Here is a 72,089-nt window from a genome sequence, read left to right on the forward strand (position 1 = left end):
AGAGCTATCGAGATGTGCTACCACTAATTATAATAATATATAGAGCTATCAAGATGTGCTACCTATAGTTTATAATAAGATATAAAGCTATCAAGATGTGCTACCTATAGTTTGTAATAAGATAAACATAATTCTAATAAAAATAGATCAATAAAACTTAAATATTTACTACAGGAATACATTTCGATAGGGTAGGACAAATCGACAGATAAATCTATAAATCTGCACTACGGTAGGAAATTTCGATAGGGTAGGACAAATCGACAGATAGATCTATAAATCTGCACTACGGTAGGAAATTTCGATAGGGTAGGACAAATCGACAGATAGATCTATAAATCTGCACTACGGTAGGAAGTTTCGATAGGGTAGGACAAATCGACAGATAGATCTATAAATCTGCACTACGGTAGGAAGTTTCGATAGGGTAGGACAAATCGACAGAACACCGGTGTTTATCACAAACCGAAAGCTAGACTGCCCGACTAACGCTAACAGCACCACGTGACCGCTTCAGGGACTGAATAAAAATAGCACACTTTCATGCGCGGTTTGAGTTCGAGGGTCGTTTCAGGATTGACAGGAGGGAACAAACCGAAACAAACAGCGAGTAGGAAGGAACCAGTGTGAAAAAGAGGGCGCTCTGCAGTTTGGGGATCAAATAATAAACTACTATAAGAGTAAAGAAAATGCATTGCCTTATAAACGGATGCCATTTCATCAGTTCTTTTAATTAATAGGCTGTGCACCATTTGAACCTCCATCATATTTTTGTGTATAGTATCAAGTCATCAAACCAATAAAGCTTTATCTTATGACAAAACAGTCGCTGAAATTGTGTACACTTAAGTTTTAATGCGCACCAACCTCCTCTGTCCCACGTGAGCCATCATTGGTAACTACTAGTTTCGCTTCATGCACTTTTTACACGCTCCCTTGGTTTTGTAACGCTGATACACTTTATGTTTTAACTAAGAACAGTGCTAACTGAAATTAACAAAATAACTTTGTAAGTACTTCAAGTACTTAAGTACCTAGAAGTATTTCAGAGTAAGTACATGCGGTTTAGTCATATTTGATTAATATTGGCAGAGAACAAAATGAATGAAACTCGAATGCCAGGCGAGTGTTCAAAACAAAACTGACTTTACCACGGTTTTGTACTACGATTCTCCATTTTAAGGTGAGTGTAAACTCAATATAATTTGCGATTTTTTTGTAGTTTGACACCAATTATTACAATTTAGCCAGTATAATTATATATTAACCCATAGTTTTGTTTAATCGCCAACTGTAGTGAACGACGAAACCACTGCAAGCAAATTAGCTTACGTATTTTGGTCTGAAGTTTTTAGTTGTGATGAATAGTAATGTCTACAGAGAAGTATTTGTTATTTTTATGTTTTATTGGATTGTGGTTAGGTGTAAAATTATATTTGCCATTCCGATTTGTTTTAAATATTACACAAACATATTTGGTTTTGATCTTTCCTGCAGTTGTTTCCTGTATTTTTAAAATGTTAATATAATTGATAATTGTGTTGTTCAGTGGATGTTATTATTAAAACCCTGATTATTAGATTATACAAACCATCAGACTCCTCATGTCAAGTCCGAACTAATGGACACAAGACACGCACATACACGCATATATACAGGGGTTGGACAAAATAACTGAAACACCTGTCATTTTAGTGTGGGAGGTTTCATGGCTAAATTGGACCAGTCTGGTGGCCAATCTTCATTAATTGCACATTGCACCAGTAAGAGCAGAGTGTGAAGGTTCAATTAGCAGGGTAAGAGCACAGTTTTGCTCAAAATATTGCAATGCACACAACATTATGGGTGACATACCAGAGTTCAAAAGAGGACAAATTGTTGGTGCACGTCTTGCTGGCGCATCTGTGACCAAGACAGCAAGTCTTTGTGATGTATCAAGAGCCACGGTATCCAGGGTAATGTCAGCATACCACCAAGAAGGACAAACAACATCCCAACAGGATTAACTGTGGACGCAAGAGGAAGCTGTCTGAAAGGGATGTTCGGGTGCTAACCCGGATTGTATCCAAAAAACATAAAACCACGGCTGCCCAAATCACGGCAGAATTAAATGTGCACCTCAACTCTCCTGTTTCCACCAGAACTGTCCGTCGGGAGCTCCACAGGGTCAATATACACGGCCGGGCTGCTATAGCCAAACCTTTGGTCACTCGTGCCAATGCCAAACGTCGGTTTCAATGGTGCAAGGAGCGCAAATCTTGGGCTGTGGACAATGTGAAACATGTATTGTTCTCTGATGAGTCCACCTTTACTGTTTTCCCCACATCTGGGAGAGTTACGGTGTGGAGAAGCCCCAAAGAAGCGTACCACCCAGACTGTTGCATGCCCAGAGTGAAGCATGGGGGTGGATCAGTGATGGTTTGGGCTGCCATATCATGGCATTCCCTTGGCCCAATACTTGTGCTAGATGGGCGCGTCACTGCCAAGGACTACCGAACCATTCTGGAGGACCATGTGCATCCAATGGCGGTGCCGTGTATCAGGATGACAATGCACCAATACACACAGCAAGACTGGTGAAAGATTGGTTTGATGAACATGAAAGTGAAGTTGAACATCTCCCATGGCCTGCACAGTCACCAGATCTAAATATTATTGAGCCACTTTGGGGTGTTTTGGAGAAGCGAGTCAGGAAACGTTTTCCTCCACCAGCATCACATAGTGACCTGGCCACTATCCTGCAAGAAGAATGGCTTAAAATCCCTCTGACCACTGTGCAGGACTTGTATATGTCATTTCCAAGACGAATTGACGCTGTATTGGCCGCAAAAGGAGGCCCTACACCATACTAATAAATTATTGTGGTCTAAAACCAGGTGTTTCAGTTATTTTGTCCAACCCCTGTATATATATATATATATATATATATATATATATATATATATATATATATATATATATATATATATATCAGTGGCGATTTCTCTAAGACTGCAAGGGAAGCTCAGCTTCCCCTAAAATGTCCAAAATTAAATGGTTAAATATGTACAGTTGTGTTAACATTTCATTGACTACAGATGCGTTAGAACACGTTCATCTCGAAGACGAGTTCGTTCAGAATCAGCTACTTATCACAAATCTCTGACACAGACTCGATTTTCTTAACTTAACTCGTACATTCCCGTAGCGTCAATTCATTTGCCCGCAGAAGCTGAGCGTCTCTTCACTTCTACGGGGCTGCATTGAGGTTTTTTTTTTTCATGGCTTCGAAACTCGCCGGTCATTAGTGGTGGGCAGATCGATCCAAATATTGATATTATCGATACCAATGTTGGTATTGGTATCGGATCGATACTAGTGTGATGGGATCGATACTTCAGTTTTACTTTTTCTCCACTACATTCAGCACGTTTCTCCCATTTCGCCAGAAAGTAAAGACCATGTCTGTACAGTCAGACCCGCTCCTCTCACATCTTACATACACACCTCACTCCTCTCCTCCTGCTCTGCTATGTTTTGTTGAGGTATTGTCACGTTACGTTGTTAAAATCCTAACAGACATTGGTACATCGGGGCTGCGAGATGGTTATTTTAGACATCCTTTCATACACATGAACATTCACACAACAGACAGACAAACAAAGAGCTGCTTATCCAGCCCTTAGCATAGCCACACCATCCCTAACACTGGGTAAAGCCTGTTCTGGCCCCCCAGTGGCGAACGCTACACAGCCCCCTCCCCAAAGGTCAACCGTCCCGGTGATCTACTCACCAGCGTTCACTGGGTGGCTCCATGACCGCACCGCACCCCATTACACTGCCGAGCCGCCATTCCACCCACTGCTGCACCTGGCCTACTGGAACACCGCACTGATCAGATCAGTGGGCAGGGCACAAGAAGATGAGCACCGTCTTCTCAGCCGCCAGTAACACATGCCCCTGCAGCAACCCCGGGGTTAGAGCACTCAGACAGATCGGGCATATTGGCCCACCAAACCACCAGAGCCACCCAAACACCACAATCCCACTTCTGACACCAATGTGGCGCCGGCAAGTATGGAGGAAGGGGCGTCGGGGCCGTGAGATGGTTATTTTAGACATTCATTCATACACATGGACATTCACACAACAGACAGACAAACAAAGAGCTGCTTATCCAGCCCTTAGCATAGCCACACCATCCCTAACACTGGGCTACACGGCTACAGTAAGTCTGGATACCACGGCCGCAAGTCCTTCTGGGTAAAGCCTGTTCCGGCCCCCCCGTGGCGGACCCTATACTCATTCACAACTCAAACTCAAAAGAAGCTTTATTGGCATGACAAATAAGGACATTCGTATTGCCAAAGCAAGTTAGAGAGAAATAATAGAGAAGAGAAATAATAAAAATAACAACAAGAAAGAACAAATATATACAAAACAGTTACATGTCCAAAAAATATAAAATAGAATAAAATATTAATAAAAACAGTGCAAAATAATAAAAAAATAAAAAATATAATATTTACAATAATGAGGTAATAGTAACGATCAGTGTGTGTGTGTGTGTGTGTGTGTGTGTGTGTGTGTGTATGAGACATGGTCACCCACTGTCCCTCACCTGGTGGCAGGTGTGAGTATAGAGTGCTGCTAGTGTGCAGCTCTCTCTGTGCTCCCCCAGTAGGTGGGGCAGGTTGTCGGGGTCTGGAAGGGAGTTGAAGTCGGGGATGATGGTGTTAAATTTAGGGAAGAATTGGCTTGTTTTTTGTAGGGTTTTTTGGCTCTATCTATCTATCTGTCTGTCTGTCTGTCTGTCTGTCTGTCTGTCTGTCTGTCTGTCTGTCTGTCTGTCTGTCTGTCCGTACGTCCGTACGTCCGTACGTCCGTCATTAACATGAACAATGTTAAATTTGTATTTTGTGTTTTTGTGATTTTTATCTTATATTAAATTAGTTGGAAGATCTGAAACATTTAAATGTGACAAAAACAGAACAAATTGGGACAGTGCAAATACCTTTTCACAGTGCTGTAAATGCTGAGAGCATTACTGGACATTGTATTGGTCAGGGTTTTGTCAAAAACACACAGGACAGAGGACAGAGTGATGATACCCAATCTCTTCTGGTACTTCTATGAAACATGATTTCATAGTCATGTTCTTTGTATTATTAAGTTATTATAAGTCATAGCAGGGCCTCTCACACTTATTCTTTTACTCATACTAAGCAGTAATGTAGAGTGGCCAATCTCTTTATCAGCATGTTTTCAGGATGTGGGTTGAATCTGGAGTACCCAAATGAAGCCCATACAGAAACTTTCCACAGAGAATAATAAAGCTCAGGATCAATTACTGACACTGTAGCTGCGACGTGCCAAAAATATCTAACACTGGGTCTGACTAATTAGCTGCCTGCTGCTTTAGCAGGAGCGGACTCTTAACTGACATTTATCTTTAATGTCTTTATTATTGTCTAGATTATTGAGGCACTCTAGTTAGACAGCGATTACGCCATTGACTGTCCCCACCCACCACCACAGTTTTAGCATATTAAGCTAACAGAGTTAGCCTCAGGCTATTCAAACCACTTCAAACTAACATCTACCTCTCTGTACCGAAAACAATTCAACTTACACTGACAAACTCAAAATAGCAAATAAATTACACTCAGACACACTTGTGGCTTTTAATTAAAATTATTGAAGTATTGAGAATTTATTTGCACTTGCTGCTTCACTTTCATTCACTATATTAGAATTTTTTTGTGCAGCATTAAATGCTGGTATTGCTTTTTATTGCTTATTCAGTCAGAATATCGATCAGAATAAGGCAGGGGTGCCCATATTTTTGTGGCTTGAGATCTACTATTTCTTTCGCCAGGGCACAAGACAAAAATACCCCCTGGACAGGGAGAGTCAAACCATCACAAAGCATCACACACTCATTTATTCACTCACTCACACTTACAGATGAGCAACAATTACTGGCATGTTTTCAAACCCAGAGAAAAGCCACGCAGACATGGGGACTGCATGTACTAGTTTGTTTTAACCTTAATAAATTTCATTTCTCCAAATGTCCACTAGGCACACACACTCAAGTTTAACAGTATTTCTGACCTTATCGTTCTCTACAAAACACCAACGTTGCATTGCAAAATATATTTATTAACCTTCAACTCACTACAGAACAATCCATGCTGCTCGCGTAGCCAAATCCACTCACATTCATTTATTTTTTCTCCTGGATTTTACGCTGCACATCAGCATTTGTTTTCGTAACAAAACATAGTTTGGGAGACCAGAGAAGCTCACCTGTGATTCCAGTTGGTGATTGATGGTGTAGTGTGAAACCCCCTCTCGCCGATCAGTTGTGTAGTGTGAAACACACTGACTTGAAAGACTCCTGATTACAAGAGATCCAGTTGTGTAGTGTGAACTGTACAGAGACCTGACCACTTGGAAAGTTGTGTAGTGTGAACTTGGCATGAAAGAAACAGGGGCCACATTTCACGTTAATCACGTTGGCCTGTTTGAATGAGGCACGATATACCAGTGTGCACTGTGCGTTTGACTGGTAGATTGCGATCGATTTATTGGGCACTCCTGGAATAAGGCATCTCAGTAGGTCCCACTATACTATAACCTGCCACTCTGTAATACAATGATAATGTGATGGATTAGTGGTTTATACACTGTGAATTCTTATTGTGCCCATTGTTTCTCCACTACGACCCTGTCCAGAAAGAAGTGGTTGGTAAAAAGGAATGAACAATTTGCTTATTTTTAACAAACATTTTTAAGAAGCATGTAATTTTATATGAAAACAGTATTAATTAGATCATGAATTGATGGTCAGTGTAAATTATTTCCTAATAAAATGTATTGATTAAGCAGTCATGTAGTTAGAACCCATCAGCCTTTTATTAGGGCAGTGAGAACAATAAGAGCAAGCAGCACGTAGTTTCTGGTGTGGCTTGTTTTCAGTTCCTGTAAGTCACGTGATCAGAGTGTATTACTCAGACTGAAATTCCCCACAGTCTTTATAAAGAAGGGGAATTAAACTGAATTATGAAGTAACTGATGATATGCTTATATTAATAATAATAATATAAAGAAGAAAACGAATTAGGAGGAACCTTAGTTGTATATTAAAATAGTATTAAGTGAAACATGGAGGGTGTGTTCGAAAACCTAGTGAGCTGCCTTGCTGTCTTACTGTCTACATAGACAGCTGCCTCAGTAGAGAGGATTATAATAAGTCAGTGACTTATAAGTCAGGTTATTCAAACACACTACTTAGACAGCGATTCCATCGGGTTTTGGGTTTCGCGTTTAGCATCTTGACATTAAAACCAATAGATTGCGGTAGCACAGCACACTAACGTCAATATAACATTTCCCTTCATGTACCGATAACGGTTAAATTTCCTGACGAGCTCGAACTTGCAAATAAAAACACTCGGTACAAGTTTATACAAGTTAAAAATCAGTAATATTTTATTTATGTTTGAAAATAACTCCATTTGTTTCCCCGCCCCGTCAGCCATGTTTATTTTTCTGTGAGAGAAGAGCACCCGACCCACAGTGAATGCTGGGATTGCCTTGATCACTAAGGCAGCGTTGGATGCTCACTCGTTCTTGAGCCAAAATAACATTGAAATATTAAGATGCCTCAGTAGTGAGGATTTTAAGGCATCTAGGACTTTGAACAGCCTCCTTCTCGGGAGCGCCGCACAGGATGACGTAACATGCTGCGTATGTAGAGAGAGAGCTAGCTTCTCCAACACACCTGAGTGTCATCAGTGTGATTAACCAAAATATTTGGTTAGATAGACAGAACAATACAGTAACCGTTTTCAGCTTGTTTATCTGTGCAGTAAGAATAAAAACATTGTTGATCGTTTTTAACCTTTAATAGAATGACACTTTCCAGCAAACACATGATAGGCTACCAAAGGATAGATGTAGACCTCTATATTCCAAATCCTACTATAAATGCCAAAAAACCCAATGGACTGTATGTGCGGCAAGGATACAAACCATTATCTAAGTCTTTGTTCCCTGTACCAAAGGAGCCTCAGTAATCCCAGAACCCAGCTGTCACTCTGTTAGCACTTTTCCACCAAAAGAACTCTGGTTCTTGAACCGGTTCTGCTCAGGTTCCTTTGATCCTTGGTGTTTTTTAGAGAACTGACTCGCATTTCTGCTAGTTTTGGGAGCCAGGTATGCATCATCAATGGTGGGTGTTACACAACAAAATTAAAGAGCAGTAACATGATGGTGGAGCATATAGATTATCTGTGAGGATTTGTGCTGTTGTTACAGATGTTTGTTTTTATGCATCCGGCGACTCCGGACAATTGGCGGTTCAAATCCAGGCTCTGCTATGCAGCCACTGTTGGGTCCCTGAGCAAGACCCTTAACCCTCTCTGCTCCAGGGGTGCCATAAGATGGCTGACCCTGCGCTCTGACCCCAACTGCCAAACAAGCTGGGATACGTAAAGAAAGAATTTCATTATACTGTACACCTGAATATGTATATATGACAAATAAAGCATATCTTCTTCTTAGTGCGTTTATGTGAGAGGCATTTTGTGCTTCGCTCTCACTGTGACCCTTAACGCAAATAGTCACGTTGCTCGGCGCTTGGCTTGAGCGGTGCGATAAAACATCGCTAATGTTTCATGACACAAATCTGCATTTGTGTGAAATAATTTACAACAATAACGGCAGTATACATTCCTCCACACGCTAATGCCGGGTTAGCATTGGAAAAGCTACATGACAGCAATAATAACCAGCTGACGGTGTTATTATTGTTGCAGGGGATTTCAATCATGATCTAAAGATCTAAATCGGTCATGCCCAAATTTCACAAAAATGTACATTTCCGGAAGAGAGAGAACAAAATCCTGGACCAAGTGTACACGAACATCTCAGGGATGTTTAAAGCCTCTCCATCTGCACATCTAGGACAGTCAGATCATATTTCTCTTACTCTGATCCCAGCTTACAGACCAAACATCTGCAGAACAAAACCAACTATCAGGACAGTACAAGTGTGGTCTGAGGAAGCCACTTCAATGCTACAGGACTGCTTTGACAGACCTGGAGGAAAACTCGGCTTCAGTTTTAGGATACATAAACATACATACAATCACATACATGGAGAAGAGGTGGGGATGGTGAAAAGCCTGAAGTTCGTCTGAGTCATCATCAAGTCCACTCTAAAAGCTCTACATGTATCTGTGTTTAGCTGCATTTACTTCACGTGTGGTGTTTATGCAGCTCGAGGTTCTGAGAATCTGAAGCGACTCGGGAGAGTCTAAAAAGCTTCACCCAAATAAAGCGTAACGTGGCTGAATGAACTAAAAGTTCAACATAGGAACACTACATTTCTTTTTGTTTTTCCTGGTTATAAATGTCTCTGTAGTGCTGAAACTAATCACTCATTGTTTTAGTACAACAAGCCACGTTAAGCTTTATTTTTCACGTTAAGCATTTTTCATACTGCCTGGGTCGCTTTTACTGCATCATTTGAGGTGCTTTGAAAATATCAGCAGCAAATGTTATAGTGGTGCTTCTCAGAGGCAGTGACAGGCAGACTTAATAAAAACTGGTTAATGGATTAATGCAACCAAATTCAGACAAAGGTGTGGCAAAGGTTCACAGGAAGGGCTTCGGGGCAAGTCCATAAGTGTTCTTGAGTGACCCACTTTTTCCCCAGTGAACAAACCTCTGTACATTTAATGCACAGTTACTGTTTACTTGCTGAAATTAATATTTTCACAATATTTTCAAATATTTAGAATTAAGTATTATGTTGTTCCCTGTAGTAAGTATGTTCCCTGTAGAGGAAGTGCTCAGTTATTTACAATTAAAAATACAATTTTGACTAGGGCTCAGTGTGACCAAATATAAAACATTAACATCACTTTTGTTAAAGTCTTTTATTGTTTGTTTGTTCCTCTTGACAGTCATAAGCCTCCAGATGTTTCTCCTGTACATCTGCATTGTGCAGTTTGTTAGCTGTGATGGTGAGTGAGCAGCTTATATAAAACACATCAACCAGAATTCTTCTGATATAAGAGTTATATTTAATATCAGCTTCAATTCATCTAGATTTTATTTATTTTTACTCTAGATCTCTCCTCTGAAGATCCTCAGATTACCATAACTGCCACAGTGGGTTCCACAGCTCTCCTGCCCTGTAAATGTACCACTGAACCTGATAAAACACCACATGTTAGGTGGAGGACTGATACTGAGACAGTGTTTGAGCGAGAGGGTAAAGAGTGGTTTGATGGTGAGGAATATGAGGGTCGTGTGGACGTTCCTAAGGACGAGCTGAATAGAGGAGACTGTTCTCTGGTGTTGAAGAATGTCAGAGTTACTGATGAGGGCGTCTATATATGCTACCAGCTGGTGATAAAACGTACAAAGAGGTCTGTTTCTGTACCTCACTTGATCCAGACTGTTCATCTCTCAGTTGATGGTAAGTATTTAATTTTCAGTAGAACAGAAACTGATCAGAAACAAAATAATCAGTCATTAAAACACTGATTACTGTTTTCTCATTATTAATCATTTACACTTCATTATTAAGCTGTTATAATGAATCAGATCTATTACATACAGTGCAGTGATAAAGTATTTGCCCCCCTTCATGATTTTCTTTATTGTTGCGTATTTGTAACATTTCAGCTGTTAGACAAAGACGAGATGAGGAAACACGTAGTTTTTTTTATTTTATTTAACATTTTCTTTTTTAAAGTAAACACAAATGAAAACATGGCAGACTCCTTAAGTAGTGTGTATTTGGTGGTTATGGGAGAAAAGCTGCAGATCATCTGCTGTGCTTCACTTTGTAACCACTAGAACCAAAATCATATCAAATACATTTTTAAATTTATGGAGAACCTGCTAAAGTCTCCAACACACTGCACACAGCTTTATGCTAATCTGACGGTAAAGTAAAATTATTCAGGTCAGCCACTGGTTTTACACTAAACTTATCAAACAACATCTTTATGGAGCTGCAGCAGGAAAGGGCCTTCCCCAAACTGTTGCTACAAAGTTGGAAGATTAGCATTTGTTTGATAAAACTAATTTTATAGACCTGTTAGCAGTGGGTGTGTCTAAAAAACCTGGACTGACATAAAAATAACATTTATTATAAATAGTATGTGGACACCCCTTCTAAGTGTGAGCACTATTTATCATCATCACAGTTATGATGATTAAACAGCAAAATAAATTTTATTTAAAGCTTTGTGACAATATACAAGAAATTACATTAAAATGGAATACGAGGGATCCTCAAAAAGTTTGTGCACTTTTATATTTTGGTTGGAAACGGTGAGAATGGGAGGAGTAGCAATTAGTCAAGTCTGAGAGACTCGTATAGTCCAAATTTAGCTCCACCTGATTTCCACCATTTTACAGTTTGTTATCTGTGATGGTGAGTGAGCAGCTTCTATAAAACACATCAACCAGAATTCTACTGATAAGAGTTTTATTTAATATCAACTTCAATGTATCTAAATCTTTTACATTTTTACTCCAGGCTTCTCTGAAGATCTTCTGATCAGCATAACTGTCACAGTGGGTTCCACCACTCTCCTGCCCTGTAACTGTAACACTGAAACTGGTAAAACACAGTATGTTCAGTGGAAGAACGATATTGAGACAACAGTGTTTGAGCGAGAGGGTGATGAGTTGTATCAGGGTGAGGAATATGAGGGTCGTGTGGACGTTCCTGAGGACAAGATGAATAAAGGAGACTGTTCTCTGGTGTTGAAGAATGTCAGAGCTACTAATGATGATGGTGAATATAGATGCTACCAGCTGGTGATGCTCACAGGGAGCTTTGGTTCTAAACGTCATTTGATCCAGATTGTTCATCTCTCAGTTGTTGGTAAGTATTTAATTTTCAGTAGAACAGAAACTGATCAGAAACAAAATAATCAGTCAGAAACACTGAACACAGTTTTCCATTTAATAAACATTTACACTTTATTATAGAGCTGTTATAATGCATCAGATCATACATAGAGTGCAGTGAAAAAGTATTTGCCCCCCTCCTGATTCTCTCTATTATTGCATAATTGTAACTGTTTAATTGTTAGACAAAGACGAGCTGATTAAACACAAACGTGTAGTTTTAAATTTAATGTTTTCTTTATGAATAAATTCAACCACAGGGCTGGTTGGTAGTAAATAATGTTTTTCTTTTAATGTTTCCCCTGTGTGAGAAAGTAATTAACTTCTTAGTTACTCAAACAACCAGTTAACCAAATATAACTGATAACTGGACTTGACTGGGTTCACCAAGTTTAATTACAGCAGGAGAATCTTAATGCTCCGGGACTCAAACGTACCACAGTAAGAGTCACTGTACAGCCAAAAACAGAAAACCTGTAACAGTAGTAAATCATCCTACTGACCAACCTACCAAAAATCTACTGAAAGTATTTCGGTATTTTACACTATTGTATTGATTTTAGAGATAACAATAGATGTGGTTGATGATTTTCTACATGCAGCAGTTTGTTTGATGTTAAACTGGAGTCTAGAACCTTCTCTTGTTAATAATTAGCATTAGCCTCGTAGCTCCAGTGCAAAACTAACCTTAAACACCGAGCTTAAAAAAAGTGGATTTATTTAGTATTGTTACAGAGAGGAGAGCTATGATGATGCTAAAACTATAAAATGAATACATCTTTCTTTTATTTAGCCAAAGAAACGACGACACCGAGTTCAGACTCTTTCAGAGGTGAGTGAATACTGAAGTGATTTTCTTTGCTACAAGTTAAATGTTCTATAATCAGTAATTGCATCTTTCATTCACACTTAAATAAAGAACAATAACTTTATTTATTCATATCAGAAGTTTTAAGTTTCACTTCCTGATTTTATATTTCAGATAATTCAAATCACTCGTCTGAAAACGAGACTGAACCCCCTGCAGGTCTCGCTTTACTCGGGATTATAATTATAACAGTATTGTGTGTTGGTTTGGTCGCTGCAGCAGTGATGATCATCATCTATCATAAGAAACGAGGTAAAAACTTCCTGCATCATTCACACAATTTTATTTAATCATAAAGTACAATATAAAGTGTGTGATATTAATAGTGTGTGTGTGTGTGTGTAGTTTTAATAGTGTTTGTTCTGTTTCCTCTGTTGATACTTTCTGATTCTCAGTTGAAGCTGAAATGTATCCTGAGAAATTACATTACAGCTTTTAACAAATAATAATGTGCCACCACTATCAGCACTTAGTCTTCTCCTGTAATATCTTATAAGGTGTAAGAATACAGAGCAGGGGGTTTAGGACAGTGTGTGTGTGTGTGTGTGTGTGTGTGTGTGTGTGTGTGTGTATGTAGTGTGTTCATGTGTGTAGTGTGTTCAGTATTTATTTGAAAATGAAATTCTGTTTTGTTTCAGAGAGGAAAAACATTCATCATGTATCTGATGTATCTTAAAACAGCAAAACCAGAACAGACTCCACTGAAAAGGTACAGAAACACCTCCAGTATAATAATAAACACATCATGATAAATTACTGTCATTATTTTTACATTAAAACATTAAACATTAGAGTTATAAACACTACCAGTTTATTAGGAACACCTGCTCACTCATGTACAGAGCTGTGGAAAAGTATTTATGTTACTGTTACGTTACACTTATTTCACATCTTCAAACTAAAAATATTAACAGTAAAAAGAAGGATCTGTGATTTGTTTATTCTTTTTATTTACCTGATAAACATAGATTTAGAAGTAGTTTTCCAGTAGTTATTTTTTATTTTTTTATTTATGTATTGTCTCCCTTTTTCTCCCGTTTTTAGTTCTAATTTCTAATTTACTAATTTACCAATATCATTATGCTTCCTCTCCACCAATGCCGATCTCTGCTCTGATTGAGGATAACGAAGCTAACCCACGCCCCCTTCAACACGTGGGTAGCAGCCGTATGCATCTTATCACCTACACTTTGACGAGTACAGTGCAGCTCAGCAGTGTGTACGGATAGACACACCCTGACAACACTATTATCCCGGCTCTGTGCAGGCGCCATTAATCAGCCAGCAGAGGTCGTAATTGCACCAGTCATGGGAGAGACCCCATCCGGCTTAGTCCCGCCCATCTGAACAACAGGCCAATCGTTGTTCATGTGTGCACTCAGCCTTATCTGGCAGGCAAAGCTGAAATTCGATACAATGTATTTGAGATCCAGCTCTGGTTCCAGCGTGTGTTTTTACCGCTGCACCACTTTAGCAGCCTATTTCAACTCAGTTCTGACCCACTGAACTATATTTAATTATGAGTCTCCTGTTAATTATAAACACATTTTTGTCTGTTCCAGGTCAGTTCCAGGACCACTGATCGTTAACGTCAGACTCATGTCTTTGGCTCATCACATTTTCTAAACTTTTTTTTCCCCACTCAAGACACCAAATTTCAAGGACATTCGACTTCGCCCTTCATTGAAAAAAGTGTAGCATTAAACTTGACTAGCTTTACAGCCAAAACGGCACAAATGTATTAAATATTGACACAATAAAATACAAATAATTCATTTAACGTATTTTGGCTGCAGTATAATCTGTTTATTTTGTGTTGCAAAGCTTTGGAGACCAACATGGACTCCATGGATTATCACTCCAACTTTAATCAATACAGATCAGAATTAGCAAAAAAATTTGGGATGGTGAATGTAAACAACATTTGCAACAGATATACAGTGTGTTGGTAATGACATTACAGATCTGCATTCCTACTTACACTCACTGAAACTATCACATATTTTTTTCATAGTTTTTTATTATAATTTAAGCATGGTAAAATATCCTCAAGGCATTTAGCTGTTTTTCTGATACTATATTAAACTGTACATTTTCTCTTATCTTATAAACTCTTTGAATCAAAAACATTAAAAACTCGACATGTCCTTCAGGTAGAAAACACACAAAAACAGGCCTGAGAGCCAAGCAGTAAACCTTTAAACTTGTGTTACAGCTCGAGGCTCCAAGTAACTCTGAGTATCAGAATCAGCTTCTCACAGAGTCTAAAACGCTTCTGGTTCAAAATAAAGCTTAACGTGGTTAAATGTAGTAAAAGAAGGAGACAGGAGCACTAAACTTGTCTTCATTATTACTGCTCATAAGTTCCTCCACTAATGAAATTCCTCACTCGCTGTATTAGTCCAATAAGTCATGTTAAGTTTTGTACACCGCCGCCACACTTCATAGAAAATAACAGCACAGTCGCCGGTACTGAACTTGGTAAGGAATACAGTGTTCCAAGCATCTCAACGATTAAGAAGAAAACAATAAAGAAGTAAAGTGCAGGTTTTACTGTATTTTTTATTGATTTTTAACTGTTTTCAGGTGTATTTCAGTGTTTTTTTTTAATTACTTGTGTTATTTTCAGTACGTGTCAAAAACAACCCAATAATTTTATTTAGGTTTTACACCACTTTATACACATGATTGTGTTATTTATGGCATGATCAGTGTTTAAGTAATTTTTTCCTCATTTCTATTTGTCCATTTCTATTTTTGTTTCCATTTGGTTTTCTGCAATGTTGGCTCGGTGAGTAGCACTGTCGCCTCTCAGCCTTGAGTTGATCCTGAGGAGGGGTGATTTAGTGTAAGTGTTGGAGATGTATACAAGTTGCAGCAGTCGTTAGATAAATGGCACCCTCGGACATCCTCCGCTTCATCTTCTGGATCTGGTAAACTTGCCACAAATATGGTGCTATGAGGGCAACAGCAGCTGGACAGTGTAAGATAGTCTGGGTTAGTGGCCGCCACTGCTAAATGGGACAACCAGCTGAAAACAGTCCAGTTGGTGCCAGTGTTGAAAGAAGCAGCATTGTTGGTGGTGGCGAGCAAAATATCTAGAGAGAGTGTGGATGGTGCATCACTGGAAAAAGCTGCACTAGCGTGAACAGTGGCAAAAAACTGGTACAAAAACTGGTATAGTTATCAGAGGGAGCCTCGTACTCAACACATTTCTCTGGGTGATTTGACTGGCACGCCTGTAACAGCAGCTGCAGTTGGCAAAGCCTCTGATAGTAGGAAATAGAGGAGATCTTAGATGAGCACAGCCGCCCTTCCAATGGGATATTTCTAGCCTATCCAGTAAAATATTATGATCTACAGTATCAAATGCTTATTAAAACCTCATAAAACAAGAAAGTGGAGATTTTAAGATATACAGAGATATTGGAGACAAAAGTTAAATTTGATATTGGCCTATAATTAGATCATCAAGAATCAAAATGAGGTTTTTATTCAGTGGTTTAACATATCTTTGATGGCAGGAAGTAATTATTTAAGTAAATGTGTTGAATAAAGGTCCAGTATGGTGACTGTAATGTAACCTGTGTTCAGTGCAAGGTGTCGTGCTGTCCCCTGTCTGTGGTATTCTTCCTCTGCGTTGTGTTATTTTGTAAATGTTAAAACAGGAATAGAGAGACTGGACACCATGAATGTTTGTTTATGCAGCACAGCAGTACCAGTTTATTCTTCAAATTTCCAGTGCAAACAGTTCAGGGACTTCAGTGACAGACCTCAGTACAGCAGCTTCAGATCTACACACGCGCTGTCCTCCCCTTCACAACGCATAATAATGAACTCACATTACTGTGTGCCAATAAACAATCATCTAAAAGTAACATGAACTGCAGAGTATACAATTAAACATAGCACATATCACAGTTACATTGATTAAAAACTGGAACATTGGTAAACTGTGACCATGCTGCTTAATGTAAACGTAATAACATTTGGATAAACAGCATAAAAGTATCACATTTATCACCCATCATAACATACTCTTAAATAATCACAATCTAACTGAAAACTGAACACGGATGGCTTACAAAATAGAGATTATTAATGGAAAATAATCCGTTAATGCATCTGCCTGCAGGAAAAAATGCAGGCTGTCATTTGAATAGCCAAGCCCTGGAGATGAGTCTCAAAGGCATCCTCACACTCATCAGCCCATTCAAACGGCAGCACAGGGGCTGGAGGCCCTTTCTTGCCCCTTTTTTCTTCCTTGGGTCGCTGGAAGTCAGCTGGTACAGAGGTACAGCAATGGCCGCATACCCTTCACCAAACCTTCAGTAATAACCAGCAAAATCCAGAAACTGCAACAGCTCTCATCGTTTTTCTGGCCTTTTCCATTCTGCCACTTTACTGATTTTCTCTGAATCCGTCTTGATACCCTTGCTTGACACCACATGTCCCAAGTGGTGCACCTCTTTTCTTAACAGGTGGCATTTTGGGGCTTTAGCCCATATTGTCTCAGTCTGTTAAAGATCATCTGCAGTCTCTCCAAATGTTCCTCAAAACCACTATGTCATCTAGATCTGGGCGATATTGCAACAACAACAAATGTATTAATGATTCTCGATTGTGATCTTTTTCTTTGTTTGTTCTAGTACAGTATAATGCAATAGAAAAAAGACTCAAATTTTAAAAGACTGTAGAAGTGCAAAAGTAGTAACAGCACCACCTATAATTAAGTCACTCAGACTTTATAACAATAACTACATAACAATAATTAATAAATAAAACTAAATAGAAATCTTAATTAGCTATATTCTTTTTAAGAATAGCTCACAAACTCACTTTAAGTAATGTGCAGCAGAACCTCCTTACATTAAGAAAAGTGCAAAACCACAAAAAGTTCTTTACAGGTTTCTTAAAAGGAACACGAGCCTGTGTACTGATTCCACCACTGAAGTGAGTCTGTATCAGTATCTACACTGGGGGGACATCAAGTAATCACTCAGCTCAGCTTTGATTTTGTCCTCTTGTGACTGGGGGGTGGATGGAGGGGGCAAGTTCTGCTTCTAACAATATAGACTACAATTCCCATGCTCCCACCGACTCCCCCGTCAGCCAATCCTGATCGGTCCTTATGCTCATGGTCTCCAAAGTTTTGATTAGGTTCAGCTGTGTTCAATTCCATAAATCTTATTTAAACTCCTTTGTTTGTCTATTTTGTTGTGGAGTATTGCTGATCGTGTTTGTGTGCATTGTTTCTGAATCTAGCTGTTACCGTGTATGACCCTTGTCTTCCATTTACTGTTTTTGCCTGCTTCCTTTGGTTTTCCCCGCCTGTCTGTTTATGCTCTGGTTTTGAACTCTGTCTGATTTTGTACACTGTTCTTGGATTGCCCTTTTGATTGCCCGTTCATTCGAATTAACCAAATTAATCGTGAAAATCGCCCAGCACTGATGTCATCCAAGTAGATCAGCAAGCTTTTGAAATTCAAGTTTCCGAAGTCTTTGGAATGTCGATGGCACATTCACCAGTCCAAATGGCATCCAATTTGCCTCAGATATCCCCATAGGTGTACTGAATGCGGTTTTATGGATGTCAGCGTCTGCCACCTTCACCTGCCAATAGCCAGATGTGAGATCAAGGGTAGAGAAAAATTTGCCCCAGTGCCCCCAGAGCATCCTCCACTCTTGGGAGGGGAAAAGCATCATGGGCGCTGCAAGCATTAAATTTTGGGTAGTCCATGCAAATTCTCAAAGACCCATCTTTTTTGGTTACGACTACCATAGGTGAGGCGTATGGGCTCTTACTTGAGCGTATGACCCCTGCTTCTTCCATCTCTATGATCGCCTTTCTCACTGCCTAAAACTAAGTGGGTGGCATCTTTCTGTATGGGAGCCAAAAAGGCATAGGGTCAACCAATGGAATTTCGTTTTGCACCACTGCAGTATGCCCATAGTCCAATGAATGCCTGGAAAACACATCAGTATACTGTTGCACCATCAACTGGCTGCGCTGGTGCTCTGTTTCCATGCAGGAATAACTCAGATCTAGTAGGGCTAAAACGTCTTGTACAGGGTCACTGGGATCTTGGCTCTGCTCTGTACCTGCTTGCAGAACATGGGCTTGGTGATTGGTTTCAGTTTGTGACGTATTACCACTCAAGTCACTCTCCCCCAGAGTCTCAGACACATTATTAACCAGGAACAGTTCAGCAAGTAAAGTTTTAGGCTTCATTTTTAAAGGCTACTCTGATAAATTTGCTAACTGGGCTGTGTTTCCTCACATCTGCCAGACCCCGAGCTACAGCAAGGCCTTCTGGGTGCTTATGGCTGGACAGCCCCTCCACTAACACTGTGTATGCTCTCCATTTAGGGCCCCCAAAACTCTGCAATTCACAGTGACCTCTTGACCTGCAGAGATGAGCATGGCTTTCTGACCCATATACTTTGCATTCCCCACTCTACCAGTCCCTTTGTACCCTCCAGCCTTTTCAATTTCAACTGCAGAGTACCATTCAGGGTGTCTGAGTTTCACGACTGACAAGTATTTTTCCCCCAGCTCAGACTGCAGGTGTTCTTTAGACGCACAAATTACTTTGGTGCAGGTCAGAATTATAATCCAGTAAAAATATTTATTTATTTATTAAGTAAAGTTGGTTAATACGGAAGCGTATTGCTGCCACACAGATAAAATAAAAAGCCGTCAGTATGTCGTTATAACGAGAAAAGTATGTCGTTATAACGAGAAAAGATGTCGTTATAACGAGAAAAGTTCATTAGCTTAAATGCTGCATAGCTGACGGAAGCGTATCTGCTGATGGAGAGACAGTTTGCACAAATGCATGATGCTGTAACTTGTGTAACCTTACAGCTTGTCGTGCAGATCAAGATTCTCCTTTAGGAGCAACAATGTCTAAACTTAGTTTAATATTCAACATCTGTCTGACATTCGGCATTCTGATCTAAATAAGTGCTTCAAAAAACACACAAGACCTTCTTATTTTATGATTTCTTACACGAATAAAAATAGTCAACATACTACAAAAACAATTTTATGTTAATTTTAAGATTACGTCTATTTATCTAAAGAAAGGTTATAATGAAACCGTTTATCAAGCTCCCACTTCAGCTAATGAGTTACAGTGAAATGTAGGAGACATTTACTCTGCACTTATCCAGACTAATACATCCATTTAAATCTTGTATGATTTGATGAATTAATGTCAAACCATTTTTACACAAACACATCAATGTTTCTCACCTACTACACACACCTTAGTTTTTGAAATAACATAGTATTTATTTTACATTACATTTAAATAAAGATCAATAAATCTGTAATAAATTTCAATCTGTAACTTGTTAGATGAAGTGGGAGCTTGATAGACTTGATTGTTTTTGTAGTATGTTGACTATTTTCATTCATGTAGGAATCATAAAATAAGAAGGTCTTAGGTGTTTTTTCAAGCACTTATTTAGATCGGAATTCCAAATGTCAGACAGATGTTGAATATTAAACTAAGTTTAGACATTGTTGCTCCTAAAGGAGAATCTTGACATCCTTCTCTCTTTATAACCACATACTTTCTCGTTATTACGACATCCTTCTCTCTTTATAACCACATACTTTCTCGTTATTACGACATCCTTCTCTCTTTATAACCACATACTTTCTTGTTATAACCACATACTTTCTCGTTATTACGACATCCTTCTCTCTTTATAACCACATACTTTCTTGTTATAACCACATACTTTCTCGTTATTACGACATCCTTCTCTCTTTATAACCACATACTTTCTTGTTATAACCACATACTTTCTCGTTATTACGACATCCTTCTCTCTTTATAACCACATACTTTCTTGTTATAACCACATACTTTCTCGTTATAATTACATCATTTTCTTGTTATAACAACATACTTTCTCGTTTTAGCGACATATTTTCTCGTTATAACAACATCCTTTTCTTGTTATAACGACATACTGACGGCTTTTTTTTTATCTGTGTGGCAGCAATACGTTTTGGGTTGTCAGGGTTCCCTATCTTTCTTTTTCTGTGAAAGCTGTCACAGATTGCAATAGTTTGCCACTGCGCTGAGCTCCTTTCTTTTGACTTATAAATGTAAACAGAATAGCATCTGTTTTTTTAAATAAACAAGGACACATATATTCGATCACTATTAAAAATTTACAAATGTATTCACCCAGCAAGCACAACTATGAGTTAGCCACTTTGTGGTGATACGCCATGATGATAACGTTTTGAGAAGTAAAGCACCAGAAACAACAAATCGGAGCGCCTTAAACAACTAAATTTATTTACAACCCTACTGAGAGCAGCTACTTACAACAAATATGTATTACAATAATACACCTAAAGGTCATGATAATTCATTCAGATTTAGCTATTTGATGATGTACCTTAATTATTAAAAAGTATCGGTATCATATCGGTTTTGGCCAGGCACGTGCACAGATAGACCCCTAGTGGTGCTCAAAGAACTTGCCCTTTTGCCCTGGATGAGAAAAGTGCCCTTTCTGCTGGAGCCCATTTTTTTCTACATTCATCAATATTTAAAAATAAAAATTACCCTCTCTGTCATCAATTCCCCCCAAAAGTGTTTTGATATCTGACGGGCATTTATTTGAGTTCTTTTGAGAATTCTGCCCCGATCTGATCCCGCTGCTACACACTTCTCCTCTGACCTGCAGCATCAGACAGACAGGTAATGACAGTGTTTTATACAAAGAGCATCCATGCATAACGCATAGCCTACACATTTTGTACTCATGAGTCATGAAATACATGATTTCAAAGCCTTGTCTGTTTACTGACGTTTGTTATGTTTAATGAAGGTGGAGGGGGACAAACTGCAGCAGACAGACAGACAGAGAATTTAAAGACAGTTTTACTGTTTTACAAATTAGACAAGTTCACTAGTTTTGTTTTATTTAAAAGCTTACTTATTTTGATGTGAAAGCCTGAAGAAAAAAAAAGCATGAGCACAAACATTTTGCAGGAGAATGTCAAGTAGCTCTCTCAAGTGTTGAAAATAGATACAAACATACAATATTTTATAATTACAGCATCCTGGCCAAAACACTGTGTAGGAAAAGTCACCTTTAGTCAAGGAGTTATTTTCATGCAAGCATTTATACTTCAACAGTTGAGGTTTACAAATGAGGAATAATTTTGCCAGGTAATGAACATTACAAACTAATATATGTAGAAGGCTAAATATAATGCATACAAAACAGCATACAAAAAATGATGAATAAATAGGAAAATGTTATTTAGCTGTTTATTTAATTTTATTGGCATAATAATAGGCCCATTGTTAACATTAACTACCCAAAGTGGGTTTCTGATTTGAAATCAAAGGTAGGTCTTAAGTTGAGCTACATGACAGTCTGGTGAGGTAAATTAATACTAGTAATGGTAAATTATTAGTGTAATGCTTCAACTCTGTCAGAAAACAGTAATATGATGTATACTGTGTTCTCCCCTTTATGGAGATTCAGTAAGTCACTCTTGATTATTATGCAAAGCATTGATTTATCTCATTATCAAATTTTGCAGCATAATGCCAAGAAAAGAAAAGTTACAAGAGCAGAAAGAAAAGGAAACTACAGCAGCAGCTCAGGGTAGCAGCTCTCTTTTATCCTGGATTAGGCAAATCTACCAGTAAAGCAAATGAGGGAGATGTATCAGTATCAGATGTTTTGTTATTAAAAAGCGTGCACAATAAGGCCTGTTTTTGCCTGTTTTTCATTTATTTTATGCAGTTCGATAATTTGAGTTATTTGATTAGATGTGTTTTGATTAGGGCTGGGTATCGCCACCAATTTCCTGGATCGATTCGATTCCGATTCACCAGGTCCCGATTCGATTCGATCTTCGATTTTCGATTTTCGATTCGATTTTCGATCCAATTTCGATTCAACACATTTAGGCATATTTGAGTTACATTAACAGGTTTTGTTTACATATGTACAGATGTTCAGATAACGAATGTGATAATTGTACAAAGAACACTCATTATTAAAAATATTTGTGTATTTTGTTTACATAAATAATTAATCCAAAACAGAAAACAGTAACATTCAACAGCCAGGTGTATGTTTACATTACATTTACAATGTTGTAGCATGTCAGACAAATGAAATAATAATAAAAAATGAATGTTACTGTTTTCTTCCATTTGTCTGACATGCTACAACATTGTAAATGTAAAGTAAACATACACCTGGCTGTTGTACAGCTTATGCCAAGTTTACACTACACGACACTCTGATTAACACGTGGTCACTGTAATGTTCACACTACACGACTGATCGGCGATGGGGAGTTTTACACTACACCATCTATCACCAGGGGGAATCACAGGCGAGCTTCTCTGCTCTCCAAAACTACGTTCTGTCACAAAAACAAACGTGAGAAGTGATGAAAGGTTTAATGATACCACGTCCAAACATGCACATCAACAAGTAGCGAGCAATCAAAGTTTGTGCGCTGATGAAATAAATGAATCTGAGTGGATTTGGCAACACGAGCAGCATGGATCGTTCTGTAGTGAGTTGGAGGTTAATAAATATTTTGTTTTGTAGAGAACGATCTCGCGTGTGCTGATGTATTCTGATAGAAACTATATTGCGCTCCACCACCTGTTTCCAACCTCTCCCCTGTGTTTCCCCTCGCTGTTTCTCACATTGATTGAGAGCCGAGTTTTGATCGCAGAGCGAACACCGAGTTCCTCCCGAATCCAGAGCCGAGCGAAAATCAGTGCAAAAAGTTGTGTAGTGGTCATAACTTGAGCTTCTGCCATGCTAAACTGATGTGCAGGTCAGATCTCGTTGCATGAAAAAACACTGGCTGGTCACGCGAAATTAAAGGGGGTAACAATAGTAATAGATTTCCGTGTGCACCGTAAAAAGGGGCGTATTTAAAAAATCGATCTCGCATTTATATGAATCGATATCGGATCGTTCAAATAAAGATCGATTAAAATCGAAAAATCGATTTTATAAACCCACCCCTAGTTTTGATTGTGTTTTATTTTATTTTATTTTATTAATCATTTTGGTGATGGGTGCCCTTTTTTTTGGCTTGAGCACCTGCCCCCAAAAATATCTGTGCACGTGCCTGGTTTTGGCGATATTGGCCCTGTATTGACTTGGTATTGGATCGATACCAAATTTTGCAGTATCGCACACCACTAGCAGCAGCTAATAGAATCCGGGTAAACCGAGTCCTCTGACTCGTGATTCCTGATTCAGTACAAAGATTCGAATCATTAACTCGGTTGATTCAGGAACCGCCCAGCATGACTTTTTAGACGCCCCTCTAACGCAGATACACTTCGCATTGTAATTTAAGACACTGTTAACTAAATATTAACAAAAGAACGTTTAAGTAGTTTATTCCTTGTTTACTTCAGAGTAAGTACATGCTGTTTTAGTCTTATTTGAATGTCAGGCGAGTGTTCAAAACGAAACTAACTTTAGTTCTGGTACTACAATTCTTTATTTTAAGGTGAGTGTAAACTCTATATAATTAAAACACTTTTTTTGTAGTTTGACACCAATGATTACCCTTAAAGCAGTATATTATATATTAACCAATAGTTTATGTACAGTGTATCACAAAAGTGAGTACACCCCTCACATTTCTGCAGATATTTAAGTATATCTTTTCATGGGACAACACTGACAAAATGACACTTTGACACAATGAAAAGTAGTCTGTGTGCAGCTTATATAACAGTGTAAATTTATTCTTCCCTCAAAATAACTCAATATACAGCCATTAATGTCTAAACCACCGGCAACAAAAGTGAGTACACCCCTTAGTGAAAGTTCCTGAAGTGTCAATATTTTGTGTGGCCACCATTATTTCCCAGAACTGCCTTAACTCTCCTGGGCATGGAGTTTACCAGAGCTTCACAGGTTGCCACTGGAATGCTTTTCCACTCCTCCATGACGACATCACGGAGCTGGCGGATATTCGAGACTTTGCACTCCTCCACCTTCCGCTTGAGGATGCCCCAAAGATGTTCTATTGGGTTTAGGTTTGGAGACATGCTTGGCCAGTCCATCACCTTTACCCTCAGCCTCTTCAATAAAGCAGTGGTCGTCTTAGAGGTGTGTTTGGGGTCATTATCATGCTGGAACACTGCCCTGCGACCCAGTTTCCGGAGGGAGGGGATCATGCTCTGCTTCAGTATTTCACAGTACATATTGGAGTTCATGTGTCCCTCAATGAAATGTAACTCCCCAACACCTGCTGCACTCATGCAGCCCCAGACCATGGCATTCCCACCACCATGCTTGACTGTAGGCATGACACACTTATCTTTGTACTCCTCACCTGATTGCCGCCACACATGCTTGAGACCATCTGAACCAAACAAATTAATCTTGGTCTCATCAGACCATAGGACATGGTTCCAGTAATCCATGTCCTTTGTTGACATGTCTTCAGCAAACTGTTTGCGGGCTTTCTTGTGTAGAGACTTCAGAAGAGGCTTCCTTCTGGGGTGACAGCCATGCAGACCAATTTGATGTAGTGTGCGGCGTATGGTCTGAGCACTGACAGGCTGACCCCCCACCTCTTCAATCTCTGCAGCAATGCTGACAGCACTCCTGCGCCTATCTTTCAAAGACAGCAGTTGGATGTGACGCTGAGCACGTGCACTCAGCTTCTTTGGACGACCAACTCAAGGTCTGTTCTGAGTGGACCCTGCTCTTTTAAAACGCTGGATGATCTTGGCCACTGTGCTGCAGCCCAGTTTCAGGGTGTTGGCAAACTTCTTGTAGCCTTGGCCATCTTCATGTAGCGCAACAATTCGTCTTTTAGGATCCTCAGAGAGTTCTTTGCCATGAGGTGCCATGTTGGAACTTTCAGTGACCAGTATGAGAGAGTGTGAGAGCTGTACTACTAAATTGAACACACCTGCTCCCTATGCACACCTGAGACCTAGTAACACTAACAAATCACATGACATTTTGGAGGGAAAATGACAAGCAGTGCTCAATTTGGACATTTAGGGGTGTAGTCTCTTAGGGGTGTACTCACTTTTGTTGCCGGTGGTTTAGACATTAATGGCTGTATATTGAGTTATTTTGAGGGAAGAATAAATTTACACTGTTATATAAGCTGCACACAGACTACTTTTCATTGTGTCAAAGTGTCATTTTGTCAGTGTTGTCCCATGAAAAGATATACTTAAATATCTGCAGAAATGTGAGGGGTGTACTCACTTTTGTGATACACTGTACATGTGACTATGTAGTCTGATTGCTAAATATAGTAACGTGTTTGGCCTAATGTTTTAGTTGTAATAAGTAGTAATTAGTAAGTCTACAGAGAAAAAATGAGTATTTGTTACTTTTATGTTTTAATGAAATGTGGTTAGGTTATGAATTACATTTGTCCATTAGTTGTTGAGTTGTTTTGAATACCAACACATGATTTCGTAATGGTCCTTCAGTTGTTTGTTGTATCTTTTAACTGATGGACATGGACATACACACACTGACACATAATTACACGTTTCAGATCATTAAACTACATTTAATATCAAACAGATCAAAGTAACACAAAAGGAAAATGCTGTTCAGCCACACCTGATCCTTTATCTACAGAATCAACCAGTTCACTAAATACAAATGTTATAATTTACACTGATCAGTCATAACATTAAAACCACCTCCCTGTTTCTACACTTACTGTTTATTTTATCAGCTCCACTTACCATATAGAAGCACTTTGTAGTTCTACAATTACTGACTGTAGTCCATCTATTCAGGACCCCTGCAGTGTTCAGTTATTTACAGTTAAAAACAGAATCTTAGACCAGGCATGTATAAACCTTTAAATAGGGCTCAGTGTGACCAAATATAAAACATTAACATCACTTTTGTTAAAGTCATTATTTGTTCATTCTTCCTGACAGTCATGAACATCCAGATGTTTCTCATGTACATCTGCATTTTGCAGTTTGTTAGCTGTGATGGTAAGTGAGCAGTTTATATAAAATCAACCACAATTCTTCTGATATAAGAGTTTTGTTTATTATCAGCTCCAGTTTATTTAAACTTTATTTATTTTATTCCAGACTCCTTCTCTGAAAAGCCTCGGTTCAACGTAATCGCCAGAGTGGGTTCCACAGCTCTTCTGCCTTGTAAATGTAACACAGAGTATTTAATACCACATGTTGAGTGGGCGATTTATTTTAAGACGGTGTTTAAGCGAGAGGGTGGTGACTCGTATCCTGGTAAGAAATATGAGGGTCGTGTGGATGTTCCTGAAGATGAACTGAATAAAGGAAACTGTTCTCTAGTGTTGAAGGATGTCCGTGTTTATGATGAGAACATCTATAGGTGCTACCAGCCGGAGAGATCTTTTGGATCTTTGATCCAGACTGTTCATCTCTTAGTTGATGGTAAGTATTTAATTTTCAGTAGAACAGAAACTGATCATCAGAAACAAAATAATCAGTCAGAAACACTGATCACTGTTGTCACCCAACAAACATTTAGACTTTATTATAAAGCTGTTAGAATGAATCAGATCTCTGACCTTACATATAGTGCAGTGATAAAAGTATTTGCTCCTGATTTCTTTTGTTTGTATAATTGTAACATTTAAGTTGTTAGACAAAGATGAGCTGAGTAAACAATGTGTAGTTTTAAATTTAATGTTATCTTTATTAAAGTAAAAACATTAATTAATACCGACTGGCTCTATGTGGGGGGAAAAGTAATTGCCCCCTTAGTTACTTTAACAACCCGTTAACCAAATGTAATTTACAACTGGACATGACTTATGCATTCTTAAAAATCTATTTTTATTCATTCAGGACCAGTGCAGTGAATTACTTTTAATGTAATTTATACTGTATTTACTATTACTGCACTGTATTTATATATTATGTGATTTTTTATTTACTTTGTTTTATTTATTGATTTATTTATTTTGTAATGTCTGTACACAGAATATTAAAATTTCTCTGGTCCACATTAAAAGCTATTAAATAAGAGACGCTGGAGCTGTAATGCTGAGTGAACAGTTTCTATTAAATACAGTCATGGCCGAAAGTGTTGGCACCCCAGAAAATTATTGCTATTACACATGTTTTGTTGTTCATATGTTTTTTTCATTGTGTGCAGAAGGAAAAAAAGCCAAAATTGATATAATTTCACACAAAACAAAAAAAATGGGCCGGACAAAATTATTGGCACCCTCAACTTGATATTTGGTTGCACACTGCAATCAATGGCTTCCTATAACCATCAACAAGCTTCTTACACCTCTCAACTGGAATTTTGGAGCACTCTTCTTTTGCAAACTGCTCCAGGTCTCTCATATTTGAAGGGTGCTTCTCCCAACAGCAATTATAAGATCTCTCCACAGGTGTTTAATGGGATTTAGATCCAGACTCATTGCTGGCCACTTCAGAACTCTCCAGCGCTTTGTTTCCATCTATTTCTGGGTGCTTTTTAAAGTATGTTTGCTGGAAGACCCATGACCTAGGATGCTGGGCCCTACGCTGGGCTTTCTGACACTGGGCCTTACATTGCAACCCAAAATCCTTTGGTAATCTTCAGATTTCATGATGCCTTGCACAGAGGCAGCAAAACAACCCCAAAACATCTTTGATCCTCCACCATATTTGACTGTAGGTACTGTGTTCTTTTCTCATTCTGTTTTCGGTAAACAGTAGAATGATGTGCTTTACCAGAAAGCTCTATCTTGGTCTCATCTGTCCACAAGACGTTTTCCCAGAAGGATTTTGGCAAACTGCAGTCTAGCTTTTTTATGTGTCTGTGTCAGCAGTGGGGTCCTCCTGGGTCTCCTGCCATAGCGTTTCATTTCATTCAAATGTCGACGGACAATGATGCACCCTGAGCCTGCAGGACAGCTTGAATTTCTTTGGAACTTGATTGGGGCTGCTTATCCACTATCCAGTCTATCATGCGTTGCAACCTTCCATCAGGATTTATCTTCCGTCCACGTCAATTTTGGTTCCACAAGTCCTCAGACAGTTCTGTTCTCCTCTTTCTGTTCCCCATGCTTAGACACACAATGCAAAGACTGAGTCAACTTCTCTCCTTTTTATCTGGTTTTAGGTGTGATTTTTATATTGCCCACACCTGTTACGTGCCACAGGACTTTAAACGAGCATCACTTGCTTGAAACGAAGTTATTTATCCACAATTTGTGCCAGTAACTTTGTCCGACCCATTTTTGGAGTTTTGTGTGAAATTATGTTAAATTTGCCTTTTTGCCCCTGTTTTTGTGTTGTTTCAATACACACAAAGGAAATAAACATGTGTATAACATAACATGTGTAATTGCAATACTTTTCTGGGAGAAATACTTTCAGGGGTGCCAACACTTTCGGCCATGACTGTACAACAAACAGAATTCTTCTGATATAAGAGTTTTGTTTACTATCAGCTCCAGTTTATTTAGATTTTACTTATTTTATTCCAGGCTCCATCCCTGAACAGCCTCAGATCAACATAACTGCCAGAGTGGGTTCCACAGCTCTTCTGCCTTGTAAATGTAACACAGAGTATCATCTAATACCACATGTTGAGTGGAAGAATGATACTGAGACAGTGTTTGAGCGATTTTTTGGTATCTCGAATCATGGTGAGGGATATGAGGGTCGTGTGGACGTTGCTGGGGACGAGATGAATAAAGGAAACTGTTCTCTGGTGTTGAAGAATGTCAGAGTTACTGATGAGGATGTTTATAAATGCTATGAGGTGGGAAACAACATCTATCCTCTTAAACCGCGTTTGATTCAGACTGTTCATCTCTCAGTTGATGGTAAGTACAGTATTACATTTTCAGTTGAACAGAAAATAATCATCAGTAACAAAATAATCAGTCATTAGAAACACTGATCACTGTTATCACCCGATAAACATTTACACTTTATTATAAGCTGTTAGAATGAATCAGATCTCAGACCTTACATATAGTGCAGTGATAAAAGTATTTGCCCCCTTCCTGATTCCCTCTATTGTTGCATATTTGTAAAACTCAGTTGTTAGATAAGACAAACTGAATAAATACAACGTGTAGTTAGACGGGATAAAACATTATTTAATACCATCCGGCCCTGTGTAATAAAAAAGTAATTATACAACAGGTAGTTCCGACCTTACAATCTGATTGGTTGAGAAGCGTTCTAACTGTGCTGATATTGGTGATAACAGCACGGCCTTTTCACACAATTACTGTATTACTCCGCTGACGCGATGCCAGTAACGACAAGCTTCATGCACACTGTTGTGCCTTTAAGACGTTAAAGGGTTAACACAGAATACGGAGTTATGCTTGATGCCGTATACGCATGCGTGGGTTCAGTTTAAGGATGCAATAAAACAAAGCTCTACGGAACAGTTTATCTCCTGTATTTCTTTCCAATAATACTTCACACACACACGTGCACGCAGGCGACACAGCTCCCGATCACATTTTAAATCCGTCATCTGATATACAATCTATCGCACTGTATAGGGAACATAACCAATGGCCTAATTCACTATCTAGTGCACTATGTAGCGAACATAAACTCATGATCTGATACACAGTCTAGTGCACTACGTAGGGAACTTTAATGTGTTTGTGACGCGAACAGTTAGTATAATAGCTCAGTTAGCAGCTTCTAAGAGTTCTCTTATCACCCATAATCCTTTGTTGTGTGCAAGAGGTTTTTTATTTATTTATTTTTCCCTTCTGAGGTTCTTACCTTTTTCTTGTAGTTGTTCTTACCTCCCTGAAATGAGTTTTTGCAACTTGGGATGTCTGCTTTGTAGTGTTAAACTTTATATTCGTTGTGGAACTACTTTTTGGCGGAAGGTATTGTCAATATTAAAGCATATTTATTATGAAATTCAGGTCTTCTTTAATTTATTTTCTTTCTTTATTTTGTAAAAACTTGTATAAAAGCAATAGAACACTTGAGATTGTGTGTTATCATGAATAACATCACGGCTGTGATGATCTACGATGATCTGCGACCGAATCACAGCCGTGATATTATTAGTGATAACACACTCCCTCTCGTGTTCTATTGCTTAATTGTACATGACTGGGTACACCAAGCTAAATTACTGCAGGAGAATCTAAATGCTCCGGGACTCCAGCAAACCACAGTAAGAGCCACTGTCTCCAAAAACAGAAAACCTGTAACAGTAGTAAATCATCTCACTGACCAACCTACCAAAAATCTACTAAACATTTGTCAGTATTTTACACCATCTGTTAGAAATGGATGTGGCTGAACTCTGATTAGGAGGGGTGCAGTCATACTGTTTTCTTTTACTGACTTTAGAGATCTGTTAGCAATGGATTGTTAGTGTCCACATACTTTTGGTCATTTAGTATGGTTGATTAATATTACTTAACAAGTGTGTGTGATGGTTTATACACTGTAAACTGGAGGCTTGAACCTTCTCTTATTTAGAAGTTGCATTAGCCTCGTAGCTCCAGTGCTAAACTAACCTCAAACACAAAACAGGTCGTTTCTACAATTCGCTCGACTTGATCCTGCACCCAGGACTAAAGGAAGACGAAAATCAAGGCTCTTCTCTTTACTGGCACCCAGGTGGTGGAACGAACTTCTTCTGTCTGTCCGAACATCTGAGTCTCTTGCTGTCTTTAAAAAACGATTAAAAACCCACCGTTTTACGAAACACTTAGGCTGACTTGTACTTACTTACTAACGTCTTTCCATTTCTCAATAAAAACAAAAACAAAAAAAACTTGACAACAGATTTGTGTTCTTGGACTGTTTACTGCAACTAGGAAAATGAAATGTTCACTATGGAAGCACTTCTGTAAGTCGCTCTGGATGAGAGTGTCTGCTAAATGCAGAAAATGTAAATGTACAATGTACAATATAAGCAGTTGAGGGTTAAGGGCCTTGCTTAAGGGCCCAACAGTGGCAACAATTTAATCATTTTAAAAATAATCACACTAAAAAGAAGAGAATTCTTTGTCTGTATTCACTTTTATGCTAGCATGGTTTTGCTCACTTGCTAGCTAATGGCTAATTTTATGTCAGAATGTCCACCCTGTTATGGTCCACCCTGTTACCACCTAATACGTAACAGGCTGGACGTCACAGTGTATATCCTGGTCAATCCCGGGAATGACCCAAACATAATTATAATTAAAAGTAAAAGTATAATTATAATTAAAAGTTTATTTAGTATTGTTACAGAAAGGAGAGCTATGATGATGCTAAGACTGTAAAATTAATACAGATTTCTCTGTTTTAGCCAAAGAAACGACAACACAGAGTTCAGACTCAGACTCTACCAGAGGTGAGTGAATATTAAAGTGATTTTTTTCTTTGCTACAAGTTGAATGTTCAGTAATCACTTCTTACATACGTCTGAACACAGAATATAAAAATGTCTCTGGTCTGAATTTAAAGCTTTTAAATAAGATAAGATCAGACTTTATTGATCTGCTTAGTGAAATTAACTTGTTACAGCAGAAGACAGGAAAAGACAGAAAGAAATACAACTAATAAATAATGAATAAATAATAATAAAAAAGAGAAGCTTCACTGGTTCTGTTTATTCAGGTTTTCTTGGATGGTTTTAAATTAGATTTATAATTCAAGACTATTATTGTCGTGTGCACAGTAGAACCAGTGATTACACTGTACAATGTCATTCTTAATGATTCTATCAAGAGGTTTATGGACAGGTTGAAAAATCTCAGTTTACTTTATTTAATTTTTTTATATGTTTTACATTGATATAAAATGATCAGATCTTTCTACTTTTTGTGTTGGCAGAACATGAACACAGTTTGTATCATTTTGTGTTCATCATGTGTTAAAGATGCTCTGGTGAAATGTTTCACTGTTCTCATTACAAACACAAACAAGGTAAAAATATCAGGAAGAAACAGAATATTTTCTTTTAATATTTAAATAACAGAAGTGAATATTACTCACAAATGAAAACATGGCAGACTCTCTACTTAAATACTGTGTAGTTGGTGATGTGGAAGAGAAACTGAGGATCATCTGCTGCCAAAATCCATTTTTAAATTGAGGGAGACCCTGCTAAAGTCCAACACACTGTGTGTTAAATACGTGAACGTTCTGTTACAGCTGTGGTTAGCTTTGTGCTAATCAAGGCTAAGATCATTCAGGTCAGCCACTGGTTCCACTCTGAACTTATCAAACAACGTCTTTATGGAGCTGCAGCAGGAAAAAACATTTTAAACAATACAATTTTCTAAACATCTTACTGAAATAATAAACACTTTAGTGTTTAAATACCAAACACAATGTTTTCTACCCCCCCCCCCCCCAATAAATTAACTTCATACACACTGTTTTTATCTGTTAGATAGCAGGATTTCCCATGATCCCCAGTGCTGTACATTCTTATTTAGTGATGATGTATGAGCTTTAATCATGAAAATATCTCAGTTCTTCAATACTGTGTAACAGGTTTGATTCAGTTCCTCTAAACTCTGTATTTATTTTCTTTATGAGTTGGATGTTATTGCTGATTATGAGGGTTTTTCACTCGTCCCTCAAGTTTCTGTCCACCCTGTTATTTCTTACTACTGTCTCTTATAATGAAGAGCTGTTTTACATACTGACATCATTTCCTGGAGCTCACATGATCTGTTTGGAGGGAAAATAACTGTGGAGGATGAGCGGTCAGAATGTCCACCCAGTTATCACCTAATACGTAACAGGCTGGACGTCACAGTGTATATCCTGGTCAATCCCGGGAATGACCCAAACATCATTGTTATTAGGAAAAACATTATTGAATAATGGCTCTGTGTGTGTGTGTGTGGGGGGGGGGGGGGGGGGGGATTGCCCCCTTAGTTACTTTAACAACCCGTTAACCAAATGTAATTTACAACTGGACATGACTTATGCATTCTTAGGAATGATTTTTTTATTTATTCAGGACCAGTGCAGTGAATTACTTTTAATGTAATTTATACTGTATTTACTATTACTGCACTGTATTTATATATTATGTGGTTTTGTTATTTACTTTGTTTTATTTATTGATTTATTTGTTTTGTAATGTCTGTACACAGAATATTAAAATTTACTGAGTTTTGATCGCCGAGCGAACGCTGAGTTGCTCCCGAGCCGGCAAATCTAGCGCTGACCAGTCGCCGAGCGAAAATCAGGGCAAAAATCGTGTAGTGTGAACCAGGCATAACGCAGCAACGTGCACTAGGCACACGGTATTGGATGTTTAGTATCGGAGCCTCGTTTGCGAGTATGAGTACAAGTTAATGAGCACGGTATCGGGCTAATACCCGATACCAGTATCAGTACTCATGCATCTCTATTAAAAGCTATTAAATAAGAGATGCTGGAGGTGTAATGCTGAGTAAACAGTTTCTATTAAATACAACCAACAGAATTCTTCTGATTTAAGAGTTTTGTTTACTATCAGCTCCAGTTTATTTAGATTTTATTTATTTTCTTACAGACTCCTTCTCTGAACAGCCTCAGATCAACATAATTGCCAGAGTGGGTTCCACAGCTCTTCTGCCTTGTAAATGTAACACAGGGTATTTAATACCACATGTTGAGTGGGCGATTTATCTTAAGACAGTGTTTGAGCGATTGGGTGATATCTCGTATCCTGGTAAGAGATATGAGGGTCGTGTAGACGTTCCTGAAGATGAACTGAATAAAGGAAACTGTTCTCTGGTGTTAAAGGATGTCAATGTTGATGATGAGAACATCTATAGGTGCTACCACCCGGAGAGACTTTTTGGATCGTTGATCCAGACTGTTCATCTCTCAGTTGTTGGTAAGTGTTTAATTTTCAGTAGAACTGAAACTGATCATCAGAAACAAAATAATCAGTCAGAAACACTGATCACTGATTTCATTCAATAAACATTTAGACTTTATTATACAGCTGTTAGAATGAATCAGATCTCAGACCTTACATATAGTGCAGTGATAAAAGTATTTGTATGGAGGTAAATATGTAGCAAAAGTTTTGCACCTGTGAAAACGAAATCTGTAAAATTTGTACCTGTAAAAAATAAATCTGTAACTGTAAAAAAGATTTGTACCTGTAAAAAAAAAATCTGTAACTGTAAAAAAGATTTGTACCTGTAAAAAATAAATTTGTAACTGTAAAAAAGATTTGTACCTGTAAAAAATACATTTGTAACTGTAAAAAAATCTGTAACTGTAAAAAAGATTTGTACCTGTAAAAAATACATTTGTACTTTTATTTTCGATGTGAGAATAAAAACATTGCAGCACAGTTTCAAATCTGCCCGCCACGAGTTTTGCAACAAATATCTCAGTCAGCGTGTTACACCTGATCTGTACCTGTAGCTGCAGGGGCGGGGCTTAGGGGCGCAGGGGGCGGGACAATTACCGACCAATCAAAGGAGCTGGTTTTAGAGCAGCAAGAAGCCTGTCAATCACAAAGTTTCAGTGTAGTTGGATCAGAACATCATAACTCATGTTATAACTTCCTTATTAGTGTTGCTGTGGGTTTTATGTTGGATGTTGCCTGCGTGTTGTCTGCTAGTTAATGTGTTAATGCGTTTAACTCTGCTAGTTTTATACTGGACATTCACCTGACATTTCTTTCATCTCGTTCTCGGTTAATAAACATTCAAAAGCGAATAAACCTGCACAAACTGACTCTGCAGTAAACAAAGCACAAACTACAATCTAATATGTTTTTAAAGTCTTTCTGTTTATTTTTATTTAACGCTATTTCGTGATTGTGAGCTTTATCTGCCTTGAAAAGCCAAGGGAGCCTCTCAAAAGTGCATGAAGCTCTTATAGTTCTGTATTACCTAGTGACATGTACCATTCACCACACCTGTATTAAGTCCTACAGTACAGGTACAGTCAAATACATCATGTAAAAAAATCTAAACGTACATTTTAATGTAATAAGCAATGTAAATTGCAATGAAAATTTTCTATATTTTATTCTTTATTATTATACTCATGCTGTAGGACTTTGTATGATTTATCACTGCTGTAAGACTATTGTGTAAAATAGTTGTAGTAAGTAGTGCAAGTGACATGGTAACTACTACAACCTTTTTTTAAATATAAAAATGTACGTTTGTAAGACTTAATACAGTTGTGGTGAATGGTACATGTCACTAGGTAATACAGAACTATAACCTGGCTTCATGCACTTTTGAGAGGCTCCCTTGGCTTTTCAAGGCAGATAAAGCTCACAACCACGAAATAGCGTTAAATAAAAATAAACAGAAAGACTTTTAAAAACATATTAGATTGTAGTTTGTGCTTTGTTTACTGCAGAGTCAGTTCGTGCAGGTTTATTCACTTTTGAATGTTTTGTAGTCGAGAACGAGATGAAAGAAACTCGAATGTCTGGTGAATGTCCAGTATAAAACTAGCAGAGTTAAACACATGAACACATTAACACGCAGACAACACACAAGCAACATTCAACATAAAACCCACAGCATCACTAATAATGTTATGAGTTATGATCTTCTGATCCAGCTACACTGAAACTTTGTGATTGACAGGCTTCTTGCTGCTCTAAAAACCAGCTCCTTTGATTGGTCGGTAATTACGTCTATCTCCCCAGTTGTCCCGCCCCCTAAGCCCCGCCCCTGCAGCTACAGGTACAGATCAGGTGTAACACGCTGACTGAGATATTTGTTGCAAAACTCGTGGCGGGCAGATTTGAAACTGTGCTGCAATGTTTTTATTCTCACATCGAAAATACAAGTACACATTTATTTTTTACAGGTACAAATCTTTTTTACAGTTACACATTTATTTTTTACAGGTACAAATTTTACAGATTTCGTTTTGCTCCTGATTTCTTTTGTTTGCATAATTGTAACATTTAAGTTGTTAGACAAAGATGAGCTGAGTAAACAATGTGTAGTTTTAAATTTATTGTTATCTTTATTAAAGTAAAAACATTATTTAATACCAACTGGCTCTGTGTGGGGGAAAAGTACTTGCCCCCTTAGTTACTTAAACAACCCGTTAACCAAATGTAATTTACAACTGGACATGACTTATGCGTTCTTAGAAATCATTTTTTATTTATTCAGAACCAGTGCAGTGAATTACTTTTAATGTAATTTATACTGTATTTACTATTACTGCACTGTATTTATATATTATGTGATTTTTTTATTTACTGTTTAATTTATTTATCTATTTATTTTGTAATGTCTGTACACAGAATATTAAAATTTTCCTGGTCCACAATAAAAGCTATTAAATAAGAGACGCTGGAGCTGTAATGCTGAGTGAACAGTTTCTATAAAATACAACCAACAGAATTCTTCTGATATAAGAGTTTTGTTAATTATCAGCTCCAGTTTATTTAGATTTTATTTATTTTATTCCAGGCTCCATCCTTAAAGATCAGATCAACGTAACTGCCAGAGTGGGTTCCACAGCTCTTCTGCCTTGTGAATGTAACACAGAGTATCATCTAATACCACATGTTGAGTGGAAGAATGATAATGAGACAGTGTTTGTGCAATTGTTTGGTATCTCGAATCATGGTGAGGGATATGAGGGTCGTGTGGACGTTCCTGAGGACGAGCTGAATAAAGGAAACTGTTCTCTGGTGTTGAAAAATGTCAATGTTAATGACGAGAAAGTCTATAAATGCTATGAGGTGGCAAGAGGCATCTCTTCTTTTAAACTGCGTTCGATCCAGATTGTTCATCTCTCAGTTGATGGTAAGTACAGTATTACATTTTCAGTAGAACAGAAAATAATCATCAGTAACAAAATAATCAGTCATTAGAAACACTGATCACTGTTATCACCCAATAAACATTTACACTTTATTATAAGCTGTTATAATGAATCAGATCTCAGACCTTACATATAGTGCAGTGATAAAAGTATTTGCCCCTTCCTGATTCCCTCTACTGTTGTGTATTTGTAAAACTCAGTTGTTAGATAAGACAAACTGAATAAATACCACGTGTAGTTAGACGAGATAAAACATTATATAATACCATCCGGCCCTGTGTAATAAAAACAGTAATTGTACATGACTGGGTACACCAAGCTAAATTACTGCAGGAGAATCTAAATGCTCTGGGACTCCAGCAAACCACAGTAAGAACCACTGTCTCCAAAAACAGAAAACCTGTAACAGTAGTAAATCATCTCACTGACCAACCTACCAGAAATCTACTAAACGTTTGTCAGTATTTTACACCATCAGTTAGAAATGGATGTGGCTGAACTCTGATTAGGAGGGGTGCAGTCATACTGTTTTCTTTTACTGACTTTAGAGATCTGTTAGCAATGGATTGTTAGTGTCCACATACTTTTGGTCATTTAGTATGGTTGATTAATATTACTTAACAAGTGTGTGTGATGGTTTATACACTGTAAACTGGAGGCTTGAACCTTCTCTTATTTAGAAGTTGCATTAGCCTCGTAGCTCCAGTGCTAAACTAACCTCAAACACAAAACAGGTCGTTTCTACAATTCGCTCGACTTGATCCTGCACCCAGGACTAAAGGAAGACGAAAATCAAGGCTCTTCTCTTTACTGGCACCCAAGTGGTGGAACGAACTTCTTCTGTCTGTCCGAACATCTGAGTCTCTTGCTGTCTTTAAAAAACGATTAAAAACCCACCGTTTTACGAAACACTTAGGCTGACTTGTACTTACTTACTAACGTCTTTCCATTTCTCAATAAAAACAAAAACAAAAAAAACTTGACAACAGATTTGTGTTCTTGGACTGTTGTTTACTGCAACTTGGAAAATGAAATGTTCACTATGGAAGCAGAGTCAGAGTCAGAGAGGTTTTATTGTCATTTCAGCTACATACAAGTACATATTGAAACGAAACAGCGTTCCTCTAGGATCACGGTGTAACACAGTACAAAAAGTGCAAGACAAAACAGTATAAATACAAAACAGTGCAAATACAACAATAAATACAAAAATCCTATAATAAATAACTACAAAAGATATTCCTAATTATCCCTAATCTAAACAAGTAATTAGAAGACAGGACTAAAGACAAGTGTTAGTACATGATGGTGAATAGATGGTACAATGGTTCATGAGGTAGTGACATGTTGTACATTAGCAGCGTAAAACGGCAATGCCGATAAGGTGCTTAAAAATTAAATAAGGTGCAAAAATGTGAGTAAGGTGCAGAAATTAAAGAAACTTGTGCATAGTAACTTGTGCATAGTAACATAGTAACAGACAATAGCATAGTTTAGTGTGTGGCAGCAGAAAATTTCCGGAGGAAATTGTTACAGTACTGAATTGAGGAGTCTGATTGCTTGAGGGATAAAACTGTTAGACAGTCTGGTTGTGTTAGTCCGGATGCTGCGGTATCGTCTCCCAGATGGGAGCAGAGTAAAAAGTCCATGTGATGGATGGGTTGGATCATCCACAATGCTGAGAGCTTTGCGGATGCAGCGGGTGTTAAAAATGTCCGTGAGAGATGGAAGAGCGACCCCGATGATCTTTTCAGCTGTCCTCACTACTCGCTGGAGAGTTTTGCGGTCCGACGCAGTACAATTTCCGAACCAGACAGTGATGCAGCCGCTCAGGATGCTCTCGATTGTTCCTCTGTAGAACGTAGTGAGAATGGGGGGTGGCAGATGGGCTTTCCTCAGTCTTCTCAAAAAGTAGAGACGCTGCTGGGCTTTCTTGGTGATGGAACTGGTGTTGAGGGTCCAGGTGAGATTCTCCTCCAGATGAACACCAAGAAATTTGGTGCTCTTGACGATCTCAACAGATGAGCCGTCGATGTGCAGTGGGGAGTGGTCCCTTAGTGTCTTTCTAAAGTCAATGACCATCTCTTTGGTTTTATCCACGTTCAGAGACAGGTTGTTGACTTGGCACCAGTCCGTTAGATGTTGTACCTCCTCTCTGTACGCTGACTCATCGTTGTTGCTGATGAGTCCCACCACAGTTGTGTCGTCTGCAAACTTAACGATGGAATTCGAGCTGTGCATTGCTGTACAGTCGTGCGTAAGCAGAGTAAACAGCAGTGGACTGAGCACACAGCCTTGGGGAGCGCCGGTGCTCAGGGTGGTGGTGCTGGAGGTGTTCTTACCGATCCGGACGGACTGAGGTCTCTCAGTCAAGAAATCCAGGATCCAGTTGCAGAGAGAGGTGTTCAGGCCCAGTGTGCTCAGCTTTCCAATTAGATGCTGAGGAATGATGGTGTTGAATGCTGAGCTAAAGTCTATGAACAGCATCCTGACGTAAGTGTTCTTTCTGTCCAGGTGTGTAGAAGCCAGGTGGAGTGTAGTGGATATGGCGTCGTCCGTTGAGCGGTTAGGACAGTACGCAAACTGCAGTGGGTCCATGGTGGGAGGCAGTAGGGTCTTAATATGCCTCATGACTAGTTTCTCGAAGCACTTCGTGATGATAGGCGTGAGTGCTACGGGACGATAGTCATTGAAGCATGACACAGATGACTTCTTTGGCACGGGTACGATGGTGGTCATCTTGAGGCACGTTGGATCGATGGCGCTGCTCAGGGAGATGTTGAAGATGTCAGTGAATACATCTGCCAGCTGGTCTGCACATCCTTTGAGCACTCGGCCAGGAATGTTGTCTGGTCCAGAAGCTTTCCGTGGGTTGACTCTGTGCAGAGTTCTCCTCACGTCCGCTGTGGTGAGACGAAGCACCTGGTCGTCACAAGGTGGGATCATCTTCCTCGCCAACATGTTGTTCTGCGCCTCAAACCGAGCGTAGAAGTCATTCAGCGCATCTGGAAGGGAGGCATCACTGTCACAGACGGGTGGAGTTGTCCTGTAGTTGGTGATGGCCTGGATGCCCTGCCACAAGCGCCGTGTGTCACCGCTGTTCTGGAAGTGGCTGTGGATGTTCTGGCCGTGTTCGCGCTTTGCTTCTCGGATCGCCCGGGACAGTCTCGCTCTCGCTGTTTTCAGAGCCAGCTGGTCACCTGCTTTAAAAGCGGAGTCTCGGGCCCTCAGCAGTGCACGCACCTCTGGAGTCATCCACGGCTTCTGGTTGGGTCTGGAAGTGATGGTTCTAGTGGTAGTGACGTCCTCAATGCATTTGTTGATGTAGCAGGTCACTGAAGTCGTGTACTCCTCTAGATCAGTGTAATCGCCGTATGTTGCAGCCTCCCTAAACATGTCCCAGTCAGTGCACTCAAAACAGTCCTGAAGAGCAGAGATGGATCCTTCTGGCCAGGTTTTCACCTGTTTCTGTACAGGTCTGGAGCGCCTGACGAGTGCTCTGTATGCTGGAATTAGCATTACAGAGATGTGGTCTGAGTATCCCAGGTGGGGGCGGGGCTCCGCCCGGTACGCACCGGCAATGTTCGTGTAAACATTATCCAGCGTGTTCGCTCCTCTCGTAGCAAAGTCCACATGCTGATGGAATTTAGGGAGAACAGACTTGAGATTTGCATGATTAAAATCCCCAGCGATAATAAACAGTCCGTCTGGATGAATGTTCTGCAGTTTGCTGATGGCTCTGTAAAGTTCGCTCAATGCTTCCTTCGCGTTCGCGCTGGGCGGAAGATACACCGCGACAATAAGCACGCTGGTGAATTCCCGTGGTAAATAAAAAGGTCTGCATCTAACAATAGCAAATTCCACCATCGGAGAACAGTACGCCACAACAAGCACAGAGTCCTTGCACCATTCGGTGTTAATGTAAACACAAACGCCTCCTCCTCTTGTTTTACCGGACTGAGCTGCATTTCTATCGGCGCGATACGATGCTAGCCCGTCTAGCTGAATTGCACTGTCTGGAATGTTGTCGCTAAGCCATGTTTCAGTGAAAATTAAAACACAACAGTCCCTGTACTCACATTGGGTAGTTCGCTGAAGTCTGATACAGTCCAGTTTATTCTCCAGAGATCATGCATTTGCGAGGAATAACGATGGTAGAGCCGGCCGGCTTGGGTTAGCTTTTAGCCTAGCACGGACCCCGGCTCGCTTTCCACGCTTCAGCTTCCTCGAGCACCGCTTGCGGCGCCCCCTCCCCCGGTCACCTGCTTCAGGTAACACCGAGGACTGCAGGCCTGGTTCGTGAAATAGGCAGAGTTCATACAGAGTTCGCAGCAGATCATCTTGCAGGTTGGTTTCTGACTGTTTTCTCAATTGTAGCAGTGTCTGGCGGTTGTAAACTAAGTCAAAAGTGGTTTCCATACGTTTATAAACAAAACTGTCCTAAACAAACTTACAAACTTTTCCTGAAAACAACGAAAAAACACCGTTTTCGACCCCAGAGCGGCCGCTGCGTGTTAACGCGCCGCCATCTTGGATCATCATGATGCACTTCTGTAAGTCGCTCTGGATGAGAGTGTCTGCTAAATGCAGAAAATGTAAATGTACAATGTACAATCTAAGCAGTTGAGGGTTAAGGGCCTTGCTTAAGGGCCCAACAGTGGCAACAATTTAATCATTTTCAAAATAATCACACTAAAAAGAAGAGAATTCTTTGTCTGAATTCACTTTTATGCTAGCATGGTTTTGCTCACTCGCTAGCTAATGGCTAATTTTATGTCAGAATGTCCACCCTGTTATGGTCCACCCTGTTACCACCTAATACGTAACAGGCTGGACGTCACAGTGTATATCCTGGTCAATCCCGGGAATGACCCAAACATAATTATAATTAAAAGTAAAAGTATAATTATAATTAAAAGTTTATTTAGTATTGTTACAGAAAGGAGAGCTATGATGATGCTAAGACTGTAAAATTAATACAGATTTCTCTGTTGTAGCCAAAGAAACGACAACACAGAGTTCAGACTCAGACTCTACCAGAGGTGAGTGAATATTAAAGTGATTTTTTCTTTGCTACAAGTTGAATGTTCAGTAATCACTTCTTACATACGTCTGAACACAGAATATAAAAATGTCTCTGGTCTGAATTAAAAGCTTTTAAATAAGATAAGATCAGACTTTATTGATCTGCTTAGTGAAATTAACTTGTTACAGCAGAAGACAGGAAAAGACAGAAAGAAATACAACTAATAAATAATAAATAAATAATAATAAAAAAGAGAAGCTTCACTGGTTCTGTTTATTCAGGTTTTCTTGGATGGTTTTAAATTAGATTTATAATTCAAGACTATTATTGTCATGTGCACAGTAGAACCAGTAATTACACTGTACAATGTAATTCCTAATGAGTCTATCAAGAGGTTTATGGACAGGTTGAAAAATCTCAGTTTACTTTATTTAATTTTTTTATATGTTTTACATTGATATAAAATGATCAGATCTTTCTACTTTTTGTGTTGGCAGAACATGAACACAGTTTGTATCATTTTGTGTTCATCATGTGTTAAAGATGCTCTGGTGAAATGTTTCACTGTTCTCATTACAAACACAAACAAGGTAAAAATATCAGGAAGAAACGATGAAACACAATCATTAAAACTTTAAATAACAGAAGTGAATATTACTCACAAATGAAAACATGGCAGACTCTCTACTTAAATACTGTGTAGTTGGTGATGTGGAAGAGAAACTGAGGATCATCTGCTGCCAAAATCCATTTTTAAATTGAGGGAGACCCTGCTAAAGTCCATCACACTGTACTGTGTGTTAAATACGTGAACTGTTACAGCTGTGGTTAGCTTTGTGCTAATCTAAGCTAAGATCATTCAGGTCAGCCACTGGTTCCACTCTGAACTTATCAAACAACGTCTTTATGGAGCTGCAGCAGGAAATAACATTTTAAACAATACAATTTTCTAAACATCTTACTGAAATAATAAACACTTTAGTGTTTAAATACCAAACACAATGTTTTCTACCACCCCCCCCCCCCAATAAATTAACTTCATACACACTGTTTTTATCTGTTAGATAGCAGGTTTTCCCATGATCCCCAGTGCTGTACATTCTTATTTAGTGATTATTAGGATGCCTGCGGTAGCTGGTGAACGTGCCTCGGGTTCCCGGCGAAGCAGGTGTTACAGAGCTCAGGAAACAAAGGCTTCATATAGGAAGCCATCTAATTAGTGCTGATCGCCCGCAGCTGTGAGCTGGCTTATTTAAGCCAGCTCCGCACAGCAGCGGGCGTCGCACCTTTTGTTCTTTTCTCTCTCAGTGGCAGCTCGCTCACGCTTCTTCTTAGGGTCAGCAGGTATCCTCGGGTGGCATTTAGGCCAGTCGGGTGTGTAGACTGAAAGGTCGAGGTAATATAGCGTTGCTTTTTCTCTTCTAGGGCCAGTGTGGTGCGACGCCGTGCAGTCCTCGTACTGCGTTTGTTTTTATCGTGCCGGGTTTGCGCTAGCGGCTCTGCTAACCGTTAGCTCCGGCTGTCAGCTTAACCCTTTTCTAATAGCACATTACCAATACTGTGTTCCGATCTCGCAACCGCTGGGTGGCGACGCTGTAAAGCACTCGGCTGGCGAGCCAACATCCCTGGTTCGAATCCCGACCTAATCTGTGTCTGTTCTCGCTAATGTAATTTCTCTCTTTTTCAGATCGGCGCACTTTTCTCTGGGAGAGTCCCACCTTAAGTGTTCGCCGATTGTGCTGCACTTGGACCACCGCTTTCGGGGTTGGTCTGCAGCAAGCTTTTTCCCATAGCGGTTCTAGCTGCTGCGCTTAAAAGCACTTTTGTGTAAATTAAACCCGCGCTCTTATAGCGCGGTGGCAACGCACCCGACATGCACCGGCGCGACCCAGGTTTGCGCCCCACTCCATTACCTATTTATTTTCCTTTTCAGTTTCCATTATCCGCAGTGGCAGCGACGTCATCGGAGTTTCCGATTGTTTTTTGTTCCAGTTCTTTATCTTTCTTTTGTATTTTGCTTTAAAAATAAAATTATTCTTTGATTTTTAAATCTGCGTTTGAGTCCTACCCTCTCCCACGTAACAGAAAGGTGCGACCAAAAAATTTACTCAGCAGATTCTTCACCCGCTGCGGACGTGCTACCCCACCAAGGGGTGGCAATAGGTAGACACGAAGTGGCCATCACTGAGTTGGCACAGCGGTTAGCTGCCCTCTCCCAGCAGTTGCCGGCCACCGTTGCCACTCCTAGCTCCGTACCCCCCGCTAGCCAGCCCAGAACCCTGGACACTCCCATTCCTCCTCCAGAAAGGTTTTCGGGGGAGGCTAAGAGATGTCGTGGGTTCCTTTTGCAATGCTCACTAGCGTTTGAGCTGCAACCCGCTCGATACCCTACCGAGCGGTCTAAAGTGGCGTATATTATATCCCTCCTTACTGGGAGGGCGTTGGAGTGGGCTACTGCCGTATGGGAGCAAGATGCCCCCGAATGCGCCTCCGAAGAAACCTTTAAGGAAGCCCTTAAAGAAACCTTCTTTCACCCTTCGGGAGGTCGCGAGGCAGGCCCTCGGCTATTAGAGCTCACTCAAGGTACACGCTCAGTAGCCGATTACGTAATAGAATTTCGAACGCTAGCTGCTGAGTGTGGGTGGGATGAGGCAGCCCTCATCGCCATTTTTCATCGCGGGCTGGGAGGTAGGATCAAAGATGAGTTAGCCACTAGAGACCTTCCATCCACTCTTAAGGCCTTTTATAAATTGGCCACAACTATTGATACCCGTCTGCGTCAGCGAACGTGGGAGCGGGGTTCCTGTCCCCCGTTCACCCGTTCGCAGACCCCTCCTAAACCCTCTCCACCCGACCTGGATCCCGAGCCCATGCAGTTGGGGCTAACCCAGGGGGCCGCCCCATCACCATCGGGCTCGGTACCCCGACCCCGACGGCCTTTAAAACGAGTAGGCCATCCTCGTACCAGTGAGCCGAGGAAGGGCCGATCTAGCATCCCTGCTCAAGGCCTATTTCTTCAGGCCCGGTTGTCGTGGGGGTTGGGAGACACAGACCTCAAGGTCTGTGTAGATTCAGGCACGGTGGGGAACTTCATTGACATCAATCTGGTGTGCAGGCTGGGGATAGAGGTCCAACCGCTAGACACTCCGGTCTCACTCCATGCCGTGGATGGATGAGCCGTAGCGGGCAGCCCGATTACCCAACAGACAAAAGCTCTCACGTTACGTCTACAAAACCACGAGGAACGGATCACCTTCCTAGTGACTCACGTTCCTCACCTCCAGGTGGTTTTGGGGTACTCGTGGTTGCTAAGACACAATCCCCAGATCGACTGGGCCTCCAGTTCAATCTTCATCTGGGGAACGCAGTGTCGGGACTCGTGCTTACTGCAAACCGGCACGAGTCACCATCACTCCAAACCTAAGATGGAGACCCCGGATTTGGCAACTGTTCCTCCTGCATACCATGATTTACGGGAGGTTTTTAGCAAGTCCAGGGTGCAGGACTTGCCCCCCCACAGACCGTTCGACTGTGCCATCAACTTGTTGTCCGGCACTACCCCTCCTAGGGGGCGCCTTTTCTCGCTCTCTGGTCCAGAAAAGGTAGCCATGGAGGAGTACATGTGTGAAGCACTTAAGCAGGGGTTCATCCGTCCTTCCTCCTCCCCAGCTTGGGCAGGGTTCTTTTTTGTGGGCAAGAAGGATGGAACTTTGCGCCCGTGTCGATTATCGCGGTCTGAATGCTATTACGATCAAGGATTGGTAACTGCTGCCTCTGATGGCCACGGCTTTCAAAGCCCTTCAGCGAGCATCCGTTTTTACCAAGCTCGACTTACGCAGCGCGTACAACCTGATCCGGATCAGGCAGGGGGACGAGTGGAAGACTGCGTTCATTACGCCCACGGGCCACTATGAGTATCTGGTGATGCCCTTTGGGTTAATGAATGCCCCCGCAGTCTTCCAACGTTTTATCAATGAGGTCTTACGGGAGACTCTTGACAAGTTCGTCTATGTTTATTTAGACGACATCCTTATTTTTAGCCGATCCATCGACCTACATATAGGGCATGTCCGACGAGTCCTTCAGCTTTTACTCGAAAACCATCTTTTCGTCAAGCTGGAGAAGTCCGTCTTTCACTCCCCTACGGTGTCCTTCCTAGGGTTCATAGTTTCGCAGAGCACCCTTTGCATGGATTCGGCTAAAATTAAATCAGTGGAGAGTTGGCCAACTCCAAGTTCTGTTTGCCAGATGCAAAGGTTTTTGGGCTTTGCAAATTTTTTCAGGCGATTTATCCAGAACTTTAGTACTGTAGCTGCTCCTTTAATGGCCCTTACGGGTAAGGGTCCTTTCAAGTGGTCGGTGCAGGCCCAACAAGCCTTTGACAGACTGAAATCTCTCTTGACAACTGCTCCCGTTTTGCAGTTGCCAGACCCAGAGGAACCCTTCGTGGTCGAAGTAGATGCCTCTGAGGTTGGGGTAGGGGCAGTTTTGTCCCAGAGAGTAGGGCCAGGAAAGAAGCTGCATCCGTGTGCCTTCTTTTCGCACCGCTTTACTCCGGCTGAGCGGAGTTACCCAGTCGGAGACAGGGAACTCCTAGCCATTAAGTTGGCTTTAGACGAGTGGCGACACTGGCTCGAGGGAGCCAAACATCCGTTCCTTGTCTGGACTGATCACAAGAATTTGTCGTTCATCCAGCAGGTGAAAAGGATGAACTCACGTCAGGCCCGGTGGTCCTTATTTTTTGGTAGGTTCCACTTCACGCTGTCGTATAGACCGGGATCCAAGAACGGTAAACCGGATGCCCTGTCTAGGCAGTGGGAACCGACTAGGCCAGAGACCGGGCCTGATCCTGTGATTCCCTCGACCCAGATAGCTGCCCCAGTCACCTGGGGTATCTCTAAGGTCATCCGGGATGCCCAAAGGGCCGAACCCGACCCTGGTGGGGGACCTCCTGACAGATTGTACGTGCCTTCTACAGTACGCCGTCAGGTTTTTGAATGGGCTCATTCTTCACCGTTTGCGGCGCACCCAGGCGTGACTAAGTCCCTGGTTTTGCTGCGCCGAAGATTTTGGCGGCCGGGGATGGAGAACCAGGTACGTGACTTTGTCCGTGCTTGCTCTGTGTGTGCTCTGAACAAGAGCCCCAGAGAACGCCCGCGAGGGCTTCTCCATCCGTTGCCGATACCTTCCAGATCGTGGTCCCATATTGCCCTGGATTTTGTGACAGGTTTGCCAAAGTCCAGAGGGTTCATGGCGGTATTGGTAATTGTTGACCGTTTCACCAAATCTTGCCTGTTTGTCCCGCTGCTCAAGCTACCAACCGCCATGGGCACTGCGCAGATCATCCTGCAACATGTGGTGAGAGCGCATGGGGTTCCATCAGACATAGTGTCTGATCGGGGCCCGCAGTTTGTGAGCCAGTGCTGGCGGGCCTTTTGCCAACTGATTGGCGCCAAGGCCAGCTTATCTTCAGGGTATCACCCGGAGTCAAACGGGCAGTCGGAGAGACTGATCCAGGATCTGAGCAAGATGCTCAGGTGCCTGACGGCAGGGAATCCGACCACGTGGTCGGATAAATTATTGTGGGCCGAATTCGCTTACAATACCCTGCATCATTCGGCGATTGGTATGTCACCGTTTGAAGCTCAGTTCTGGTATCCTCCTCCGCTCTTTCCTGAGCAAGAGCAGCAGGTAGCAGTCCCGTCTGTACAGCTTCATGTCCGCCGCTGCCGCGCCGCCTGGCGTAAAGCAAGGCAGGCACTTGTGGCCACCCAGCGCTCCATGAAGCGCACTGCTGACCGCAGGCGGCAGCCGGCTCTTACCTTCCGGCCGAGCCAACGTGTCCTTGTGTCGATGAGGTGCCCCTCACAAGTTGGCACCCAAGTACATCGGTCCGTTTAAGGTGGTAAGGCGGATTAACCCGGTGACCTATAGGTTGGAGCTTCCTCCCAAGATGAAAGTGCATCCAACCTTTCACGTCTCCCAACTCCGACCATTTATGTGCGGGGGAGTTTCACCCCCTCCCCAACCTCTTGCCCCTCGTATCATCCAGGGTGCCCCTGCCTTTACTGTCCGCAGCCTGCTGGATAGCAGGAAGGTTCAGGGTAGCACCCAATACCTGGTGGATTGGGAGGGTTATGGCCCTGAGGAACGTTCATGGGTGCCAGCTCGGCAGATCCTGGACCCTGAACTGATCCGCGAGTTCCGACGGAACCGGGCTGCGGGTCTTGGGACCTCAGGAGCTGTCCATAGAGGAGGGGGTTCTATTAGGATGCCTGCGGTAGCTGGTGAACGTGCCTCGGGTTCCCGGCGAAGCAGGTGTTACAGAGCTCAGGAAACAAAGGCTTCATATAGGAAGCCATCTAATTAGTGCTGATCGCCCGCAGCACAGCAGCGGGCGTCGCACCTTTTGTTCTTTTCTCTCTCAGTGGCAGCTCGGTCACGCTTCTTTTTAGGGTCAGCAGGTATCCTCGGGTGGCATTTAGGCCAGTCGGGTGTGTATACTGAAAGGTCGAGGTAATATAGCATTGCTTTTTCTCTTCTAGGGCCAGTGTGGTGCGACGCCGTGCAGTCCTCGTACTGCGTTTGTTTTTATCGTGCCGGGTTTGCGCTAGCGGCTCTGCTAACCGTTAGCTCCGGCTGTCAGCTTAACCCTTTTCTAATAGCACATTACCGATACTGTGTTCCGATCTCGCAACCGCTGGGTGGCGACGCTGTAAAGCACTCGGCTGGCGAGCCAACATCCCTGGTTCGAATCCCGACCTAATCTGTGTCTGTTCTCGCTAATGTAATTTCTCTCTTTTTCAGATCGGCGCACTTTTCTCTGGGAGAGTCCCACCTTAAGTGTTCGCCGATTGTGCTGCGCTTGGACCACCGCTTTCGGGGTTGGTCTGCAGCGAGCTTTTTCCCATAGCGGTTCTAGCCGCTGCGCTTAAAAGCACTTTTGTGTAAATTAAACCCGCGCTCTAATAGCGCGGTGGCAACGCACCCGACGTGCACCGGCGCGACCCAGGTTCGCGCCCTACTCCATTACCTATTTATTTTCCTTTTCAGTTTCCATTATCCGCAGTGGCAGCGACGTCATCGGAGTTTTCTTCGGAGATTTTTAAATCTGCGTTTGAGTCCTACCTTCTCCCACGTAACAGTGATGATATATGAGCTTTAATCATGAAAATATCTCAGTCCTTTAATACTGTTTAACAGGTTTTGCTTCAGTCCCTCTAAACCCTGGATTTATTTTCTTTATGAGTTTGATGTTATTGCTGATTATGAGGGTTTTTCACTCGTTTACTACTGTCTCTTATAATGAAGAGCTGTTTTACGTCCTGACATCATTTCCTGGAGCTCACATGATCTGATTGGAGGGAAAACAACTGTGGACGATGAGCGGTCAGAATGTCCACCCTGTTATCACCTAATACATAACAGGCTGGACGTCACAGTGTATATCCTGGTCAATCCCAGGAATGACCCAAACATCATTATCATTCGGAAAAACATTAATTAATACCGACTGGCTCTGTGTGGGGGAAAAGGTAATTGCCCCCTTAGTTACTTAACAACCCGTTAACCAAATGTAATTTACAACTGGACATGACTTATGCAATCTTAGAAATCAATTTTTATTCATTCAGGACCAGTGCAGTGAATTACTTTTAATGTAATTTATACTGTATTTACTATTACTGCACTGTATTTATATATTATGTTATTTTATTATTTACTTTGTTTTATTTATTGATTTATTTGTTTTGTAATGTTTTGCAAATCTAGCGCCGACCAGTCGCCGAGCGAAAATCAGGGCAAAAATCTTGTATTTTGAACAAGGCATAACGCAGCAACGTGCACTAGGCACATTGGATGTTTAGTATCGGAGCCTCGTTTGCGAGTATGAGTACAAGTTAATGAGCACGGTATCGGGCAAATACCCGATACCAGTATCAGTACTCATGCATCTCTATTAAAAGCTATTAAATAAGAGATGCTGGAGCTGTAATGCTGAGTAAACAGTTTCTATTATATACAACCAACAGAATTCTTCTGATATAAGAGTTTTGTTAATTATCAGCTCCAGTTTATTTAGATTTTATTTATTTTCTTACAGACTCCATCCCTGAAGAGCCTCAGATCAACATAATTGCCAGAGTGGGTTCCACAGCTCTTCTGCCTTGTAAATGTAACACAGAGTATCATCTAATACCACATGTTGAGTGGAAGAATGATACTGAGACAGTGTTTGAGCGATTTTTTGGTATCTCGAATCATGGTGAGGGATATGAGGGTCGTGTGGACGTTCCTGAGGACGAGCTGAATAAAGGAAACTGTTCTCTGGTGTTGAAGAATGTCAGAGTTACTGATGATGACGTTTATAAATGCTATGAGGTGGCAGGAAGCATCTTTTCTTTTGAACCACGTTTGATCCAGACTGTTCATCTCTCAGTTGATGGTAAGTACAGTATTACATTATCAGTTGAACAGAAAATAATCATCAGTAACAAAATAATCAGTCATTAGAAACACTGATCACTGTTATCACCCAATAAACATTTAGACTTTATTGTAAGCTGTTATAATGAATCAGATCTCAGACCTTACATATAGTTCAGTGATAAAAGTATTTGCCCCCTTCCTGATTCCCTCTATTGTTGTGTATTTTTAAAACTCAGTTGTTAGATAAGACAAACTGAATAAATACAACGTGTAGTTAGCAGGGTTTGTACGGGTGCTTGAAATTTTTGAAAATGCTTGAATTTTAATGTTGTATTTTCCAGGTTTGAAAAGTGCTGGAATTTTGGATAAAGTGCTTGAAATCGTAACAGTATTTCTTTCACTACAAGTAGCTATCTGACCGAAGAGTGTACATTGTACATTTACATTTTCAGCGTTTAGCAGACGCTCTTATCCAGAGCGACTTACAGAAGTGCTTCTATAGTGAACATTTCATTTCTCAAGTTTAGGTAAACAACAGTCGAAGAACACAAATCTGCTAACTTGTTAGAACCTGTTTTTTTTTTTTTTATCGTTTTTTAAAGACAGCAAGAGACTCAGATGTTCGGATAGACAGAGGAAGTTCATTCCACCACTTCGGCGCTAGAACAGAGTACAGCCTTGATGCTTGTCTTCCTTTAGTCCTGGATGGAGGCTCAAGTCGAGCGAGACTAGAGGCTCGGAGGTTGTGTGGTACAGAGCGGGGTTTGATTAGGCCACGAAGGTAGCTCGTCCATGTTTGGCTTTGTAAGCAAGCGTCAGTGTTTTAAACTGAATGCGAGCAGCTACAGGAAGCCAGTGAAGAGAACGCAGCAGTGGGGTGATGTGGCAGTGTTTGGGCTGGTTAAAAACCAGACGTGCAGCTGCATTTTGAATGAGCTGTAAGGCTTTAATCGTGAACATGGGAGCTCCAGCCAGAAGGGAGTTGCAGTAGTCCAACCGTGAGATTACAAGTGATTGCAGCAGAATCTGGGTAGTTTCCCTGGAGAGAAATGGACGAATCTTCCTGATATTGTACAGGAGGAACCGGCACGATCTTGTCATGTTGGCTATATGAGGAGAGAATGTCAGCTGGTTATCAAGGACAACACCAAGACTTCTTACCTTATCAGATGTTCTGATCTGGGAGTCATCCAGAGAAATGAGTAGGTCCTGGGTTGGAGACTGATCTCCAGGAATGAGCAACCTCTCTGTCTTGCTGGGATTAAGTTTTAGGGTCAATGACGTATAAGGATTTTCAACAGGCCAATTTTAAAATACTACAAATATGAGTGTTTCTTGCAATTGTTCACTCATTTAGAATGTTGTGTACACGTAAATTCCTATTAAAATTTTAAATTAAGTCATTTTAGTGTTTTTTCATCCAGATGAATTGGCTGTGGCCTAACAAAATGTCATGTGGTGCGACCGTGATTTATTTCAAAATTAATTAATTTTCTCAACATGCTTAACAGTTTCTTTGCAAGTACTCAATAATATAATGTGTTTAGAAACAAATTATGTTATTACTTTGAGTTTTTGTAAATAATGTAGTTGTATTTTTTGTTGTTTAACATCAAATTCACTTCCTTAAATGTACTTAACAGATTTATTTTTCCTGTAAATCACATTAAACACATTAAAATGTTTTACAATTACCATTAACTTAGGCATACTGCATCAGTGATTAATATTTCAGCAACATAAGTGAGATTTATTATTTATAATTTAATTCAGTTACGTCTGTTATTGGTTGCACCACATGATAAATGGTCGCCCCAAATGACATGAAGACCTCCTATTGTTAAAAATTTGAAGAAATCAATAAACCTATTCCCTACAACAATAGATTTAAACCAGATTTTATTAACATTTCATCGAACTGACATGAATAGAAATGTTTCACAAATGGTCTGCAACAATGTTTAGGTAGGTGCTACGTGTCGGAGTAACATCCACATGGATGGCAGGACCCAAGATTTCCCAGCACAATATTGCCCAAAGCATCACACTGCCTCCACCGGCTCGCCTTCTTCCTATAGTGCATCCTTGTGCCATGTGATCACACGCACCAGCACCCGGCCATCCACATGATGTAAAAGAAAACGTGCTTCATCAGACCAGGCCACCTTTTTCCATTGCTCCGTGGACCAGTTTCAATGCTCATGTGCCCATTGTTGGCGCTTTCGGTGGTGGACGGGGGTCAGCGTGGGCACCCTGACTGGTCTGCGGCTATGCAGCCCCATGTGCAACAAACTGTGATGCTCTGTGTATTCTGACACCTTTCTATCAGAACCAGCATTAACTTCTTCAGCAGTTTGAGCTACAGTAGCTCGTCTGTTGGATCGGACCACACGGGCCAGCCTTCGCTCCCCACGTGCATCAGTGAGCCTTGGCCGCCCATGATGCTGTTGCCGGTTTACCACTGTTCCTTCCTTGGAGCACTATTGATAGATAGTGACCACTGCAGACTGGGACACACCCCACAAGAGCTGAAGTTTTGGAGATGCTCTGACCCAGTCATTTATATTTATATAAATATATACATAAAAAAGAATAAATGCCTAAAAATGCATAATTACCAAAGTGAAATTACATGCACTAATTTTAATTTTGCATTTTTCACAAATTGTTTAAAGTTTAAACATAAATCATTGTTTCTGAAATATTAGAATATTAATCATATTGCAATAAAATCTATTCCAAAAATACTATAATAAAGTACTTTACGTATATAAATCATCAGTTATATATATAAAAGCACAAATACTGCCAATCTAGGACATATATCCATCATGGAAATCACTCTGCAATGGTCGCACCACATGATATTTGGTCGCACCACATGATTTTTTCAAGTTTATTTCAAATTTACAGGCACAGAATTGGCCACCTAAACAAAATAAGCTAGGTTCCCACATAATGTAATTCTGAAATCTATAATCAAAATATATGTTTGTAGAAATAACTTAATATTCATTATATTTTTGAGGTCATACCACATGATATCTAAACATGGCAACTACATACCAGCTGTTAAGGTTTTTTTTTTGAAAATTGAGTTTTAGTTACAAACCTGCTTGTTGCTTTCAAGGGCCCTTGACAAATAGGTGTATGGTACAACTTCTAGTCTTTAACTTGTTTTCAACATAAAAATCCCAAAGTGGCCATTTCTTCATGGTCGCACCACATGATATTTCATAAAATGGGAATCATCGGACAAAGTTTGTTTGTATATTATGATGGAAATTAAAATAAAAATGCTTTGCATTTTTGTACAGTAGTGCAAAACACTTTGAAAATTATGCCGAGTAGGACAGAAAATAAAGACGAATAGGTGTCGAGAATTTAAACGAAGTTTTTAAAACAGAAGTCATGGCCGGACGGTCGCACCATATGATATTTTGACACTTTAAAAGAAAAAAAATGACAATTTACTAATGTTTTGTGAAAAGTTAAATTGAGTACATATATGGGAGAGATACTACATACATATGGCACCTTTTTATGCATTTAAACATTTTCTTAACTGAAGAAAATGCAGTCGGACAAAAAATTTAGGCGTCACGTCAATGACCCTTTAGATGATGAGCTGACATCCATTGTGAGATATCTCGCAGACATGCTGAGATGCGAGCTGAGACTTGCGTGTCTGAAGGAGGAAATGACAGAACGAGCTGAGTGTCATCTGCATAGGAGTGGTAGGAGAAGCCATGGGAGGCTATGACCTTGCCCAGAGAGCTGGTGTAGATAGAGAAAAGAAGTGGGTCAAGTACAGAGCCCTGAGGAACACCGGTTGAGAAAGTGCATGGGGGAGATATGGATCCCCTCCATGACACTTGGTAGGAGCGCTCTTCCAGGTAGGAGGCCATCCATTGCCATGCTGAACCTGTTACTCCAAGGTTGGAGAGAGTGGTCAGGAGAATGCTATGATTCACTGTGTCGAAGGCTGCAGAGAGGTCAAGAAGAATAAGGACAGATGACAGTTTGGCTGCTTTGGCTGCATGAAGCTCCTCAGTAAGCGCTACAAGAGCTGTTTCCGTAGAATGCGCTGCCTTGAAGCCCGACTGGTACGGATCGTGGAGGTCATTCTGAGTGAGAAAGGCAGATAGTTGGTTATAGACAGCACGTTCAAGAATTTTGGATAGAAAAGAGAGGAGTGAGACAGGTCTGTAGTTGTTAATGTCTGTAGTGTCTAGTGTAGGTTTCTTCAGAAGGGGAATGACCTGAGCCTTCTTAAAAGCAGTAGGGACGACACCTGATGTCAGGGAGTTGTTGATGATGGGTGTGATGAAGGGGATTAGGTCCTGTGAGATGTCTTTGAGGATGGTGGATGGTATAGGGTCTAGTGTGCATGTAGTGGGATTGCTGAATGAGAGGAGCTGTGTAACCTCATCCATGGTGAGTGGAGTGAAGCTGGTGAGTGTGTTGGTGGGTTGAGGGTCAGTTGAAAGTGGGTCAGTCGGAGAGAAGGATTGATTGCTTTTGTCGATCTTGTCCTGAAAGAGTGTTGAAAAGTCAGTAGCAGTGGGAGAGGCAGATGGGGGAGGGGGAGGAGGGTTCAGAAGAGAGGAAAAGATAGCATGAAGCTTACGTGGGTCAGCAGCAGATTGTTCAAGCTTGGCTTTGTAAAAAGATGTTTTCGCAGCAGTCACGTCAGATGAGAACCTGGACAGCAGATCGTGGTAGGAGTGGAGATCAACACTGAGCTTAGATTTCCTCCACTTTCTCTCAGCTGCCCTCAATTCTCTTCTGTTGCTGCGCAGTGCATCTGAAAGCTAAGGAGCAGGGTGAGAAGGTTTTCCTCGTTTGAGGGTAAGAGGACAGAGCTGATTGAGGGATGTTGAAAGAGAAGAGAGTAGAGTATTAGTTGCAGAGTTGAGTGGAAGGGTAGTAAGCATGTCAGGGTTAGGTAGTGAAGTTAGGATGGTGGAGATCAACAGGGAGGAAGATAAAGAGTGAAGATTGGGGCGTGTTGTAAGGGTGAAAGTGTGGTTGGAGGTAGGAAGAGTTGGGAGACAGAGAGAAAAGGACACAAAGTGATGGTCAGAGAGGTGGAGTGGGGTGACGGTGAGATCCAGAACAGAAGCTGGACGGCTGAAGACCAGGTCCAGAAGATTGCCTCCTTTGTGTGTCGGAGGTCTGTGGTTAAAGAGGAGGTCAAAAGATGAAAGAAGAGGAAGGAGACACGAGGACTGAGATGTAGGGAGATTAAAGTCACCAAGAAGAGTCAGAGGAGTTCCATCTGAAGGGAAGAAACTCAGAAGAACATCCAGCTCTTCTATGAAGTCTCCCAGTGTGCCAGGTGGTCTGTAAATGACAATGATATGAAGAGTAATCGGAAAAGTAACAGTAATAGCATGAAATTCAAAAGATGAAATGTTAAGGTGAGAAACATTCACAGTAGTGAATTGCCATTTCTTGGTCAGGAGCAGACCTGTACCACCACCCCTACCAGATCCTCTCGGTGTATGAGAGAAGGTGTAGGCAGAGGAAAAGGCTGCTGGTGTTGCTGAGTTCTCGGAGGTGATCCATGTCTCAGTCAGTGCCAGGAAGTCAAGGCTGTTAGAAAGTGCAAAAGCTGAGATAAAGTCAGCTTTCTGGACGGCTGATTGACAGTTCCAGACCCCACCTACCACCACTGTTTGAGACTGTTGGAACAGTTGGGGGTAGATGAGGTTGCTGGCGTTGCTGTTCCTATAATGTGCCCTCTGATGTCTGCAGGGTCTGTGAGATATGAGCACAGGAATGTTTGAGTAGCACATGCTGAGAAAAAAGTTTGATAGATTGAACAATGTCAGAGACTGATAGTACTTACCCAAGTTAGTTTAGATTAGTAGAAACTAGTGATAGAGAAGACCAGCCGCTACAGACGGTACCGAATTAAACCGAGATTTAATTTTATACTAAGCTTAGCCCTGCCCCTCAATTCACACCTAGGCCTCTAACAATAGGCACCTGAAACCACTTTAACCAATCAGCAAAACAAAGATTAATGCATCAACAGACTATCTTTTAACAATAGTTAAATGCTACTTAAATGCTACTTCAGTTCTAGCAATGTTAATAATCAAAGTTACAGAGATAGAGTCTAGAACAAGTTACAGCAAAAAATATACACTTTAACCAGAAGCTTACCTTACCCAGGAATACAAATGAACACTATAAAAGTTACAAGCACACAAAATAAACATGTTTATTTTTTTAGAGTTCTCTTATTAGTTGGAGAAACAGAAAAGTTGCAGAGCCTAAAATGAAAACTGCTGCGCCTGTGTGTGATGCGAATTCCGGCTCTTTTTGGTGAGCTATTTGGCTCGGCTCACCAAGAAGAGTAGACTCTTTCTCTTTCTGCTCCAAAACGGCTCTTCAGTGTTACCACTTCTGCCTGTGCAGTGCCTGCCTGTGCCGCGGAGAAGATCACCCTAACATTCTGCCTTGTTTTAAGTTACGAAAAGGAAATAAAGTAACTTCTCTTGGACGGAAGTCGGCTCCCATTGTTCACGTAAAAATAGTTGGCTCAAAGAGCTCGTTTGTATGGCAAGCCGTTTTAGCTTTTAATCCTCTTTTTCTTGATATCAGGAATTAAATTTTTGATATCAAGAATTAAATTCTTACTAGTAAAAATTGAATTCTTGATATCAAAAATACAATTATTGATATCAAAAAATAAAATTATTGATATAAAAAATACAGTTCTTGATATCAAGAATTTAATTTTTGATAGAAAATAAATTTTTAGTAGTAAGAATTAAATTTTTACTAGTTAAAATTGTATTCAAATGAGTCTATTTAAATATATCCAATAGTAGCTCATTGTCACTACATGTGGGAGTGTCTTCAAATATTCAGGGTTGCCAAGTCTGCGATAAAATGTGAGTTTGATAAATGACAGAGATAAATAAAATGACAATGGATTATATTAAATTGAGTACATTTTCTTAATGTTTGCTTTAAGTGTTTAGCTAATCCCAAAGTAGTTCATATTTTTTAGTTTTGGTTATTGAAGCGCATTTGTTGTTGCCATCTGTGAGATGACTTACATAGGTGTCTGGCAACCATACTCCCATTACCTGACCATATACCTGACATTACACACATCTGACAGTGATTTATCATAAAGTAAATACAGTAAAATGCTATTGGGGATATAAAATTCCAGTTATATTGTCTGTAATCTGTATTTTGTCAAATTCATGAGACATTTACCATAAAGCACCGTTATATTCACTGTGGTGGCTATATCACATGGACACAATTAAAAATCTGTACACTATTTTTTCAGGATTTTCGTCTCTTACCCTGTATATAAATCACTGTTTTTTCTTAAACAGGCATTGCAAATGATTGGAAATCAAATGTAATTATCAATAATTGACTAATTAAAAATTCTCCAATATGTTTATTTTACAGTATTGGCATCTAAGATGTGTTTTGTGTTCTAAAATAATCATCATTAAAAGAGGACTCAAATGAATGTGTATTTATTTAGTAGACCGTTCAGTTTCTGGTTTCAAAAGGCTTTTATTCTCAAATCTGTTTCCAAGCGAGATCTACTGAACCTTGACTTTACAAAATAAATGTGGTTTAATACTGATATGTAGATTACATGATAGAGCATAGATATAAGGGTTAGATGTATTTTAGTCTGCAGTTTTTAAACATGTTTATTTTTTTACGTAAATGCTCGAGTATGCTGCAAAATCTGTAATGTACAACCTTTACTGTTTTGTTTACAATGGCTTGCAGTACATGTGGTTTATGATGCTGTCTCTTTAACAAAAGCACAACCCAAGTTAGCCCCGCCTTTAAATCCACATGCAAATCAACTCATTATCTTTAGAACATGTAATAATTCAATTCTTGATATCAAAAATTTTGTTTTTACTAGTAAGAATTATTTTTTTACTAGTAAGAATTTAACTCTTGATATCAAAAACTGAATTCCTGATATCAAGAAAAGGAGGATTAAAAGCTAAAACCGCTTGCCATACGTTTGCCATCGAAAGCTAGTGTGTGAGTGATCTGCTGGTCTGTGTTCATGTGTGAGCCGCTTCGTTACAGTACTTAGGTAGTTTTTCGGAGTATCTGTACTTGAGTATAGAAATTTTCAGCAACTTTTACTTTCACTTCACTACATTTTTTATAGAAAATGTGTACTTGTTGTCACGAGGGGGCTAAGGCGAGACACAGAAGGGCGGACACACACGCAGAGATGTGAACTAAATCAAGAATATATTTATTAATGAAGACAAGTGCTATTTACATAGTAACACAACCTAAGCGCATGGCTAGTAACACAAGCTAAGCACATGGCTAGTAACACAAGCTAAGCACATGGCTAGTAACATAAGCTAAGCACAGGGCTAGTAACACAAGCTAAGCGCATGGCTAGTAACATAAGCTAGGAACATGGCTAGTAACACAAACTAGAGACATGGCTAGTAACACAAGCTAAGAATATGGCTAGTAACAAGCTAAGCACATGGCTAGTAACACAAGCTAAGCACATGGCTAGTAACACAAGCTAAGCACATGGCTAGTAACACAAACTAGAGACATGGCTAGTAACAAAAACTAAGAATATGGCTAGTAACACAAGCTAAGCACATGGCTAGTAACACAAACTAGGAACATGGCTAGTAACACAAACTAGGAATATGGCTAGTAACACAAGCTAAGCACATGGTTAGTAACACAAACTAGGAACATGGCTAGTAACATGAGCTAAACACAGGAGATAGTAACATAGCTAGTAACATGAGCTAAACACAAGACCTAGTAACATAGCTAGTAACATGAGCTAAACACAAGACCTGTCCAGGAGCCCAAATCAACCCAAAATAGTTCCCAAAGTCTGTACAAAGGCTGCATCCTTAAATAAGGAGCAGCTGAGACCAATTAGTCCATGAGCACCAATCAGGAACGGGGGTGTGGCAGGTGACTGAGCTATGAGAGAGGGAGGCATGGCACACAGAAGCACCTGAGCACACAGGCTCAAAGTGTGATGTAACAGATGCCCCTCCCAAAGGCACTACTCCCGGAGTGCCTTTACCCAAAACAAAACAAGGAGGTCCTGGACCCTGCGGGGCAAATTTGAAGTCATTCAGGAAGTCTTGAGGCAGGCATGACCAAATCGCTGTGACGTGGACTGCCGACGGAAGAGCAGAAGCGCCCTCTGGGGGCACCAACGAGAGTTCATAAACGTCCTTGGGGAACGCCGACGTGAAACCTGAAGCGCCATCTGGCGGTGCCGACATGAGACCTGAAGCGCCATCGGAGGGCGCTGACTTGAGACCTGAAGCGCCATCGGGGGGCGCCGACATGAGACCTGAAGCGCCATCGGGGGGCGCCGACTTGAGACCTGAAGCGCCCTCTGGGGGCGCCGACATGAGACCAAAAACCAGCTGCGTGGAGCCTGGCGAAGAGGCTTCGGGAGTCAGCTGCGTGGAGCCTGGCGAAGAGGCTTCGGGAGTCAGCTGCGTGGAGCCTGGCGAAGAGGCTTCGGGAGTCAGCTGCGAGGACCCTTGAGAAGAGGCGTCCGGAGTCAGCTGCGAGGACCCTTGAGAAGAGGCGTCCGAAGTCAACTGTGAAACCACTGGAGAAAGATCACTCAGCTGCGAGGACCCTGGAGAGACGTCCGAGGTCAGCTGCGAAAATCCTTGAAAAACTCCTTGAAACAGTTGTGAGGACCCTGGAGAGGCGTCCAAAGTCAACTGTGAAACCACTGGAGAAAGATCACTCAGCTGCGAGGACCCTGGAGAGGCGTCCGAAGTCAACTGCGAAAACACTGGAGAAACATCCCTCAGCTGCGAGGACTCTAGAGAGGCGTCCGAAGTCAACTGTGGAAACACTGGAAAAACAGCATTCAGCTGCGAGGACCCTGGAAAGGCGTCCGGACTGAGTTGCTTGAACCCTGGAGGGACGACTTGAATCAGCTGCTTAAACCCTGGAGGGACGTCTTGAATCAGCTGCTTGGAACCTGAAGATTCGTCTTGAATCAGCTGCTTGGAACCTGAAGATTCGTCTTGAATCAGTTGCTTGGAACCTGAAGATTCGTCTTGAATCAGTTGCTTGAAACATGAAGATTCATCTTGACTCAGCTGCTTGGAACCTGGAGGCGGCAGCAGCAGAGCTGAAGGAGAATTGTCTGTAGTAGACTGTGGCTTGAACTCTGCAGACTGGAACATAACGCTTGGAACTTTAACAGGAAACAGAACTGGAGAGGACTTGGAACTGTTTGACTCTGCCTGGGTGGTAGGAGGGCCCGAAAGTACAGACAGACGATCTCTGAAACACTGACCTGCTGACTTACACCTACGACCAACAGAGACAGACGAACACGGACCAGGACTAGACAAACTAGCACTCATGGAACTTGACTTAGACATAGGACAGCCTGACTTGGACAACACTGGACAGACGGTAAACACGGACTAGGAACAGGCAAAATTGACGAACTAGCAGAATTAACTGGACTAGGCACAGTGGCTGGACGAGTTTGAACTAACGAACCTGACCTAACTGGCAGGATACAGTCATTAACTTCCCTAGACAAAAACTTTGACTGACTGTGATTCAAGGAAACAGACGGAACCGGCATAGGACTGACCCGAACTTGAGGACACGGCACTGGGGCCGGTGAACAAACAAAAAGACCCCTGGAGCCCTTGGGGTGACTACAAGGAACATGACTAGACAAATGATCATGACTGGCTCCTAACATGGACCTGGGGCGGTGTGATTAAGACAGCTGTTGTCTTCATCCCCAGTTATACTTACTGGTCATACGTACCTTTTATGCTTACCTGTCCTACACACTTATCATACTTACCGGTTATACTTACCTTAATCCATGTACCAGCAGGAGTGTAAGTGTGCTCTGGGGAAAGCTGAAGGGCCCTCAGCTACCTCAGGGTGGGGGGTGGTGATATGGGTAAGGCTGGGGAAAGTAAAAGGATATTTTTATTAATTAATTATTGTGTAATTGCTTAAAATTTAATGTCGACATTTGTTTAAGTTTTGTTTTGTGTTTGTTATTGTTTGGTGTAACATTGGTTTTCTTTGTGTTGTTTTAGTTGTTCTTCCCCTAGTTAAAGGAGAAATGGTTTATTCCATTAGAAAGGGGGAGGAGTTGAACTGCTAAAAATGGTTAAGGGGAAAAGGTATAGGAGGAGGGGTTTTGGCTGCGAGAGGACCCACCTGATATTGAGGTTGGCGTCTAGTCAGTATGTAAAGAACCTGTACTGCTTTAGTCGGGATTTTCAAACCACGTTTGATTACCGTTTTGTACAGTTTTTCTTTTTTTTTTGTTTGTATTGGTTTTCATGCACAGTAAATAAAACGCTCACTAAAAACCTACCTGCTGTGTCTACCCTGCTTCCTTGCCACACGGTCATTGCTACCCGCTGACTTCGTGTCCCTACACCTAGGGTTCGGCGAGGCAGCGTCACAGGCGGTCACGAGCATTAATAGCGGGCACTGGCACCCGGACCACATCAGCAGTGGGCACTGGGGGAAACTTAACCCCAGTAGGCACTGGATGCCGGGTATAAGCTGCAGTGGGCGCTTGGCTACATGAAAATTTGGCTCTCATGAGGCCCTCAAAATCCCTCACCGAGTTCAGCACAACTCCCCTGTCAGACCACAGCTGCAAAGCCCAATCACAAGCGGCACCCTTCAGTCTTGACATCATAAACCGCACCTTGTCGGTTTCAGTTGGCTGGGGGTCCTGAAGGTTCTGCAGGTAGAGCTGGCTCTGCAGAAAGAAGCCTTCGACAAACGAGTCGCTTCCATCATATGGAGCTGGCCTACTTAGCGGTAAGGTTTGTGGAAACCTCATGGAGTTGAACTCCGGGAAAACATGAACCAAAAACATCTCGCTGTGTCCTTATTGGGGAACTATTATGTCACGAGGGGGCTAAGGCGAGACACGGAAGGGCGGACACACACGCAGAGATGTGAACTAAATCAAGAATATATTTATTAATGAAGACAAGTGCTATTTACATAGTAACACAACCTAAGCACATGGCTAGTAACACAAGCTAAGCACATGGCTAGTAACATAAGCTAAGCACAGGGCTAGTAACATAAGCTAAGCACAGGGCTAGTAACACAAGCTAAGCGCATGGCTAGTAACACAAGCTAAGCACATGGCTAGTAACATGGCTAGTAACACAAACTAGAGACATGGCTAGTAACACAAACTAAGAATATGGCTAGTAACAAGCTAAGCACATGGCTAGTAACACAAGCTAAGCACATGGCTAGTAACAAACTAGGAACATGGCTAGTAACACAAACTAGGAATATGGCTAGTAACACAAGCTAAGCACATGGCTAGTAACACAAACTAGGAATATGGCTAGTAACACAAGCTAAGCACATGGCTAGTAACACAAACTAGGAACATGGCTAGTAACACAAACTAGGAACATGGCTAGTAACACAAACTAGGAACATGGCTAGTAACACAAACTAGGAACATGGCTAGTAACATGAGCTAAACACAAGACCTAGTAACATAGCTAGTAACATGAGCTAAACACAAGACCTGTCCAGGAGCCCAAATCAACCCAAAATAGTTCCCAAAGTCTGTACAAAGGCTGCATCCTTAAATAAGGAGCAGCTGAGACCAATTAGTCCATGAGCACCAATCAGGAACGGGGGTGTGGCAGGTGACTGAGCTATGAGAGAGGGAGGCATGGCACACAGAAGCACCTGAGCACACAGGCTCAAAGTGTGAGGTGACACTTGTACTATGATTTGGGTTGGCAACCATCCCGTAAAATACGGAATCGTTTCTTAATTGGAAACTTAACGTGGCGTTCTGTACTGGACTGATACAGGACTCACTATTCCGTGTTTTTATCAATGGGAGAGATATGCTGCAGATTAGAGACTTCCACACTGGAAGAAGCTGAACTGCAGCAAAATTACCCTAGGAGGAAATCTAGTTTGGTTAACTATAATTACTGTGGAAGAAAATATCAAATTAACAGTGTACATGTGATATGAAATTCTAACAAAATATAATACAAAAATGTAACATGCTAGCAAAAAGATACCACACAGTTGAGTTTATTTCAAACAGTGCCCACTGTAATACATCAACTAAACAAGAATAATTTATGATTTAATAATTTAAGTATTTATGAAAAAGTGTAAGAAATGTTTAGCATTTTTTATAATACCATGGTTTATTTGAATTTGTTTAAATTGCAAGACAGCCCAGGGTGTTCCTTATTTCCAGTTCTGAAATTTGGCAACCCTAACTCCGATACATTTGACATATGCAAATTTGTTACTTGTTACTACAAAATATTTTTTTAGCTAAATGTTGAGTGACAAACTGCATGCAGTTTTGAAATTGTATTTATTTGCTTTTCTTATTTTTCAACTTTTCATGAATAATTTTCAGCTGCTGCATCAAGTTGACATATAAGTTAGAATTGGTGTTTTTGCAAAGTAAGAATACCGATAGATCATTAAAGTGTTTAAACTACCACACGTTTTGTTGAACTTTCTTGAGTTTTGCTTCAAATGAATCCCGCCAAATTTTAGTGGTTTTAGGTTATTGGGATATATACACTGTGTTCCAAATTATTATGCAAATAATATTTTCTCAGATTTTCCAAAATTACATATATATGTATTGCAGTCATTGTAATTTTCCAGTCATCAACTATTAGAGTACAATTGAAAGGTTTTTGAACAAACTGCCAATGATAACAGTATATTTTTAAAAAAATAAAACACTCAAAATGCACTCAAAATGCATGTTCCAAATTATTATGCACAGCAGAGTTCTCAACCTTTTCATTTTTATAAAGAACAAAAAAATGGTCATTTGTGAAATTATAAGCATTAGCAGGTTATTACAAACTGAAATCAAAGAGTTTTCAAGTCAAAACTTTATTCTAGGTGATGTTACATTTGCACATAGGACCCCTTGTTCGAAAGGAGCTTCTGAACTCTCTCGTCCATTGAATTTGTCAGGTTTTGGATGGTATCTGCTTCAATTGTTTTGCATGAGGACAGAATACCCTCCCAGAGCTGTTGCTTAGATGTGAACTGCCTCACGCCATCATAGACACTCCTTTTGATGATGCTCCAGAGGTTCTCAATGGGGTTGAGTTCAGGGGAGCATGGGGGCCACACCATAAGTTTGTCCCCTTTTATGCCCATAGCAGCCAGCGATGCAGATGTGTTCTTTGCAGCATGAGACGGTGCATTATCATGCATGAAAATGATCTTGCTGCGGAATGCACGGTTCTTCTTCTTGAACCATGGCAGGAAGTGCTGTTTGAGAAACTCCATATACATTATGGAGGTCATCTTTACCCCTTCAGGGATCCTAAAGGGGCCGACAATCTCTCTCCCCATGATTCCAGCCCAAAACATTACTCGACCTCCTCCTTGTTGGTGCCGTAGCCTTGTTTGCATGGGGTGTCCATCAACCAGCCATCCTCCACTCCATCCATCTGGACCATCGAGCGTTGCACGGCACTCATCGGTGAACAAGACAGTTTTGAAGTCAGTCTTCATGTATTGTTTGGCCCACTGGAGCCGTTTCTGCTTGTGTGCAGTGGATAGAGGAGGTCGACAGGATGGCTTACGCACAGCTGCAAACCTCTGAAGGACCCTGCATCTTGTTGTTCGGGGGACGTTGGAGGCCCCAGCAGCTTCAAAAACTTGTCTGCTGCTATGACAAGGCATTTTTGCAGCTGCTCTTTTAACCTGACGTAATTGCCTGTTGGAAAGAGTCCTCAATTTTCCCTTATCAGCACGCACACGTGTGTGCTCTGAATCAGCTACATACTTCTTGATTGTGCGATGATCACGATGAAGTGTCTTGGCAATGTTGATTGTAGTCATGCCTTGACCTAAACACTTCACAATTTGTTGCTTCTCAGCAGCCGACACATCCTTTTTCTTTCCCATTTTGGCTGAAAATATAGGCTGCTTAATAATGTGGGACAGCCTTCTTAAGTAGTCTTGCCTTTAATTGGACACACCTGCCAAACTAATTAGCACAGGTGTCTGCAATTGCTTTCAGTGATATAAAGAGCCCTGACACACATCACCATCAATGAGTTTAACTGACAAACAAAAAAATTCTTACCTTATCACTCCTAAACACTTTTTGCATAATAATTTGGAACACAGTGTACAGTATCTACTGTATCCTGGTCAATCTCGGGAATGACCAAACATCATTATTATTAGGAAAAACATTAATTAATACCAACTGGTTCTGTGTGGGGGGAAAAAGTAATTGCCCCCTTAGTTACTTAAACAACCCGTTAACAGTGGCGGCTGGTGCTAAAAAAAATTGAGGGGGGTGCAAGCAAAACAACAAATTAAAAACAAAACAATAAAAAAACAAGCCTTTAAAAGTAGCACTATTTGAACATGAATTTTGCCCTTTTTTCCTTATTTTTCTTGAAGTGAACGCTTTGTGAAAGCATTTTTTTGTAAAGACGAGACTGAATTATCTCTCATTTTGGAAGAAATGCTGCTCCAATCTGCAACTAACTGTTTAACGTGAAGCGAGCCGACGAGCCGAACCTGATGAATCAGTTAATGAGTCGACTCGGGGATTGTCCAATCACAGGGCGTTTAAAAAAAAAGCCAATAGTGACACACTTCTAATAAGAGTGGGTGTATACAGGTGGAAAATTTTAAACAACCAATTAAAGAGCAGCCTCAGACCACGTGCTTGCCAAAAGTTTATGCACGTACATAGACACTCATTAGACCGGCGCCCCGCGCATGGGACGTGTGCACGATGTAAACAATTAAATACAAATATTTATTTATTTAAAAAATGCTATCATGACCATTAGATAAACAGTTAATTAGACAATTAGACAAACAGACTAATTAATTTCATAACTATTTTGCAGTATTTAATTTGCTTGTTTTAACATCTTAATAATTTTAAGGGGAGGCGGCGCCCCGTATTGACCAGCCGCCACTGCCCGTTAACCAAATGTAATTTACAACTGGACATGACTTATGCATTCTTAGAAATAATTTTTTATTTATTCAGGACCAGTGCAGTGAATTACTTTTAATGTAATTTATACTGTATTTACTATTACTGCACTGTATTTATATATTATGTGGTTTTGTTATTTACTTTGTTTTATTTATTGATTTATTTGTTTTGTAATGTCTGTACACAGAATATTAAAATTTACTGAGTTTTGATCGCCGAGCGAACGCTGAGTTGCTCCCGAGCCGGCAAATCTAGCGCCGACCAGTCGCCGAGCGAAAATCAGGGCAAAAATTGTGTATTGTGAACAAGGCATAACGCAGCAACGTGCACTAGGCACACGGTATCGGATGTTTAGTATCGGAGCCTCGTTTGCGAGTACGAGTACAAGTTAATGAGCACGGTATCGGGCAAATACCCGATACCAGTATCAGTACTCATGCATCTCTATTAAAATGTATTAAATAAGAGATGCTGGAGCTGTAATGCTGAGTAAACAGTTTCTATTAAATACAACCAACATAATTCTTCTGATATGAGAGTTTTGTTTACTATCAGCTCCAGTTTATTTAGATTTCATTTATTTTCTTACAGACTCCATCCCTGAAGAGCCTCAGATCAACATAATTGCCAGAGTGGGTTCCACAGCTCTTCTGCCTTGTAAATGTAACACAGAGTATTTAATACCACATGTTGAGTGGGCGATTTATTTTAAGACAGTGTTTGAGCGATTGGGTGATATCTCGTATCCTGGTAAGAGATATGAGGGTCGTGTAGACGTTCCTGAGGACGAGATGAATAAAGGAAACTGTTCTCTGGTGTTGAAGAATGTCACAGTTAATGATGAGAGCATCTATAGGTGCTACCACCCGGAGAGAATTTTTGGATCTTTGATCCAGACTGTTCATCTCTCAGTTGTTGGTAAGTGTTTAATTTTCAGTAGAACAGAAACTGATCATCAGTAACAAAATAATCAGTCAGAAACACTAATCACTGATTTCATTCAGTAAACATTTAGACTTTATTATAAGCTGTTATAATGAATCAGATCTCAGACCTTACATATAGGGCAGTGATAAAAGTATTTGCTCCTGATTTCTTTTGTTTGCATAATTGTAACATTTAAGTTGTTAGACAAAGATGAGCTGAGTAAACAATGTGTAGTTTTAAATGTAATGTTATCTTTATTAAAGTAAAAACATTATTTAATACCAACTGGCTCTGTGTGGGGGGAAAAAGTAATTGCCCCCTTAGTTACTTAAACAACCCGTTAACCAAATGTAATTTACAACTCGACATGATTTTTTTATTTATTCAGAACCAGTGCAGTGAATTACTTTTAATGTAATTTATACTGTATTTACTATTACTGCACTGTATTTATATATTATGTGATTTTTTATTTACTGTTTAATTTATTTATCTATTTATTTTGTAATGTCTGTACACAGAATATTAAAATTTCCCTGGTCCACATTAAAAGCTATTAAATAAGAGACGCTGGAGCTGTAATGCTGAGTGAACAGTTTCTATAAAATACAACCAACAGAATTCTTCTGATATAAGAGTTTTGTTAATTATCAGCTCCAGTTTATTTAGATTTTATTTATTTTATTCCAGGCTCCATCCTTAAAGATCAGATCAACGTAACTGCCAGAGTGGGTTCCACAGCTCTTCTGCCTTGTGAATGTAACACAGAGTATCATCTAATACCACATGTTGAGTGGAAGAATGATAATGAGACAGTGTTTGAGCAATTGTTTGGTATCTCGAATCATGGTGAGGGATATGAGGGTCGTGTGGATGTTCCTGATGATGAGATGGATGAAGGAAACTGTTCTCTGGTGTTAAAGAATGTCAATGTTAATGACGAGAAAGTCTATAAATGCTATGAGGTGGCAAGAGGCATCTCTTCTTTTAAACTGCGTTTGATTCAGACTGTTCATCTCTCAGTTGATGGTAAGTACAGTATTACATTTTCAGTAGAACAGAAAATAATCATCAGTAACAAAATAATCAATCATTAGAAACACTGATCACTGTTATCACCCAATAAACATTTACACTTTATTATAAGCTGTTATAATGAATCAGATCTCAGACCTTACATATAGTGCAGTGATAAAAGTATTTGCCCCTTCCTGATTCCCTCTATTGTTGTGTATTTGTAAAACTCAGTTGTTAGATAAGACAAACTGAATAAATACAACGTGTAGTTAGACGGGATAAAACATTATATAATACCATCCGGCCCTGTGTAATAAAAACAGTAATTGTACATGACTGGGTACACCAAGCTAAATTACTGCAGGAGAATCTAAATGCTCCGGGACTCCAGCAAACCACAGTAAGAGCCACTGTCTCCAAAAACAGAAAACCTGTAACAGTAAAAAATCATCTCACTGACCAACTTACCAAAAATCTACTAAACATTTGTCAGTATTTTACACCATCAGTTAGAAATGGATGTGGCTGAACTCTGATTAGGAGGGGTGCAGTCATACTGTTTTCTTTTACTGATTTTAGAGATCTGTTAGCAATGGATTGTTAGTGTCCACATACTTTTGGTCATTTAGTATGGTTGATTAATATTACTTAACAAGTGTGTGTGATGGTTTATACATTGTAAACTGGAGGCTTGAACTAGGGCTGGGCGATATATCGAGATTTTATAAAATATCAATACATTTTCACACGCGATATAAGATGAGACAATATCGCTTATATCGATATAGATGTTGAGTTACAATTAGATCAGACAGTTCATCTTTCTCTTGTCCCAGTTTGTCTCTGCACATGTTCACCTGCCTCGCCCCTCTCCCTCACTGAACACAACTCGCCCCTCTCCCTCCCCACCGCCAATTCTTTCTGCCCTCAGAACACATTTCTGTAAGTAAAACCCCCATGATAGCATGGAGACAGTGGAGGAGCTGGTTAGTAAAAAGAATAATAATGGCTCAGTTATTTGGAGACGGTTTGGATTCAGTGGTGGAGAAGTGTCAGACGAGCAGCAGAATAATGTATTCTGTAGAGAACGCCCAAAACAAGTCCAGACAAAAGGTTCCAGCTCTGTGTACCTTCATTCGTTTTTCACTTCAAATCCTAAAGTTAAAAAACAAGAAAACGAGTCGTTATTCATTTCAAAAACCAATATAATGGAAATAAACAAACAAGTGCATGTACACACTGACATGCACGTATTCACTTCATATATAAACAGTGTAAACTATGCAGAAGTGTTATAAACAGTGATAATAACGTAACGGTGCATCTCCTGTTGTTCTGACTCTTGTGTGTTTGTATATATGATGTGCAGATATTTGCTCTATCTGTAAAAAACAAACATTATGGGAGGTGATTTCTGTACTGGATGTTGTACGTGGTCATGTTAGTTTATACTGGACGATCGCACGACGTCCAACATGTCATTTATTTATTTATCTTCTATTATAGTATTTCTTGTTGTTGGCCAATAAACAACCAAAAATTAATAAAATTGCATGAACAAACTCTGCAGTAAACACGGAGCAAACAGCAATTAAACAACAAATAAAGCTGTTAAATAATAATAAAGTGCATGAAGCAGAACGCTGATTAAAATGCATTAAATGTTGTAATAGTTACACAGTAACATGTACGATTAGTTCTGCCTGGATTACAGAACTACAGTTCTATACGGTAAAAAAAAATATGAATGTAAATGTTAATGTTGTGGCAACTGATGTAAAATAATGTATAAAGTCCAAACATGTGAGGGGGGTTTAATTAACGAGAACGCTACTTTTAATGTCACACAAGCTTGGTAACATTTTTGTTATCTTCCCTACACACTCGCTCCCTGCGCCCTATAGTGCACTTAACATTCTTAAAAGGCCAGACAATATATTTGTAATTCACATTACACGACAGGTGAGACGTTAGAAAACAACAAACTTTTGCTTAGAATAGCTTTTTTTTTTTTTTAAGGAAATGTAGTTCCTGTGTGAAGCTTCCCCAGCATGAATATTAATAAAAGTGCCTGTTAAAATTTTGTATGAAAATTAGCTTTGTCTCAGAAGTGTCTTGTTGTTGTTACCTTATGGGATGAAAAAATATCGAGATATATAATATATATCGTATATCGCCATTCAGCTAAAATATATCGAGATATTATTTTTGATCGCCCAGCCCTAGCTTGAACCTTCTCTTATTTAGAAGTAGCATTAGCCTCGTAGCTCCAGTGCTAAACTAACCTCAAACACAAAACAGGTCATTCCTACAATTCGGTGCCTTGTGTGTCCCCAGTACTGATCATTGTATTTATTAAATAATATTTTAAACAATATGTTTTTCTAGTGCTGGACAATAATTCGATATGAATATATATCGCGATAGAAAATGTTTCAATAACCGTGATATGATTTTTAAACAATTTTGATCGATATGCATTACGTCAGTGCGCTTTGCCCGTGTTACTTTTTTGCAGAAGCATTTTTGCACGCAGGTGTTTCCACAGGGACGCAATTCAACAGCGCACCTCAAGCGAGTAGTTCTCCATCATAACAGTGCAGTAACAAACTCAACATAAACGTCAACCACCAACACAATTACAGAAGAAGTACTAGTACTGAGTACTAATACTACTGAGTACTAATACCAGTTATTAATATTACTTCTTATTAGTTGTGGCGCGCTACGAATAAAGGCACCAACGGGATATTCGCGTTCAACTGTTGCCAGATTGGGCAGTTTTCTTCCTAATAGCAGTTAAATAACACTTCTATTGAAAAGAGAATATTCAGTTTTAAGAATCCCCAGCATTGTAGAAGGTTATTAAAAGTAAAGTCAGTTTTCAATGCTGATTTGGCTTGATAGTGTTGGTCATATTCTTGAAAGAAAATTAAAATTAGTTTTCCATGAATTCACGCTAGCATGTTCTGGGGTTCAAATGAGTCTCTTTAGTTCTCACAAGTTTGCAGTCAAATGATCAAGTATTGCAAAGGAATATCTTTGGAATTCTGTTAAGGTTATAGGCTATATTTTAGTTTTTTACTTGTC

General features: G+C 40.4%; 1 protein-coding gene across 1 annotated transcript; it reads left to right on the forward strand.

The window, feature by feature from the left end:
- The first annotated feature begins 705 nt into the window (after positions 1–705).
- LOC134334461 (uncharacterized) lies at positions 706–38,512 on the forward strand. The gene is made up of 8 exons (XM_063016813.1): positions 706–1,183; positions 9,957–10,016; positions 10,124–10,474; positions 11,546–11,896; positions 32,096–32,140; positions 34,304–34,630; positions 37,203–37,541; positions 38,295–38,512. The coding sequence occupies exons 2-8, from the start codon at positions 9,971–9,973 to the stop codon at positions 38,447–38,449; spliced, it is 1,614 nt and encodes a 537-aa protein (XP_062872883.1). The 5' UTR covers positions 706–1,183; positions 9,957–9,970; the 3' UTR covers positions 38,450–38,512.
- The last annotated feature ends 33,577 nt before the right edge of the window (positions 38,513–72,089 follow it).

This window comes from Trichomycterus rosablanca, chromosome 1, assembly GCF_030014385.1.
Source record: "Trichomycterus rosablanca isolate fTriRos1 chromosome 1, fTriRos1.hap1, whole genome shotgun sequence".
Classification (NCBI taxonomy): Eukaryota; Metazoa; Chordata; class Actinopteri; order Siluriformes; family Trichomycteridae; genus Trichomycterus; species Trichomycterus rosablanca.

Excerpts from the sequence above, each read along its gene's own strand:
- LOC134334461 (XM_063016813.1), top strand. The coding sequence starts at position 9,971 with ATGTTTCTCCTGTACATCTGCATTGTGCAGTTTGTTAGCTGTGATG. Across the intron at positions 10,475-11,545 it reads TGTTCATCTCTCAGTTGATG|GCTTCTCTGAAGATCTTCTG; the intron begins GTAAGTATTTAA and ends TTTTTACTCCAG. Across the intron at positions 32,141-34,303 it reads AGACTCAGACTCTACCAGAG|ACTCCTTCTCTGAACAGCCT; the intron begins GTGAGTGAATAT and ends ATTTTCTTACAG.